This window comes from Eucalyptus grandis, chromosome 11 (genome assembly GCF_016545825.1).
Source record: "Eucalyptus grandis isolate ANBG69807.140 chromosome 11, ASM1654582v1, whole genome shotgun sequence".
Taxonomy (NCBI): Eukaryota; Viridiplantae; Streptophyta; class Magnoliopsida; order Myrtales; family Myrtaceae; genus Eucalyptus; species Eucalyptus grandis.
The window spans coordinates 6609859-6681947 of record NC_052622.1 but is presented as its reverse complement, the minus strand read 5'-3'; the positions used below and the strand labels follow the sequence as shown (position 1 = coordinate 6681947).

The window sequence follows — 72089 nt, the reverse complement described above, 5'->3', positions numbered from 1 at the left end:
CTCTAAATTAGCTCCTGGATGACATGTCTTTTTACACGAAGCTAGGTAAATTTGATGTAGGTCATTTCCATGTACTAGCTTGGCCAATATTGATTTGCCTAACCATCAAATTTGACTCTTGAATCCTGGTGCTTCCTGCCAATACGGGGAATATGTCAAAAGTGAATTCAAAGAGGGGGGAGTATTGGAAACGATACCAAATTACTCTTCTCCAAAGTCTGGATATTTGAATGTCGATGACAGCCTTTTCGTCTTGGCATAGTTTGACATTTCTTTCGATTGGCCTTCCTCACTTGTGACCATGTATGCGTGATTGCTGGTCGTTGATTCATCTTCAACGCCTTCCTTCTGTGGAATTTCTCTTTCTGTCTTTAACTATAGCATCATTGGGCAAAAGTCATGTACCTCTAGCTTCTATGGAATCTGAGATCAAGAGTCTCAAGCTTTTTGATGGCAATTACTCCTCGGAAGAATGCGCGTGAAGTTTCTAGATTCCAACATCATTGTCCAGGATGTGGGGCTATAGATCGCTTTGACTGTCTAGATTTTCTCCCTGTTGACAGTAATCACTTTAAAGGAAGAGAAGCAAATCCTTCTTTGTGCTTCTTGGCTCGTTGAAGATGGAAGTCCTGTCAATGAACTCGGGACATCCCGCCTTGAGCTATCATGCTATGCATGCTTCAAGTTTGATAATATGCTCGTGCCTATTACATCCCATCCTTCGTTTCTCGTAGATGGAAGAGAGAGGATGTCATTTTCGACATTATGTTCAGGGAATAAGACTTACCATTTTGAAACGTGATGATCCTTTCGTTTGCCTCGCTTTCTTGGGAGGGTGTCATTGAATTCGGTGAGTTCACATAATGTGCTTGCTTCAAATGCCCCGTCGCACTAAGTCAAAAGGGACGGGAATGATCTTCTGAGACATGAAGTGAGTGAGTCAGAAAGACAAACATGATTAAATTTATCATCTTGTTTTAACAAAAGCTTTTGGGTGATGAAATATTTTTTATTTTCAAAATACGTCTTTGGAGGAGAAAAAGCATGAGGAAGCCCGGCCCTCGTATTCTCCTTGGATGATATATTTTTTCATGGTTGGATAGCATCACCGAGCTGGTTTGGAGTACCGCCTCATGCTCTTAAAATAAAATATTATAACTGTACAATAGAGTACTTGGAATGGAAAATACAACCGTAGCACACTAGACAAGATGAGAAACATGAAATTATAAAAACAAGTAAAACTCATGAAAAACCCTGTGTAAAGGAGCGCTTTGATAGTGCTGGTCTTGAAGCTAAGCGTCTTTGAATTCCTCGCCTTCAATAGACTCGAAGCATTCACATGCGATGACTACCTCGTTGAAGTTACGGAAGTGTAACCCATGCAGCCAACATCGATGCTTGCAGGACAAAACTTCTATGAACTGCTTCATTAACTCCTCTTCAGCCAGTTGAGGGTGGGTTTGCATCATGAAAGCCCTCCACCTCCCTGCGTATGCTCGGAAATCTTCCATTGGTTTTCTTGTGAAGTGAGCCAAGCTCTCACAAGGCAGTTCAATTCCAATCTGGCTTTGGTACTGATGCAAGAATGTGGAAGTCAGCTCATTCCAATCCTTTAGAAGATAAATGTTTGCTGCGATAAACCATCGCAGTGCAGACCCCGTAAGACTCTCTTGGAAGGCCTGAGTTGTGAATGACATCGGGCCATAGTATTGACTCATTTCAGCATGGAAGTACTGCAAGTGGGCCACGGGGCAAGTCGTGCCATTATACTTGCAGAGATTAGGTATCCACATCTCTCCAGGGGTCATGATTCTATGAGCGCAAGACGGGCTTGATGTATCTTGGTTAGGCCACTGGTTTTCCCACTGCATATCCGTGGTGGTGGTGAATTTTTCTGTTTCAGGGAAGCTGGACTCTATCGAGATTACCCCATTGCTCTCTTCCGGGTCAAAGTTACCGAAGGAGGATGAGGCATTTAAGCTATCCTCATGGTCAGGTGACGAGCTTAGTACTTCGTTAGGATCGTAGCGGATAAAGACGTATGCTTCCTCTTCTGACGGGCCTTCATCCCTGGATGAGAGTAGGAAACAATTATACGATGAATCGTCAGTTTCATTGTCGAAATAACGCTGGAAGTCTTTAGGATTGTATTCTAGGGCCGGGAAGTCTTCAAAGCTGTATTTTTGGGAATGCTCGAAGCTTTGGTGCAGTGGCTCATCGGCATATGCTGAATTGATCTGCTTAGGTTTTCTTTTCTTGGGCCCTGGTCCAGATCTTTTGAGTAAGGCCTTTCGTTTTGCCAGCTCGATTCTGTCAAAGGAAGTGAGAGACATTGGAGTTTCACTATCTGATTCACTTCCCAAGTTGATAGGGGTTGGTATTCTTTGGACCCTAGCTCTTGCAGTAAGCTTGGGGAGTTGTCCAGTCGTGCCCCGCTCTTGAACAGGCTCTGATTCTATGATCTCGTACAAAGGCTCCTTGCCTTTCTTAGTGGGAAATTTTCCAGAATGTGGTGTTGTTCAGTTGCCCATTTATCATGCAAGGCTTTATTGACATGCTCTTCTCCTATCTCAGCGACTAACGGTTCCTCGTGCTCCGCGATCATCAGCTCTTCGTAGGGCAAGGCTATGTCGGGGCTAATGTCAATATCATATTCTTGGTGAAAAACATGAATTAGTTACCTCCAGGCTTTAAGGGCACTAATCTTCCTGATAATGTACCACCGCAAGGCAAGGCCAGTCAAGCTCAATTGGTACGATTGAATCATCCTTCGAACCAAGTAGGCTTGCAAGTAGGTCTCTGGGCGGGAGGTATCAGCATACCTTTCGCATTCAGGTGCTTTGAGTTTTTCAGGGATCTCAATGCTGGCGTAATTGGACAGGTCCATGGGATTCGCTCTGCGGCTGGCTTAACTTTTCATAATCCTTTCAAACTGTCTATGGTACTGGCTATTTTCTGGCAAATTTACAGGTGTCATGATGGTGTTTGAGGCAACTATAGAGTTGGGCTCAGCTTGAGTGGATTTCATTTGTCTTGAGAGTTGTTGAAGGACAATGGACATCTATCCTATGCCGTCTTCAATGTTAATAAGGCGATTTTGTGCATCATTCTGATCGGGCCTTAATGCATGAGGCCAGTCGCGAGCTATTGGTGGCCGGCGATTCATAATTACCTGTTCGTTGCGAAAACAATGAATGAGCACGAAAGTAAACAAAGATTGACCCATGGCAATGGTCTAACTGCTTTTTCATTTATCAAAAGAGGATTTATAGACTGTCAACTCCTAACATCTAGAACTTGAAATTGAAAAGACATGATGAAATACTAGATATTAAACAAGAGTCCCTAAACAATGGGACAGAACTTTCACACTATTTACACTAAGGGGCACATGATTGCCAATTTATATGCGACGAGGAGCCTTGTTCTTGCGAGAACGCCTGCTTCCTTGAACTGGCTCTGAGGTGTGCATCCAGTCCATTCCCAAATCCCTCTCCATGAGCTCTGCTTGCTCGTCTGGCTGCTCTCGGCGATTGAGTGAGGGACTGATGGCTTCCATTTTGTCGGGATGCGATGGTTGTGGATGTAGGACATGGAGGCGTGGTGGGCTTTTTCTTCTCCCTCAAGCCCTTCAGGTACCACGATCCTTTTACGATGGCACTTGTTCCATGCTTCTTCATAAATGTCAACCATGTATTCAAAATTTTGATGAGTGAAGAGAAGTGGAGGGGTCCTATTCTTGAAAGATGGCGGGATCTCCTGAAGGGCTCCATACTGTCGTGCCACCCGTTGTGGGAAATAGGAAAAAGCACCGGTGAGGCCGAGTAGCGGAATTGGATGGCGGCGCTTGAAAGCAAAGCGAGCTCTCTTTTCATAGAACCAACCAGCACACCATTGGAATGCCTCAGGAGCCGGGTCTCTTAGGAAATTTATCCAATTTAAACAGCTTTGATTGGGAATGTATGGTCCTAAAACCATAAATTTTTGTAATGGATTTTCGAAGTCATTCATTCAGATGATCGCATGAAGCCTTGGAATTCGCTTAGGTGAGAAAAGAACCAGACTTGTAAAATTTCAGGAGAGGCACGCATGATTTTCTCCGTGTTGTCTTTAAAACGATTAAAGGACAAGAATGTTTCAGTTAAAATCATATTGACATAATTTTGCCCCCTCAAGATTTGGTCAACTATCCATGCCATCTTAGGACTTATGACATTTCTTTGATGGGGGAAAATGATGAACCCAAAAAAGCCCAAGAGGAAAATCTCGCTTTTTTGGGTCCTAGGCTGATTTTGAAAACAGTCATTCATGAATTCTAGTGGGCAGGTATTATGGTTGCCTTCAAGAATTTGTCTCATGACATGGATTTCAGTTCCTAAAAGTCGCGCTAACCCTTGCCACGGGAGGAAGCCTGTCGATGGCCTAACAAGCTTTTTCTCGAGAGGCATTCCAGTTATGATGCTGTATTCTTCCAGAGTTGGGGTTAGCTCAAACCCACCAAACATAAAAGTAGTAGTTTTCAAGCACCAGAAATGTGCCATGGCCTGTATGACTTCGGGACGAACAGTGATTTGAATCAACGATAGGAGATGACTGATTTTGGCTTTCACGCGCTCTTGGGCAAGCTGATCCAATTGACTCCACCATCTGAAGAGTTCCGCCTTAGGAGCGGGAATGAACGGATATCGTCTTTCCCCATCGCATATAAAGCGAGACTTGAAAAGCTTATCCTAAATTGCCATGGGCCAAATAAAAAGACTGAGTAACAATAAAGAAATCACTTTGCTTTTAAAAAATGGCAAGCACAAAGACATACGCATGGGACGTGCGGCTCGATTTCTAACTGAGAAGGATTGGTGAGATTAAAAGGATATCCGCCCGTCGCAGTCTCGCGTTAGCAGCATACCCTCCTAACCTCGGCTAAGAAATTCGGGGAAAAGAAAGGCAACCTCTACATCGCAGTCTCGCGTTCGAGGTCGTATCTTTCTTAACACCATCCTAGAAATCCTATGGCGGCCCAGTGGGCGGCCGGGTTGTGTGTGCCATGTGTAGTGCTAAAACATTTAAGGATGCACAGCAGTTTATAATCACAAAACATTTTATTTTCACAGAATAAAAAAAACTTTAAGCTATTACCCTGCACAAAAGAAAAAAAATCCAAGTCAGCAAAGCATTTAAACAAAGATAAAAACGGCCTAAGTCTTCAAAGTCCCCAGCGGAGTCGCCAAGCTGTCGCGACCTCTTTTTTTTCGGCGCCCGCAATCGGGTACCGGCGCCTAATGAGGCTAATGGCTCGGCTGAATTTAATTAAGCCCGGACTCTCCCAAGTCCACCAATTCACGACTTTAATAGTTTGAGTTTTTAACCTATAAATCAATTTTTAAAATGGAGTCGCCACTAATCGATTTGGAGTGGGTCGATTAGAAACCCAAGCGAAGTATCGGGAGAAATACTCGCTCTGCGCAAACCAGAGAAATTAGGATCGGGGACTTGATTACACTAGTTAATCACTAATGCCCTTTCGATACCTAATCTTGTTTAAACCCTAAGGCTTTTTGGATGTTTGAGAGATTTTCCATGCATTTTTGGAGGAAAAACATTTTTGAGTCATTTTCTAATTTTTGGACACAAAAGGGATTTTTTGGGGTTTTTTGGTATTTTTGGAAAAATACAAGTCTTTTGGCTTTTTCTGAATTTTTGGCTTTTTTTTTGGAAAATATGAAATATTTTTTATTTTTTTTTTATTTTTCGAAAAATAAAATATTTTTTAATATTTCTTGATATTTTTGGAAAATAATTTTTTTTTGATTTTTCTCGAATAAAACATTTTTCAAAAATTTTTAATATTTTTCGATTTTCTGGAAATTAAAACATTTTTTAATATTTTTTGAAAATAAAATACTTTTTAATTTTTTTAAAATAAAATATTTATTATTTTATATTAAAATAATAAAATAAAACCGACCCGGGTCGGATCCGCGGGTTGGGTCCGACCCGGGTCGGCGACAAACGCGGTCGGGCCCGCATTGCGGGCCCGACTCGGATTTTTCAATTTATTATTATTATTATTATTATTTTATTTCGTTAAAACGATGCTGTGAACGGGCGTTTGGGGACGCTCGGCCCGGCCCGACGACCCGGGTCACGACCCGCTCCGCGACCCGGCTCCCGCGAACCCTACCCGACCCGGATTCGGGTCGCGACCCGGCCGCGCCGCCCGGAATCTCGCGAAACCCTACCCGGTTCCGCGACCCGGATCCGATTCGACGACCCGGAAATCGCAAACCCTAGGGTTTGCGAATCCGCGGCGCCGAAGAGGGGGAACCGAGGTGTTTGGCGGCGACGTCGAAGGTGACAACGGCGGCGGCAACCACGGCGGCCACGACGGCGGTGACAACGTCGACGGCGACGACGGCTAGGTCAACGGAAAACGGCTGCGATGAACAATAACGCCCCCCTTTTTACCTTCTCTCGGATGGGGACGGCGACGGCGGGAGAGCGGTTCGCGATGGTGGAGGCGACGACGGCAGCAACTCGCTTCCCGATCTGGCGCGGCTTCGGCGGATCAATCATGGTAATGGCTCCGCGAGGTGAGGCACGACAACAAGCCGTCGAAGCAACGGCGTCGGGACTGAGGCGAACGGTTGTGGCACGGCGTCCGGCGGCAACAACAGTAGCAAAAAAACCAGATCTACTGCGTAGATCTCGGCCGGACCCTCCTCGGCCTTGATTCCTCCTCACTTAGGCCAGATCCGAGCCTCCACCGGCCGGATCTGACATTCTCGAAGTCACTCGCCGCCTGCCTTCCCCGAAGTCTCTCGGTGGAAGGTGGGCTAAGCTCGCGACCCGAGCTCTCTCCTGCGCTCGCCCTTCAACCCTTCCCGATGTCTCTTAGTGAAGGATTTCCGAGCTCGCCACGCCCTCCGACGATGCTTGCGGCCACCTATTTATAGGCGAAGGAACTCCGATCGACGGAGGGGCTCGGTCGCCGGCCTTCGGCTTGCCCACCGGTTCCGCTCGGCTGAACCGGTGTCCCATCGAGCTTTCCAGCGAAGCTCGCTCAGCATTAATGGCGCCTGCGATCTTATCCCCTCCGGCCGACGTCGGCCTACACTCCTCGGCCGTAGGCCGTCCTTCGCGCGCGTCGCCCGCCACCGCGCGTGAGATGCAAGCTACTGAGGAAGAAGAAGACAGGAGGAAGAAGAAGAGAGAAAAGGGGCCGGGCCAAGGGTGAAGGAAAATGGGCCATATGGGCCACGCGGAGGGGGAAGAGAAAGGGAAAAGAAAAAGGGCTGGGCTTTTGCTTTTTTTTTTTTTGTTTATTAATTATCTTATTCATCCGAAATAAAATAAAAACTTAATAAAATAAAATTAACCTAATTAAAATTGAGGTGTCAACAGAGTTTTTATTTATAAACACTTTGGATTTTGGGTTAAATCTAGGTGTGGGAAACACTTGAGCGATTGAGCGATTGTAAACTCTGATTCTCCGATTTTAGTGGATTATTTGATGCTGGCTCTCCCCGTGGATGTAGGTACCGATACTCAGACCGAACCACGTAGATTTCTGGTGTCCTGATTTTCTCGTTTAATTTCTCTAGTGTTTTCGCGTTGACGTAAATTGCAAGATCCTGTCGTTTCCGCGTATTATATCCTAACAATTGGTATCAGAGCTTGGGGTTAGATTTCTTGATTGTGATTTGGGGCTTTTGCTTGTCTGATTATTATCTGGAAATTATGTTATTGCAATTATGTCTGAGAGGAAATCTGAGATTGAGAAGTTTGATGGGAGAAATAACTTTGTGTTATGGAGCATCAAGATGCGGGCTTTATTGACAACACAAGGTTTGGCCAAGGCACTGGATGGTGAAGATGAGTTGCCGATTATAATGAAAGCCTCAGAGAGGGTAGAGCTTATGCAAAAAGCAAAGAGCATAATCCTGTTAAATTTGTCGGATGAGGTTTTACTAGAGGTTATTGAGGAGAAGGATGCCGCAGCATTATGGGCAAAACTTCAAGCACTCTATGTGAAGAAAGGTTTGAACAATCGCTTGTATATGCTGAAGAAGATGTTTTAGTTTAGATATACTGAAGGTACGTCTATCAGAACCCATCTAGATGAATTTAATAAACTCATGTTGGATTTGAAGAACGTCAGTAAGATACTTGATGATGAAGAGCAGGGCATGATGTTGTTAGCCTCTTTACCAGAGTCATGAGAGCACTTTACTGATTCACTGTTGCAGGGGCATACTACTATTACCTCAGAAGAGGTAAAGTCCGCCTTATTCTCTAAGGAGTGACAGAGAAAGTTGCGAGATGATGGTCTGGCGAAAGGAGCAGCGCAAGCACTGACGATTCGGGGTAGAGAACAACATCGAGAGCCTAGTAGCAGCAGAGGTAAAAGCAGATCAAAATCACGCAATAGAAAGTCCAAAGGACGTGTGAAGTGCTTTGAGTGTCACGAGGAGAGGCACATTAGGAGAGATTGTCCAAAGCGGAGAAATAAAGTTGATAAGCAAAATGCTACAAGCAGTGTGGCAAACGTTGCTGAGGGGAGCAATAGGGATGCAGAAGTTGTCTTATGTGTGACTGCTACTTCATCAGGAGACGAATGGGTGCTAGATTCGGGGTGTTCTTATCATATGACGCCTCATAAGAACTGGTTTACTACTTACCAAGCTACAGATGGTGGTAGGGTTCTTTTGGGGAATAATGTAGTCTGTAAGGCTGTGGGGATAGGGACAATCAGGATCCGGATGCACGATGGGGTGGTTCGCACATTGACAGATGTGAGGCATGTACCGGAACTCAAGAAGAACCTTATTTCTCTGGGGACACTCGATGACATCGGGTGTAGGTACACCGCTGAAGGTGGAGTACTGAAGATCTCTCGAGGTGCTATGACAGTGATGAAAGGGAAGAAAGTGAATACTCTCTTCATCTACTGGGAGAGACCGTGATTGGAAGTGCTGCTATTTCATCAGGTGAGTCAGACTCTAACTTGACTCAGTTATGTCATATGCGTTTGGGGCACATGAGTGAGGCAGGTATGACGATTCTGAGTGAAAGGGGGTTGTCGAATGGTCAGAAAACAGGAAAGCTGGACTTATGTGAGCACTGCATCTATGGGAAGCAGCACCGAGTTAAGTTTACAACAGCTATTCATTCGACCAAACGACCTGTTGAATATATTCATTCAGACGTCTGGGGCCCGTCTTCGGTTCCTTCGAAAGGAGGTGCTCGATATATGCTGACTTTTATCGACGATTATTCGAGGAAGGTATGGGTATATTTTCTGAAGCACAAATAGAAGTATTTGATCGGTTCAAGAAATTTAAGGCATTGATTGAGAAGCAGTCAGATAAGCAAATCAAGTGCCTGAGAACCGATAATGGCATGGAGTTTTGTGGTAAAGATTTTACCGAGTTCTGCGAGAAAGAAGGTATTGTAAGACACCGCACAGTTTCTGGGACACCACAACAGAATGGCGTGGCAGAACGGAAGAATAGAATCTTGCTTGAGTGAGCTCGATGCATGCTTTCGCATGCAGGACTTGGCAAGGAATTTTGGGCTGAAGCAGTGAACATGTCATGTTACCTGGTAAATCGATCTCCATCATCTGTTATCGAGTGGAAGACTCCTGAGGAAGTATGGTCGGGGAAACCTGTTGATTATTCCGGATTACGAATATTCGGATGTCCTGCGTATGCTCATGCGAGTGATGGTAAGCTTGAGCCGAGGGTGAAGAAGTGCATATTTCTGGGTTATGCACAAGGGGTGAAAGGCTACCGGCTGTCATGCACCGATCCCAGATCACCCGGTTTTCTAATCAGCAGAGATGTGATCTTCGACGAGACTGCAATGCTTCAACAGAGGAGTTCTGAGACACAACCAACAGAGAAGACAGATCATGGTGTGATAAGTGAGGTGGAGCCTCAGGTGGAGACTCCGGAGACCTCAAAGGTAACAGAGGTTGAGACTGTAGATGAAGCCGCAATTCCTGAAGTCGGTAATAGTGAACAACCAGCAAAGCCGCAGCAGACTATAGCCGTCGAAGGAGAGAGAAGGCAAATTAAACCACCGGTACTTTATGGTTATACATATATTGCTTATGCATTGACTGTAGGTGATGAGGTGGAGACAGATGATCATTCGTCTTACTCTGAGGCGATGGCTAGTTCGGAGTCGTCGCAGTGGCTAGGGGTTATGAGTGAAGAGATGGAATCACTCCATCGAAATCAGACATGGGAGCTGGTCAAAGTACCAAATAGCCAAAAGATTGTTGGAAGTAAATGGGTCTTCAAACGGAAAGAGGGCATTCCCGATGTCGAGGCAGCGAGGTATAAGGCTAGACTTGTGGCAAAGGGGTATACACAACGTGAGGGCATTGATTACAATGAGGTATTCTCTCCTGTGGTAAGACATACTTCTATTCATGTTTTACTTGCCTTAGTTGCTTCGCAGGATCTCGAGTTAGAGCAATTAGATGTGAAAACTGCGTTTCTTCACAGTGAGTTGGAGGAGCAAATTTACATGAGGCAACCAGAGGGATTTGCTATTCCGGGTAAGGAAGATCATGTTTGCTTGTTAAAGAAATCTTTGTATGGGCTAAAACAGTCTCCTAGACAGTGATATAAACGTTTTGATGCTTTCATGGCTAGTCAAGACTATTCAAAAAGTCAGATGGACAGCTGCGTTTACTTTAGGAGATTGGAGAATGGTTCTTTGATTTATCTACTTTTATATGTTGATGATATGTTGATAGCAGCTAAGGATATGTCTGATATTGATGTGCTAAAGAAGCAGTTGAATGCTGAATTTGAGATGAAAGATTTAGGTGTTGCAAAGAAAATTTTGGGTATGGAGATTTTGCGTGACAGGACTGCAGGAGTTTTACGTCTGTCTCAAAAGAAATACATTGAGAAAATTGTGGCACGTTTTAACATGCAGTTGGCGAAATCTGTACGTACACCTTTAGGGAAGCACTTTAAACTTTCAAATAAACTATCACCACAGACTGAGGAGGAGGAGGAGCATATGTGCCGTGTTCCTTATTCTAGTGACGTGGGTAGTATTATGTATGCTATGGTGTGCACTAGGCCTGATATTTCACAAGCCGTGAGCGTGGTTAGTCACTATATGAAGCGTCCTGGTAAAGCTCATTGGGAAGCTGTGAAGTGGATCCTCAGATATTTGAATGGGACAATAGACATGGTTTTAGTATACCGAAGGGATAGCAATGGCAGTGAGATCACTGGTTTTGTGGATTCGAATCACGCCGGTGACTTGGATGATTGCAGATCTTTAGCAGGGTACGTGTTTACGCTAGCAGGTGGTGCAGTTAGTTGGAAAGCATCCTTACAGGATCACATTGCCTTGTCTTCGACTGAGGCAGAGTACATGGCACTAACCTTTGTAGCGAAGGAGGCGATATGGTTACAAAGTTTGCTCTTGGACTTTGGGTTAGAACAGAAAAGTGTTGATATACACTGTGATAACCAAGGTGCGATATATTTGGCGTATAATCCAATTTATCACGAGCGAATGAAGCATATCAACATCAGGTACCACTTCATCCGAGATGTCTTAGCTAAGGGTATTGTTACTGTTAAAAAAATTGCTACAGCAGATAACCCGGCAGATATGATGACTAAGTCTGTTCCTGTGACGAGGCTCAAGCTATGCTTGAGCTTTATTGGCGTCTGTGGAGAGTGAGCGCCCATTGGGGCGTTGGGAGAACAACATGGATGATAAGCACTATAACTTGGTTTCAAACATCGAGCCAAGGTGGAGAATTGTTAAATTAATGACTTGAGTTTGAATTCGGATAACATTTTGTTAAGCCGAATTTGTTAATAAAGTTTAGATTTCAACTCGGATAAAGATTAAAAAAAAAAAGTATTTCTTCTTTGGACGTCTACGCCGAAGTCTCTGAGAGAATCTGTTTTTAGGATGGCCGAATTCTTCTTATCCAAGTGGGGCCCAAAAGTCAACAAACTCGCGTCGGAAGAAAGAAGACTCTGCAGCACCATTCTGTAAAGCCAAAATAGGAAATTTAGTGGTGGGCCCAAGGTCAAAGTTTTGACCTTGGACACACACGTAAACATATATAAACAGAATTCTTTTGCGGGTGAAAGATAAGCCGCCGAAGGAGCTGCGAAAGAAACCCTACGTACGTGAGAAGTCGCGCACGTCCACGCCGCTTGAAGAAGATCCCAAGATCTTGAAGCCTCGCGAAGCCGTACATGGAGAGTTTTGTCGCGCGGTAATTTGTGCCGTGAGTTTATTCCCTTGAAGTTGTTTATTTATAAACACTTTGGGTTTGGGGTTAAATCTAGGTGTGGGAAACACTTAAGCGATTGAGCGATTGTAAATTCCGATTCTCCGATTTTAGTAGATTATTTGCTTCTGTCTCCCCGTGGACGTAGGTACCGATACTCGAACCGAACCACGTAAATTTCTGGTGTCCTGATTTACGTAAATTGCAAGATCCTGTCGTTTCCGCGTATTATATCCTAACATGAACTCTTGCACGTTTAAGGAAATTATCAATTATAAGATCGTCGATTTCACTAACAATTAAACAAAATCACGATATATGAGGATGATTATTTATTGACAGGGCCCCAAAATTTAAACATGAGACTAGGAGTAGAAGAAATCTAAGCTGCTTCCCATGCTTTTTACTCTCAATTTCTATTAAATTTTCCCTTCTTATTTTCCATGGCAATTTTTTCCACTAAAGTTTTTCCATTGGTCCAACAGGAAGAAATCAACCCTTTTCTTCATATCATGATCCCAACAACAACAACAACAACAATAATAGAAACTTCTCTCTAAAGTCCAAAAAGAAAAAATACAAAGTTCGAGATCGAAGATGCAAATTAGAATTCTTGCTACTTTAAAGGGAAAATTGTCCAAAAAATCTATTGCAGTTGTTGACACCTAAATTTTGATTAGGTTATTAATTAGGCCTTAATTTCTTTTATATTTCCTTTTTTGGATAATAAACAAAACAAATAACAAAAACAAAAACAAAAATAAGAAAAGAAAGCAGAAGCCCGCAATTGCTGGGGCTGGGCCTTCAAGCCCAGCCCCTCCCCCCTTTTTTTTCTCTCCCTCGCGCAGGCCCCCACGGCTCGGCTCACGCAACCTAACCCTTCCCCCTCCTTCTTCCTTCTCCTTCCTTCTTCTTCTCCGTGCCTTTGTGCATCACGCGTGGCGGCCGGCGACGCGCTCAAGAGCAGCCTATGGTAAAGAGGAATGTAGGTAGGCTGTCGAAGGAGAGGACGACGCACATGCGCCTTCAATGCATGCCTTTAATGCTGAGATGAGATGCCGGTTCAGCCGTAGGGGGGTCCGGTCGGCGTGCGAGGGCCGGCGGCCGAACCTCCATCGACCGGCCTCCTCCTCGCCTATAAATAGCGAAGCCCCTCCGTTGATGAGGATTACACGGAAGCGGCAAAGGATTGAGGGCTGCAGATCTTCGAAACCTCCCACTAAGAGACTTCAAAAAGGGGGGCCGAGGACGAGCAGGTCGAGATCTGAGAGCTCGCGGCCGGAGAGAGAGAGGGAGAAGGATCGAGGTTGCAAACTTCGGGCACCCCACTGAGAGACTTCAAGGGGATCCGAGGATTCGCGGCCGCAGATCCGAGCCTCGCCGGAGGAGGAAGTAGAGATCACAAAGAGAGAGGGAGGCCATCCGAAGCTCGAGGTCCCCTGAGAGACTTCGGGGAGCTCGAGTGCAGGGCCGACCGTGGTGTGGTGAGCTCGGAGGGGTCCCTGAGAGATTTCGGGGAGCTCGAAGGGCGAATCTGAGGGAGAGAGAGGGTGTTCCGGCCAAATTTGACCGAGCCCAAGTCCCGTCGTTGCCGTTGTTGTTCGCTGTGGTCTTCACCATTGTAGATCAAACCCTCCAGCTTCGTCGTTGCTTGCCGTGGCTGCCGCCGTTGTAAATCGACTCCTGCCGTCACCGTCATTGCCTCCGTTCAAGAAAAGGGAAAAAAGCCTGTCGCCGTTGTCCCTACCGTTCATCGCAACCCCATTCCGTCGCCGCCGCCGCCGTCGTAGTCGCCATCGTCGTTGCTGTCGCTGCCGTAGCCGTCATCGCCGCCGTAATGCCTCGGTTTCCGTCCCCGGCGCCGCGGATTCGCAAACCCCAGGGTTTGCAATTTTCCAGGTTATGAAGCGGATCCGGACTCGGAAAATCGGGTAGGGTTCGTGATATGGGGGCAGCTGGAGGACGAGTCGGGTGTCGGAGCCGGGTCGGGTAGGGTTTTGCCGGGGGGGAGCGGGTTGTCAGGTCGGGGTCGTCGGGCCGGGCCGAGTGTCCCTAAACGCCCGGCCACGGCGTCGTTCTGTTTAATAAAAAAATAAAAAAATTGTCCACGTCATGATTGGCCATGTCAAGTAAGATGATTAACGTTCATGTTAGTGATTTCCAATAAAAATTTACCGAATGAACTCAATTGGTAAAACATGAAAATATTTATGAATTGAAACAATTAAAAGAGTTAAAGACTAAATTGACAAAAGTATAATAGGTTTAAGACTTTTTAGATAGAAGGAAACCTTTTGCTTCACCCACTTCCATCACCAATCCGAGTTCGCGCAAAGAACCAAAAGTTTGAGGTTCAATCCCACCATAAAACCTTCATCATCCAAATCTTTGCTCATCTCATCTTCATCTCTACGCCACATGTCTTGCCACATGGCAATCACAAATGCAAAGTCATATGTCATATGCAAGCACATAAGCAAACGTTATCTCAATTTTAACTTTAACCATATATTTATTGGATGGCTTGCGCTTTGCACAGGTGTATACTCGTAAACATATCTTTACATATGTTTTCACACAAATCAAATTCTAGATCAAAAAATGTAGATGAATTGTATTCGTTTCAATAAATGTTGTACAATTCGAGGGCTTTGATAGCTTAATCCAAGTCGAATCTCATGATTTTTCAATCCTCCACGAATTCCCTCCGTCGATCAAAGGTGTCAAAACAAATGAAGGAGTCTCCCATTTACAAAGAGAAACGGGCCCTCGTACTTGAACCTAATTAGCTAGTTTATGATATTCCATCAATCTAGTTCAAACTAAGTGGATTTTGGACAAAATTATTTACATTTTCATTTTTCGCTAAATAAATTTGCCTTAAATGTATATGCTACATCTAAAATTAGCGAATTTTTAAAAGAAAAGGAAAATAATTAAAACTAAATGAAATGTGAAGATGCTTGTCTCAACTAAGTTGCAATATTTTTCATTTCAATGTAATGTTTAAATTTAGTCACTATTAAGTGATATTTATTCAAATAAAATAATAGTTGTCCTTCTAATTGCTTTGATTTATTTTTGAATTGAATCAATAAATAATGTATTGATTCCCGTAAATAACAAAAACTATTCTTCAAATTAGATTAATACTCATGTAATAAGATCATTTTTTTTTTTATTTCGAATTTAGGAGATATGCTATATATTTGAAGATACTCTATCTATATCTGTTCTATTTTCTTCAAATTTAAAATCAAGGAGATTGGTCGAAAAAGATAAATGTGGGAGAAGGATAATGGCAACCTGTTTGAAAATATTTTATCTTGTCTATTTCATTGGTGGAATAAGAAAATACTTTCTTTTAATTCATTTTTTAAATTTAAGTTTAATAAGTGATATAAGCTTGAAGTTGAAAATGCTAGACTAATGCTAATTGGTCGAATATGAGCCACGTGGAACAATTATGACGTATGTCTTGCCATGTGACAATCACAGAGGTAAAGTTAAGTTCCATATGTACAGCAGCGAGTATTTTATTAGCTCTGGCTTTAACTATAGAGATGGGGAGAGTAACTAATTAGCACGGAATTGTCTTCTTCATTCATGTTCCCTTAAATATACATTTAGTTCGTGGGGGAAAAAAATTAGTGGGCCACCATGCTCTTTTTTTTTTGTGCAATGGATTGGTTAGCTTTCTCTGAAAAGCCAGGAAGTATTCTAGAAAAATCACTCCTCCTTTGGATGTTCATGTAAAATTTTGTGAAGAAGTTAGGAAAAAAAGAAAAAACAGAAGAAACCGATCAACCGACAAGTTCTTACTTTAATCCTGAGTGCAAATTATACCCGAGACTCCAAGTTATTCATGTAACAATTGGAAAATCCTAGTACATCGACAATCTTTTAACCACCAGCAAGAGAGAGACTCATGCAGCACATGAGCTATATTGTTTTACTTGGGGGAAAATTCCACTTGTTTATTATCATTTGTTGTTTCTGGGAGAAACTCAAGGAGGGAAACGGTACCATCATGTTCGTCGCATACTTTAGCAGCATTTGAATCCGTTGCTTCTTTCTTTCTCTTTGACATTGTGTGATTCTTCTTGTTGCTACAGCACAGATGATGCTTGATGGCTCCGAAGGTCTTTGGTGGAGTGAGAGATATGGAAGAAAAAAGACTGCTTTTTTAGGGTTTCCCAAGATTCAGTCGCTTCATTCCGAGGAAATCATCAAGAAAGTTGACCGCTCAAAATCTCCCAAATTTGCCACCATTGGATCGTAATCCCGACTTTTTGAAAAGTTACGGATTCTTTCCTCGATTTTAGGCATGATTGCACAATCTTTCTTAAATTTTGAAACCGCCTGTGAACTCCAACTTTAATTGCATTCGCTGATTTTTTGTTTCATTTTATTTACATAATTATTAAAGATGCAAATGACAAAATTTATGTAATAGAAATTGATTTCTCGCAAGAAATTAAGAAGTTAAAAATTTTAACTTCTAATTTCTTCTTCAAATCTATTTCTGGAATAGAAATCTGTTCCAGAAATAAAAAAATCAAATTGTATTACTAAACGGATTTCTATTCCAAACCCATTCGGAGAACAGAGAAATAGAGAAATAGGGAAGTAAAAATGAATTGCCTCGTTTTTCTTAACAAAATAATTTTGTTGCATTGTTTTAGCTCCATTGACAGTGTGTCCCCCCCGCCCCCTTCTCTCTTAAAATTATATTAATCATGTTATAGAAGTGTTCTCACAAGTGCCATAACCCAAAATTGTCAAAATTAAGAGAGATAATATTTACTTTTTAACAGTCTATCGTGAAACATTGTTAAAGTTCAAACTTTACAAGGAATTTTGAGCGATTATCCCAAAAAAAAATTAAATTGGTACTTTTAGTTAAAGAGATGACATTTTAAAATGAAGCCTTTTCAAGTTTTGCAATTTTACTGATTCAAAATTGGGGATCGGACGTATTCATAATTTTTTCCTTAGCTGGGCCACATATGATGGATGATTACAAAGAAATCATGTAAATTTATTTTAGGAATAAAACGTCAAAAGTCCAATGAAAAGCAATATTCTGTTTATCTATGGCATGTATAATTTAGAATATTTTATTTCTTTTTTTGATAGGGCAGTTTGCCCATAATATGACTTATTTATAGTTTATTAAATATTTAACGAGGCAAAATCCAATTTGAAGGACAAATAGTATAGTGTCATTTTTAAGGAATTCAAATCACATATTTTAGCATAAGTCGAGTGCAGACAAGAGGCCCACGACCCAACATTTATTCTTCGAGTGAAGTCATTGGAAGTGTCTTATAAGTCTCCATTTATTTGATGATCGACCACACCACCTGTTGTAACCTTTGGCTCGATCATCAATTCAATCCGTTACCTTCTTCTTCTTCTTCTTTTTGGTTTTTTGAAATTCGTTGCAATGTTATCCTTCTATTAAATGTGGCACCACGTCTTTTGATTTTTATTGATATGGACCGCGATCCTTTTGGAACATCTTGGTCTTGTATGAAACAAATCTATAAGCAAACGCCAAAGATATCATTCCTATAGAAACTTAACAGATTTAAGAAATTTAAGTTATGATATCTAATCTCTAGCAAAAAATTTAAGTTATGATATCTAATCTCTAGCAAAAAAATATTTTAGACTAGCAGGATTGTTCTACCAAACTGGAGAAATTTGCTATCTTCCATTCATGTGTCCGTGAGAATGTACCCTTACTTAGTGTTAGACATTCACCTATGCCGAAGTTCATGATGACGAAAACCTCCACTCCAAAAATGCAAGTGTCGACGACAAGGTACCCGTTCAACTGATCCTTAAAAATTTTCTAGGGGCACAAATCTTGGAATACCCACTTGGACTCATCGTGCGAAACCTCCTAGTGCCCCCTTTTTTAGCATAAGTGTAATTTTTTTGAAAAGTTCCAACCAAAGTTGCATTGAGCATTTTCCTCGAAATTGATATCTGGAGATGGTTGCCTTGTTTTACCAAGTACATGTCGCAGATTCGATCAAACACAAAGAACCTAACAATTGCATTCACAGCCGGATACACAGACGCACAACCTTCTTCATGTTTGATCGTCTCCACTGAGATAGAGAATAAAAAAACGAGAGAAGTTCCTTTTTTTGGTCTCCAAAATGGAGCTACAATCCTCAAAATACCCATTCTTAGCTTGTCAATTGTCATCAAATGAACATCATAGAATCTGACAACTGTTAGTAATTTGAATAATCAAAATGTAACTCCAAAACCTAATATCAACAACAATGGATAGTCTCCTTCGGCCCTCCAAGAAAAGATATCTTAGAACTTAATATTTTCTCAGCCCAGCGAAATGATATATATCAGATAAAGGAATGACCCAAGCAGAACTGAAAGAAATAGTATGGCCGAGCCCAGCGTGATGCCACTGTACTCCCAGACTTCTTTTCTGCAGGCACAAGAAGAGGAGGGGCCTCTCTTTCGCCCGCATCCATGGCAAAATTGAGTTTTGCATCTGCATAAAAGCCGAAACGAGGGTCCTTTTTTATTCGTTTTGTAGTACTGGGATCTAAAATAAATCAGCTGAGTAGCCAGATTTTACGTGGCGCTTTACATATTCATGCATGCCGAATCCCGTGTGTATATATGTATATAGGGATGAATGAATGTGCGGTTGATCAAAATTCCACAGATTATTTAAATTATCCTAAACCTAAAAGAGCACGTTAGGACTCGAGGGAATAAGAAGCCTTGTTATTTATTCAAGTCGAAGCAAGAGATGCGACGGGGGGGGAGAAACATTGATAGAATTAACTATTTAAGGAATCATCAAACCTAAGTTAATCAGAGGAGTTTACCTGCACCCCATTTTCTTGCGACCTCCACTGCACTCCACGTGAACGTGGCATTGAGGACACCGCTTCCACCGCTGCCTCTCCGCAAGACGTTCCAGAAGATGAATATCCTCGTCGCGAAACCAACCACCCCCGTTGCAACTGGGACACTTGAACAAACACCCTCCAACCCCCCTAAAAAAAAAAAAAAAAAAAAAAAAAACCTATCTCCCCGTACTCGTTTATAACCATCTCTGCAACTCAAGTTCGGGCAGTAACACCTCGCGAACCCTAGAACGGCCGATTCTCACAGGACGTCGGACCGTCGGGCGAACCCAACGCTCGAGACAAGCTGTTTGCAGGTAATGGGATCTAGCATCGCCTTGCCACTTCCGTCCTTGATCTTTGCGACGATGTATGAGGACATGCAGTGACTGCAGAAGGAGTGATCGCACCGTTCCGTGGTCTTGAAGATTGAGATCGACGGAACATCTTCCATGCATATCCCACAATGTACGGTTGTTGTGACGGTTGTTGCGGGAGGTGGTGCTTCCAAAGTGAAACTCACCCTAAATTATTCATCGTGGTGATTCTTAATTGTCCCAGGTTTCCCTTCGATTTTCTTATATTGTGCTTCTACATATAAGTAAGGAGATAACACATCAAATAGAGCACCCGCAGGTCGATTATTTAGAAATTTTTTCTGATTTGTTTCTATTCAATTTCCTTATAGATAAAATTGGGGATAACGAAACACAGTTTTTGAACTCTGACCGTCCTTGAATTTTTAATTTATTTAATGTGGTCTTTAAATTTTAGTCCAATATGCAATACAGTCATTGAACTTTTAATTTTTTTTTAAAGTAGTCTCTAAACTTTTTATTATTTGGTTTTTTATGAACCCTACAACAACTTATAATTATTTTTTATTTCTCTTTTTTGTTGTTAAGAACATATTGTTATTCTCATAATAGATTAAAGATGGGAAAATTGTCCAAAAATTCCTAAACCTATTACATTTTTGCCAATTTAATCCTAAACATTTTTAGTTTTGCCAATTAAGTCTTAAACCTTTGCATTTTTTGCTAATTGAGTCAATCTTGTCAATTTTGATCAGAAATTGTTGACATAAATGACACATTTTTAATAAAATTTTGCTGATATTTTAATAATTTTTCAAATTTCTTATTTTTTTTTTAAGGGTTTTGAAGAGAGGACCGGCGAGGGTACCCGGCTGACCATCGTTGGCCCTGGGGTGAGAGCAACGAGGGCCGCGACGCCCTTGCCGACAAAAGTGAGGGCCTGCGAACCCTTGCCCAAAATCCAAGCAGAATCTAATCAAAGTTGCACCATTTTATTTGGGCGATTCACAGAGAGCCATCACTTTCATTATCTTCAACCCATCAACACATAGACAGCATGTGCACTCTACTTTCCATGGATTTTTTTTTTAGTGACCTGAGAACTCTAGTTCTCCAATTTTTCTCGCCGGAGAGCTCTCCGATCATCACAAATAAGCACGTAATATAGTACACAAAGAAACATGTATGTTGAGTGACCCTCTAGGTAACTACTCTTCTAAGTTTTTTATTTTATTTTTATTTTTTTTGAGATGCAAACAACATTCACAAATTAAAATATAGAAAAAAATACTCAAAAACTCATTCGGTTAGACAACATTACTCTATGACAGAGATTCAGGCTTTATACATCGATATATATACGGTGGAGAAGGCAACAAAGTCAGTCAGGATCGAAAACTAAGGGCCCGTTTGTTTTCGTTTCTTTTTTTTGTTTTTAAACAACTTTTCTGTTTTTTTGTTCCTGGGAACAAAAAAGGAACAGAAACGCGTTTGGGTGCGTTTTTGTTCCAAAATTGTTTTTTTGTTCCCAGAAACACATCTGGAACAGAAACAAGAAACAAAAAAAAGTTGTTTTCGTTTCGAAACAAATTTTAGAAACAAATTTCTTTTTTTTTTTTTTTCTTCTTTTCTTCTTCTTTTTCTTTGGCCGGTCGCCGGCCTCGGCGAGGCCGGCGACCGGCCGTCGGGGCCGGCGTACTCGCCGGAGTGTCGCCGGCCCTTGGCGAAGCTCGGGCTCGCCTTGGCTGGGCGAGCTCGAGCTCGCCCAGATCCGGCGAGCCCGACCTCGCCCAGCGGCCGGCGAGGCTCGGCGTCGCCGGGCCACCGCCAAGTCGGCTCGGGCGGTGGCCCGGTGAGGCCGAGCCTCGCCGGTCGCTAGGCGAGCCCGACCTCGCGCCGAGCCGGGCGAGCTCGATCTTGCCCAAATCCGGCGAGGCTCGGCGTCGCCGGGCCACCGCCAAGTCGGCTCCTGGCGGTGGCCCGGTGAGGCCGAGCCTCGCCGGCCGCTGGGCGAGGTCGGGCTGGGCGAGCTCGATCTCGCCCAGATCCGGCGAGGCCGAGCTTGCCGGCGGCCGGCGAGGCTCGGCCCTGCCGGCCACCGCTGCCGTCGGCGTCGCCGGGCCGTGGCCCGGCAACGCCGAGCCTCACGGGGGCCGGCGAGCCTCGCCGTGGCTGGGCGAGGCCGCCGGCCCTCGTCGGCGGTCGCCGGCCATGGCCGAGGCCGGCGACCAGCCAAAAAAAAAAAAAAAGGAAAAAGAAATAAGAAAATAAGAAAGAAAATATTAAAAATATTAAAAAATAAAAGAAATAAAAAAATTATACAAATTTACCAAACGTGTTTCTGTTTATTTTTTATTCCCGGAACAAGTTTACCAAACGCGTTTTTTTGTTCAAAAATTGTTCCTCGGAACAGAAACACTTTTTTCTATTTCTGTTCCCTGGAACAATTTTTAAACAGAAATGTTATCAAACGCGCCCTAAATGTACACGTAATATCAAATAAAAACAAGAGAGGCATAGCATTTGAAGGTTTCGACCATAGTCTAAACCACTGAGACCAGAGATAGAAATGGATGAAATCAACATTTACATCATGGATTAAGCAGGTTAGGTTCAGGAAGATGCTTTTTAGTTGTGTAATGCAATTTCGTTTAAGCATTTTCACGAACACTCGGTCATCGGTTTCTCTCACGGGCTTGGGCCCTGGACCAAATTGAGTTTCGGCTGAAGCTTAAATTGATTTTATAAATTCGATGGGCCTGGGCAGTGTTGGAACAAATCAAAACCGGGCTACGTGAATCGGGCCGCGCGATGGACACATCAATGAGTAGAAATTGATGGATTCGGTGGATTTGGGCCACAATTTGGGCTCAAGGCTCCTCTTGTGGGCTGCACAAATCGGATCAAGACCGAATTGAACCTTTGTTCTATTAACTCATTATTATTTTTTTCATTTCTAAATGTACACTCGATCTGTCTGTCCTCTAAAATGTAGGTATCAACAAATATATCCAATCCATATATTATTGTTGTGAGGAAAGAATTGCCGGTGATTGTCTACTTATGAATACATTCAGTACATATATTTGCCATCATGGCAATTTGCTAGCTGTGCCAACCACCGTGATTTCGACCTCAATGACACATGGATCATCCTTCACGCTTTCGCGAACCATTTTCAGTGGCATGAAAGACGGCTGTAGATCGGGATGGAGCGACTGAACCATGTAGTAAGAACTGCAAAGTTGCAAAGACAAAGCAAGAGGGCAGAAGATTACGGTTGGGAAATATAAGAGAATTCAGTGGTTTCTAATCGTATGTACTACATGGACAAATCGAATTTGATCCTTACTAACAGCCTAACATGTGCAATTTAATTAGCGATGTACTTTGGCATTACTCTGGACTTTTTTTTTTTTTGGTAGAAGGTAAGAAATATATTAAGAAGAGCCAAATGTACAAAAAGATCTCGACACCAGTAACTTGCACTCCAAATGTAGTAACAAAAGAAGTGGAAGGGTGACGAGATGCAAAAGCAGCAGAGGCGGCACAACAACTACAACAACAAGGCCAAACTAAGCACGGCTAGCTCGACCGGCTATCAAACGAGACAAAAGCAAAGAGGAGGCCAGCGTCGGATCAAGGACCTACTGGGTCCCCATTGAAAATAATCGGGTCTAGGCTCCAACTTCTCTGCAGCCTTCATTTCTGAAATTGTCTTCAACGTTCTGAAGGTGATAGCCTTGTCTCGGACCACTTTGAAGAGGTGGTTCTTGATGGCCGGAATTGAGAGAGGCTGGTCTCTAAAGATGATGTCATTCCTATTTTTCCAAATGATGTGACACAACGCGCCAAAGGAAAAACGGGCTATGCACTTATAGAAATCTTTCCCCATCAAATAGGTAGTTGCCCATCTGAAATTCTCCCCCCAACCTCTGTTGCGCCAAGGTAAATTGCATCTGGACGCCCAAAAGAAAGCAACGCTAGCCGTGACACAGCAGTCAAAAAACAAGTGGTCAAGAGAGTCAGGCACATTCTTGCAAAACGCACAGGCAGCATTCCCAATTATACCATAGGCCAGAAGGAGGTCCTGGGTTGGAAGCCTACGCTTGGCCATGAGCCAAAGATTGAGTTGATATCGAGGCACTATGGCGTTGTCCCATACGAAGGAGTACCAGTGGACCTGCGTCCTCTTCTTCCTGATGAAGTTCCACGCCGATGCCATAGTGAATTGGCCCGAAGAGCTTTCTCGCCAACAGCAACGATCCGGGTCATTACTCTGGACTTTGTGCATACGATGGCCTCGAAGTGGCTCATCCACTTATGAGGACAAACACTCACCTTCCGGCTGACGGAGTACGACATTGTTTTGGCTTTTTAACCGAATGACAAACCTCACGTTCACTTTCTCATTAGAAGCCAAGTCTTCCGTATTATATAACCAGAGAAACATTGAAAGGTTTTTGCCCCTGTTATTCGAATCACCACGTGGGCGCATATACACCTTCCTGTGAAAAAGATTGAAAACAATGATAAATAGATAGGACAAACGATAAATCAATAAAGACAGAAGTTTACATCGAAAGGAAAGTTCGTAAATAAGAGCTACCATTTATAGACTCCAACAGTGAACATATCAGAGTATCGAGATTCATCCTCCGAGCTTGAGAGCCTTGATATCTTCCATTCATAAGTATACGGTGTGCTCTCCTCCAGCATCCTCACACGTTCGCCGACTCCCGAGCTCTTGACGACGAAAACCTCCACACCGAAGACGCAGGTGTCGTCCACCAGGTACCCATTTGACGGGTCGGTGAAAAATTTTAATGGTATGTATCTCGGAACTCCCCATTGGGCTTTCAACACGTGAAGCCTCGTAACTCTCCCTTCAATTCACAAGCGAAGATTCGTCGATTCGACATTAATGTCTAGAAGGAGACGAATATCTTACTTTTGCTGTCATTACCGAGCTTTTTACCTTGTTCAGTTAAATATCTATCGCGGACTTGATCGTATAAAGAGAAGCTGACGGCCACGTGAATCGCCCCACCAGATTGGAAAGCACTGGTCCCAGAAACCGCCAGATATATGGAGATGTGATCTTCACCATTTCGGCTCTTGTCTCCATTGGGATACAGGATCAATTTCCTGCAAGATCAAGATGCTTTTGTGAATTCGAGCCTGGAACGTACACGAAAAGTTCTTGGTTATGAATTCGCAATAATTATTCTTAGAACTTGCGAAATGCTACAACTTCTGATTGCTGAATCAACATTTATTTTCACAACAATCTCTTCATCATAAAAAATAATACCTTACCCTGTATGAATTTACAAGATTATAAAGGGTTTGAACATCAGACTCTTGAGCAGTAACAGAAATTATCTGTCTGTAAAGTATTTAAACCATATTCTCGAAGAAAGGTTCAAATTTAGAGCATAGCCGTAGGATTCCGTATGAGAAACAATATCTTCAAAAATTGATTGACCGATGTCTTTTGCTAGCAATGTGGAACCACTGTATGTAGTTCTTTTGATGCCTCTGAATGTGAAAGTGTGAGGTGGAGACTAGAGAAAAGAGAAATGAACCATTTATAGCCTCCTGCTTCGAACTCATTCGATTCATACTTCAACTTGTTGTTCATCGCGAACAAAGAGAAAGACTCAATCTTGAGCACATAATGCGTTGGTGCAACATCTCTAATCTCCTTCGTCGTTACTGCATTGACCAAAACCAGAAAAAACCAATCAACTGACGAGCTCTTATAGTTACTTCAAGCCCGAGTGTAAAGTATATCCAAGACTCCAAAGTTATTCATGTAGCAATTGAAATATCTATGTACACAGACGTTCTTTTTACCACAAATGAAAGAGAAACTCTTGCAACATCAGAACTATATGGGGTTATATTTGAGGGGAGGTACCGGGGTCGGCTTCTCTGTATATCTCGAAAGAAGTCATTCTCAACGTTGGAGATTTGCACCAAAGTCTCGAGGGTTGATTGAATGATGGTTGTTAGAGGTAATCAATGAAGATTATTTATCATGGCAGCTTTTGTTTGTCGCTTCTTAGGTGCAGTTGCTTCATTCTCATGCTTTTTGCAGTTTGCTTTATTCTGAAATTGTACCATTTGAGAGTTCAGAAGGGCAAGGGGAAGAACGGTTTGAATTTATCCAAATTCTTTGCTTTTTCCATCTTTATCAATTCATCAGATTCTTGGATTATTGCCTGGCCAGAGAAACATAGAACGATGAAACTTAGGGTTTTAGCTTGTGACTTTCAATATATATCTGATAAAAAGGTAAGTATATACGAGTAAAGTTCGATGTACTTATTCAAGTCTATTGTCCAATAAAGAGAAGCACAGCAGCAGTCCCATTCAATCTTAACAGTTAGACTAATAGAGAATTAATTTTGACGAACGAGTGACTACTAGAAAAATGGGGAACTCATGCCTGTTTCACTATCAATTAAAAAAAAATCACGCTAGACGAGGATGATATTCATTGAAAAGGCCCCAAAATTCAATTGAGAGACTCGGAGAAAAAGAAATTTAAGACTATTAAAATTTCCCTTCTTATTTTCTAGGGCAATTTTTTTTCCATTAAAGTTTTTCGTTGGTCCAACCTAAAGAGCAATCAACCCTTTTATTCGTACCGTGATCTACAAGAGGGGATCCAAATTTAATAATAACAATAACACTATTTGTAATAATGATAATAAAATAAACTTCTCTCTAAGCCCAAAATAATAATAAAAAGAAAAAGAAAATATTAAATTTGAGATCGAAAATCCAAATCAAAGTTCTTGATACTTCAAAAACGAGGAAACCTTTCGCTTGGCCCACTTCCATCACCAATCCACAATCGTATAAAAACCAAAACTTTGAGGTTCAATCCAACCATAAAAGCTTCATCATCCAAATCTCTGCTCACCTCATCTTTCATCTGTGCGCCCCATGGCTTGCCACATGGCAATCACAAACGCAAAGTGAAATGTCATATGTGAGCACATAAGCGAACATTATCTCAATTCTAACTTTGTATATTTATTGGATGGCTCGCGTTTTGCACAGGCATATACTTGTAAACATATCTTTATATATGTGTTTACACAAATTAATTTCTAGATCAGAAAATGTAGATGAAATGTATTCGTTTCAATGAATGTTGTACAATTTCTGATTGCAATATCGAACCATGACAATTCTATGATTCTTTCTTCTCTGTAGCACAATTCGAGGGCATTGATGGCTTAATTCAAGTCCAACCTCAAGAATTTTCAATCCTCCCTTGACTTTCCATTTGTCTTCGTCGATCAAAGGTGTCAAAACAAATGGAGGAGTCTCCCATTTATAGAGAGGAAGAGATCCTCATACTTGAACCTAATTGGCTAGTTTTTCATTTTCCATCTATGATTTTGGATTAAACAAATGTGCAATAAGAGATCCTCATACTCGAACCTAATTGGCTACTTTTTCATTTTCCATCTATGGTCTTGGATTAAACAAATGTGCAATCTAGTTCGAACTAAGTGGATTTTGGACAAAATTAATGGCATTTTCGTTTTCTCCTAAACAAATTTGCTGCAAATGATATAGGCTACATTTAAAATAATGAAAATTTTTAAAGAAAAGGAAAATCATTAAAACTAAATGAAATGTGAAGATGCTTGTCTCAACTAAATTGCAATATTTTTTCTTTTTAATGTAATGTTTAAGTTTAGTTAATATTAAGTGACATATTGTTGGAACCAAAATTAGCTCATTGGGCTTCAGGAGTTGTAAAGGGAAAAGCCTGGCCCAATATGCGGAGATCAAAAGAAAGTGGGCCGGAACACTAACAGTCAGCGAGTAATGGTTTCGAATAACGCGAAAGGGCCTTATCAAAACCGAAGAGGTAAGAATGGGAGCGATTGTAGGAGTCGGTATCAGCAAGAATATTGGCAAAACAGGACAGTTATTGATCAGAAAGCGAGACTTCCAGAGTATTGTAGATATCGAAATGGTAACCGCTAAGAGGCAATTACCCATGGAAAACCACTATAAATATCCGAATAGGCATGGTTGTAAGGGACCCTTTTGCCAAATCGACAATCAATCAGTTTGCATTTCAATTATTATCTTTCATTCTACTGTACTTTACTTTTGCCATAGTTTAGATCCGTTGCTTCCTTTCCGGAGCAACATGGGATCCGTTACAAAAAATAAAACCGAAGGTCTACCATCTTCGGGGAAAGATTTTGTCGAGGAGATATTCCCCAGTGAACATCTTTTTGGCATGGCTGGTGAGACAATTGTGTTCCGCTCTTAAGAAGTGTTGATGGCAAAAACAAGGAACCAGAAGAGTCGCAGGAGAGAGAACCATCCATTCCGAGGTCTCTAGTCATAATCCAACCTCTGTTGAAGGTGTCGATACGAGTACTAATGCTGAAGACATTCCCTGGCGAACACATATATTCAAATAATAATAGAAGTTATCATTCTAATTGCTTTGATTTATTTCTGAATTGATCAATAAATAATGCATGGATTACTGTAAATAACGAAAAAACTATTCTTCAGATTAGATTATACTCATGTAATAAGAAATAATTTTATTTTTACTAAAATCTCAAATTCAAATGATAGGATATATATAAAGATACGTTACCTATACCTGTTTTTTTCCTTCAAATTTAAAATGAAGGAGATTAGTCGAAAAACATAAACGTTGGAGAAGGATAATAGAAATTTGTTTGAAAATATTTTATCTTGTCTATTTCAGTGGCAGAATATGAAAATACTTTCTTCTAATTCACTATTTAAATTTAACTTAATAAATGATAGAATTTTGAAGTTGAAAATGCTAGACTAATGCTAATTCGTCGAATATGAGCCGTGTAAGACAATCATGAAATATGTCTTGCCACATGACAATCTAGTATTTTATTAGCTCTGACTTTAACTAGAGATATGGAGAGAACTACTAATTAGCACGGAATTGTCTTCTTCTTTCATGTTTCCTTGAAAATACATTTAGATTGTGGGGGAAAAAACTAGGGGGGCCATCATGGATCTTTTTTTGTGCCATGGATTGGTTAGCTTTCTTAGAGAAGTTGGGGAGTATTCTAGATTAATCACTTCTATTTTGGAAGTTTATGTAATATTTTCTAAAGAAGTTACTGAGAAAATTATCAGAAAAAAGTCTTCAACTTATTTCATTTATGTTAATTCAACCCAAAATCTTTCAATTTGGCCACTCGAATCATAAACCTATTGAAAATTTGCCAATATAATTCAAGCGGTTAAAGTTATCTAGAAATCGCTACCATGAATGCCAACTATTCAACATGGCGCGATCGGCCCTCATATAAACAATTTTTGCAATTTTATCTTTTTTAACCTTGAGTCGACCACAAGGAGGGGCTCACTAACAGGAGGCGATGGTCACCCTTGGTTGCCACAAGCGAGCCTAGGCAAGGGCAGCCCTGAGACCAGCCAAAAAAAGCAAAGTAAGGAAACAAATTAAAAAGAAAGAAAATAAAATAAATAATACAGACGAGGAAAGTTATAAAAATAAAAATAAAAAGAACTTCAAAAATTGTAAGAAAATGTCTACATGAACGCTAGTTGGACCATATAAGATAATGGGTACGTATGTCAATTTATCGAAATGATTATATCGGTAAATTGCCAAAAATTTTAACACTTAATCAACCAAATTAAAAGGCTTATAAGTAAATTAACATAAATGTCATAAGTTTTAACCTTTTTAGTAATTATCGCAAAAGTTACCTTTAAACTTCTCCATGAATGTGTCCTAAGATAACTAGAGGATTATAACTCTAACATGGTCACTTATCATTTCGAATTGAAAATTTTTAATAAGGCTTAACAAGTGCCCTAATGTATTTTTCAACATTTTACATTTAAAAGTCGAGAATCATTTTGAAAATTTTGTAATTGTGACATTGCTTAAAGACTGTCAAAAACCGAATCGAAACCTGAACTGAAAATTACAAGTTTTTGGGTTTGGTTTTTGGTTTGGCTCGGGTAGCCAAAAAACAAACCTTTTTTTGGTCGGTTCAGTTTGATTTAATTCGGTTACCCAAACCGATCCAAAGTAAGTTCGGTTTATAATGAGAGAGATATAAAGACATTTATTATGTGAGGGAGATCTTGAGTGGTCCCCACGTGCAGCCCCAGGACCAACTTTTCTGTCCTCATTGCTTCATTTGACTTTCCTTTTTCTACTCCATCCCTTCTTCTGCCGTGTTACGACCGTGGAGTGGGTTCACGAGCCGTTCGCAATGGCCGTTCTCGCTGTCCTTTTCTCCTTCGTCGTCGCCAAGCATGTGCTAATGGCCATGGCTAGCGACGACGCTCGCGATATCGCAAGTGAGCCAGGTAAGGGCATTGATCACGTTTCCGTGGTGGAAGATGCAAAATTCGAAGCAAGGTTGAGTTCTCAATGCTTTGAGAGCGAGAAGAAAGACGCCGAGGAAGCTTGGAACTGCAGGTAAGGTCGATCGATTTGAACTAGAGATCGCTCCCACCGTATCTTCGAGTCTCCAGATCCAAAGGCGTCTCCACCAAATCGAAGGAGATGATTCCGACGACGACGACATGCCGAGGTCCTGTGCCGTGGGTGGCCAAGAGTGATGGTGCTGGTGGCCGGGAGAGAAGGGGCTCCGTTGTTAGCAGCGGTGGCAGGTGGCATTGAGGAGTTTTGTGATTCCCTATTTGGTTTTCCCATATCATGTGTGCCGCCGAGGATAAAGGTTAAAAAGAAAATACAAAAACCGAACTGAACTGGTTTGGGTTGCGATTCAGTTCGGCTCAGTTCGGTTTGGATTTTCAGAAAATCCGAAGCGAACTGATTGATTGACACCCTAGTTGGACATTGCTTACTTTTATACTACCGTTTCCCGTCACATTCAGCTAAAACATACACTGGTCATACTATGAAAAGAACATGGATCCGCACTGGTCACGCCATAAGGCCCCATTTGGTTAGTCAAAATGGGATAATTGGGCTAGATCACAACGGTGCATAAGTTATGTATTTCGATGCACCTATAGAAACTAAATAAAGCACGAGTAAATAAATTAGGCAAGAGACAAGAAAAGAAGGAAGTTCTCAATTTATTAAACATAAATTTTTTGATCCATCTCACAGATATTTAGACAAGAAAATAGAGCACTCGGATTTCGGAAATAACATCACCCGCATGACCTGATGGCTTAAAACATGTGATTGTACTCTTATCGTTGAGAAGTTGAACTTGTTCAAAATCTTTAGGACGAGAACTAGAATCTTGTTTGCAAACTTAGTAAATAATGCTTTTTCCTTGTCATCCATCTTACATCCCAATTTTCCGATCGAAAGTGATCCTGGCCTTTTTTTGAACAAAAACGGTTCTATGTCAACTTTTTCCCAAAAAGTCCTGGCTTGCAAAAAAATCTTTTGAGACTGAGCCGACGTTCCTAGAATTTATTGTGACATGACAGAACCTTCAATTTTTGAAATTGGATTCAAATTTGCAGTTAATTTCACTCCGACGCGTTTTAAGCGTGACCTAGGCTACCGGGTAGTTTTCAGAACTTTTTAGGGCAAATGACCCGTGGTCGATTTTCTTCGAGCCATAATGAACCTACTCAACACATTGGCGACTCTCGATTGTCGTGAAAATCTCGAGGGTTCAATTACGGACACAGGGTACCAGAACGACAGAAAATCAAACTAGTGCCGATCGACGAGAAGTTTCCAATTTAGTGGAGTCACCCACAATCGGCCACACATCTCAGTCGAATCGACCTACCTCTTATTTCAAATCGATTTATATCTATGCCGTAATGATCTCGGCAGATGAGCACAGTCGAGCAATCGATTCCTGATCGAATCCTCAAGTTTATTTGCCTTAAAATCTTTAATGGCTTCCCCAGATAATCTAGTTATCTCAAGAGTGATCAGCTTTGAAAACAGCCCTATAGGCGCGTCGATGAAATGCTCGATTTATTGAATTGAAAGCAAAGTCGAAAATCTAAGATGTCACATGGGTTGAGCTTGGATGCCTTGGTGAGCTAGCGCCACGATACTTTGGTTTAGCCGGGATGTCTTGGTTGAGCCAGGATCCCTAGTTTGAAGCTAGATGCGTTAGTTGAGCAGGGAGGACCTGGTTGAACCAGGACGATGATAAATGAATTTGCATAAGTGCCGGTTTATGCATAAGTATGATATGTTGATATGTTTATTGATAAGCAAAAGGTAAGCATGCATTGAAATATGCAGTAATGGACACCTACATGTAATCGAGGTGTAGCAATGAGTTTGCTAATGATCTACCATCGATATTGCATTGCAAGTTTGGTACCTACTAGATTCTGATTATGAGGTGTTTCTCTAGTAGAGAATTAAGGGTTTTACTTACTGAGTCCATGACTCACCCCGTTGTTTTTTCAAATTGTAGGTATGGAGGAGTTGCAATCTTGATAGAGAAGTTAAGATTTACCCCAACCTTTTTGAACATAGAGCATGTAATAATTGTATATAGAACGATTCATGACAAAAAAATGGTTTGTAAATATAACTGATATAATTGTATATATTTAAATGGTTACTTTCATGACCACTTGTTGTTTGGGTGTTGTATGTATGCTTCCGCATGTGCTTAATGAAAAGATTAAAAAAAAAAAATGGGAAGGCGACGCACTGGGGATGTCGCGAAAATAACCATTGCTGCTCATGACCCTAGGGATGGAATTAGGGTCATGACAGCCTCACCCCGCACCTACAACTTCTTCTTCTTCTTCTTCTTCTTCTTCTTCTTTTTAAAAATAATTTAGATTTGAATTTAGTTTAATTAATATTTATATTAAAATTCAAACCGAGACAAAACGACGTCATTTTTTTCTTATTTAGCCATGTCAGCATGCAAAATGATGTCATTCTAGGCTTCTTTAGCCACATCAACGTGCAAAACTACATCGTTTTGCATTTGTCTCGCCGTAAAATTGTAACGTTAGCATTTTAGCTAGATTTGTCATCCTTGAAATTTAATTGATCTATTTTATTTTGATTTTGGCACTTAAGTGTACATTTTCCAACTTTTAGCAATTAACTGTCCCCCTGTGCCAAGTATTGATATTCCAAGTTTCTAGGTTCGATGAAGACATGGTTTATTATTTAGGGAAAATGACACAAATAGTCTTTGAACTTTGGCCTAATATGCAACGCGGTCTATAAACTTTTAATTTGTTTAATATATTCCCTAAACTTTAGCCCAATGCGTAATGTAGCTTTTGAACTTTTAATTTGTCCAAGGTGCTCCTTTGACTTTTGGTATATCTTAATTTGTCCCTAGACTATATGATAGTGTTTAATGTCGTAATAAAACTTGAATTAATGGAAAGATAAAATTAAACATTTTCATATAGTTTAGGAACTATATTGAACATGTACTAAAAATCCAAAGACTCTATTAAAATAACTAAAAGTTCAGAGACCACACTACACATCGGACTAAAATTTAGAGATCACATTACATATTTGGCCAAAGTTCAGAAACTATTTATGTCATAGCCCTATTACTTAAATATTTTAACAGTGAGATTTGGAGGCTTTCATTTCAATTAACTTTGGGCAGAGTCAACTAGAAATGGATATCTGTAGAAAAATAAGGTTAATGGGACTCATCATACAATTTCTCATTCCATTAAATTTTAGATGCCGATGCTATAGTTTTTCCTAGTTTCTTATCTCATTACCCATGGTTTGGAATTTATCGTTGTGCGTGGAACTTTTGAAAACATTTCTTACGAAGGCGATGTTCAAAAGTTGTGGTTGGAATTATCTCACTTCTTTTCTTGAATGTTGAACCTTTTACTTCACCTAATTGAATTATGATGGTTTTAAGAGTGTGCCACCAGATCTCCTCTTTGGTCCTTATTGAGTCATTCTTAAACAGACAATGAAGACTGGTGGATCAGATCTAAATACATGGAAGAGGCAACTGGTTAAATTGGTTTACCGGTAGTTTTTTATACCGTCTCTTATGAAGAAGATATGAACCTTTGTTTGGACGAAAATATTTTATCGGAAAACAATTTTCCCAACCATATATTATCTCACATCTCTAATATTTCTTTTCTAGTTCTCAATTCTTTTTGTTCTCACAACTGTTGAAGAAGATCCGTTAGCAACATTTGTCATGGATAAACTCCAATCAACTTGGAGATCAATATCAACACTTTCATGCGGTTTCCTAATTTGGTCCAGGTTATTAATCTAGAATCTATTCACCCTGGAATCAATGTTAGTTAGGCCCTGTTTGTTTAATTGTGCTATTCCCGGAAACAAAAATTTATGTTCTTTTGTTCCGGGGAACAAAAAAAGAACAGAAACGTGTTTGTTTACACTTTTATTTCTGGGAACAAATTTTGAATAGAAACAAGAAACAAGAAAATGTTCCCGGGATCACTTCGGAGAAACACTTTCTTTCTTTTTTCTCATTTTTCTCTTTCTTTTCTTCTTCTTCTTCTTCTTTTTCTTATTCTTCCTTTTGCCGGTCACCGGCCTTGGCCATGGTCGGCGCTGGCGACCGGCCAGACGAGGGCTGGCAACCTCGCCGGCCCCCAGAGAGGCCGAGCCACGGCTAAGCTCGTCGGCTCGAGCCTCGCAGTGGTTCGCTATGGCCGCGCGAGGCTCGGTCTCGCTTGGGTTGGGTGAGGTCGACCCTCGCGCGGCCATGGCGAGGCTCGGCCTCCCTAGCCGACGCGAGGCCGGGCCTCACCGGTGGCCTGGCGAGGCTCACCTAGCCAGCGACGATCTTGCCAGGCCACTGGCAAGGCTCTTCTCGCCCGGATCTAGCGAGGCCAACCTTGTGTCGGCCGGCAAGGCTTGGCCTCACCTTGGCTGGGCGAGCTCGAGCTCATCCAGATTCGGTGAGGCCACCGGCCAAAAGGAAGAAAAATAAAAAAGAAAAAAAGGAAAAATAAAATTTAAAAATTTAAAAATTAAAAGAAACAAAAAAATTATACAAGTTTATCAAACATGTTTCTGTTTATTTTCTATTCCAGGAATAGAAATTTTGTGCAGTTACCAAAACTATTTCTGTTCTAGGAACAATTTTTTAACAGAAATGTTACCAAACGTGCTCTTAATTTCTCCTCAAAGAAATTGGGATACGGAGATGGGACTATTGTGCCTTTCTTTCTTTCTCATCCATCTCTATCTGCCTGTTGGGTCTTCCTTCATTATGAATTGCAAGAAACAACTCTACATCTCTTACATTTTTTCCTCTCCATTTACGTGGCATAAAGGACAATCACCAGCTGTATCCTTTATGTGTGTGCTGTGTGAGGTAGAGAGAGGCAGAAGTTTGAAAATGTCTTCATTCATCTTTAGTTGGACAAATTTACCATTTCTGATAAGAGTAAACATTTCTAGGACTGAGAGGGAAATGGCATGAGGGGGCAAACTTATAAACCTAACCTCGCAACTTACACAAGCCATGATTTTCCTTACTAAATCCACACCTGCAAGAAAAGGAAAGAGAGAGAGATAAAAGGGATAAGGTTTCAGGCTCTACTTTTTTCTTTTTCATCATGTGTTGAAAGAAAAAAAAAATCTTTTAGTTACTATTATAGCATGGGATAGAATTTTGGCCAATTGTATAATCTTGTCCCTAAATTTTTAATTTGTTGAATATAATATTGTCCAATATGCAATATTGTCTTTAAACTTTTAATTGTTACATATAATCCCTGAACCTTTTCAATCTGGTCCCTTAACTATATGAAAATGTCAATTCTATCATTCCATTAATTTAAGTTCATACACTAAATTGAACATGTATAAAAAAAATTCAATTTGAATAAATTAGAAGTTCAAGAACAATATTGCACATTAGGCTGAAATTCAAATTCCATATCGAACAAATTAAAAGTTTAGATACGAAGTTGCAGATTTGATCATCAGAAATCATTTGTGTCATTTTTCCGAACTTTATCCCGATTGCCAAACACAGCCTTAGTGTGATCCTCCAAGATTTTTGCCTTTCACGGGGTGCATGACAACCAGTAATTTCTATTCCATAAACAATTTTTCTATTCTAGACCTATTTCTGGAATAGAAATCCGTTTGATAAACTTATTTCGTTTTTCTATTCCTGGCAGAAGTAGAAATTTTCTACTTCTTTATTTCTGGAACAGAAATAAAAAATAAATTTTTTTCTCATCGTTCATCAACCGGTCCTTCACCCGTTGCCACCGACCACCGTCCATCGGTCGCCCTTTGCTACCCGCGCCGGTCACCGGCCGCCGCTGCCATCGCCGATCGTCGGCCGCCGCTGCCACCGGTTGCCACCGCCGTTGTCCGTCACCGCCATCCGCTGGTCATTTGTCGTCCAAAAGGAATAAATTTTGTGTCATTATCAAACGAATTTCTATTTTTAGAGTAGAAATTTTGTGTCATTATCAAACGGTTATTTTTGTTTAGAAACTCTTCTAGAAATAGAAATAGAAAAATCTATTTTTGTTCCGAAACTATTTCTGGAACAGAATAGTTGTCATGCGCGCCCCTACTTCTTCATTTACAAGCAAGCCCACGAGAGAAGGTTTCGGCATAAAAGTCTGATTAGAAAAATGAAAACAAATTTTCAAAAATATTTTATAAATATGTATATTTTTTTGTGAAATAGATTGAGCATAATTAATTAAAACTTGCCGTCTAATAAAAAAAAAGTTACTAAACGAATAAATGAATCCTTACGTTTTCAATTTGAAAAGTTGCTGATGTTGAATTAGTTATCTATTACAAAACAAGACATTGAAACTCCACTTTCAATGTAAAAAGATAATAATATGGAGAGTCATTAATATCAGTTGGATTGAATATTAAGTCCTATCATGGAGAGGGATGATCACAAAGGAAAAGTTACTAGTAACAACTCGGTATATACTCAGTTTTTCAGTGAGAAAAGTAATTTTTGTTTACTACCCCAATTTTTTTTTAACTACACATGACAATGATGAAAACTTGATACGAGTTATCATCTTTATCATAACATTTTAGCATTCTCCTTAGAGCCATCTGTCGGGAGATCCAACAGGAATAGATCTGGAAAGCTCTCTCGAGGGCAAGCTCAGAAAGCAATTGTAAATACTAAATCGAATCTCTATAATTGACGTACTGCTTTTTCACTGAAAAAAAAAATCATTTTTGTAAGTATGGTAAGAGTACGTTCTGCGAACATGTGATCACACCTTCAGGATCATATAATCACGGTCCAATGTTATTTTTGATTGGGGGCAAACCGGATAAAAAACAGAGGACAATAGCTTAGCTGTGCTTCCCTAGGAACTTTTTGAGAGCATAGTTGAAGGCAATCTTTGAAACTTACAAGCAAATTAGCGTAAAGATTTTGTTGAAGAGTGCTTCCATAGCACTTTTTTATCAACTAAATGAAAAATATTGCGTGACCTATAATGTGTTGATCATTCTCGTAATATGCACGATCAATATTTTGAAAATTGAACATTTATCGTGCATGTTTAATAAATACATTAAGAGCACTTGCTAACAAAACCCTTTACATGATTCCGAAAGTTAATTGGGCAACTTCTTCCACCAAACTTAACAGATACTTATTTTGAGTGCGAATGGTTGTATGTTTGGCACGTGGGGTAGTGGTCACGTGCTTGAAAAGCCTCAAGCACCCGATTACTGGGAAAAAAATAAAAATTAATATCCTCAAGTCTCTCGTTATATAAAAGATGCCTTACAAACTCATTCGTGAACACCCCTAAATGACCAACCTTTTTAGTACTCAACGGGGATCCAACTGGATCATTAGAAAATTTTAGTCTTATGATTTTTTCAGCAGATGGTGTCCTATGTATAGCTACCTGTAACTACCCACCTTTTATTATCTACCAAATTCCTAGAATCCACGGAGAGTCATGATACATGAAGTCACAAGGACGACCAGAAACAAGGGAACATTATTCATGGCACAACATGATTTTTCAATTACATTTTACAGCTTTAAAACTACATCTCTTTCACAATTAAGCCATCATGTCGGTTGTTTCCTTGCGTTGTCCATCACCTTTAATACAAAATAAGGAGCATTTCATGGTCCAACATCGACTCGGAGAGAATGAAAACGTGAGTGAGACATTTGATGGAGAGAGATCCCGAATGGTACGTTCCATCAATCAACATCTCCATCTATCATAGTGAATGCACCTAATGAAACCTCGAATGCTAAGATCTTCAAGTGATATTCGTCCACGACGACAATGCAACATTAGCTAAAGATCTTAGAAATTGTATCGTTCCTGTTGACCTATTTCCTCTTCTTTAGCCGACATGTATACACACATGACTGTACTAACACTCTCGTAATAATTTTCTAGTTCTCGGTGACTAAGTTTTTTTTAGGGTCGGTTTGTTTCAAGAAGAACTATCTTCAAAAAATTGTCTTTCGCCTTTCTGGTATTTAAATAATGGAAAACTAATCGACGTACGGAAAATGTTTTCCATAGACTAAAAATAACAAGTTTAAATTAAGGGAAACGACTTTCCTTTATGTTAAGAAGAAAATCATTTTTCTCAAACCACCAAGTAAATGAATATTAATCACTATCCTCATCTCACATAGATAGGACAAACCTTGTGAATCGACTTGGAAATGTTGATTCACCTGTAAATGGCCATCCTTCTGAGTACTTGCTTCGATCAACATGGAATGAATTGCATTTGTTTGAAAAACTCCGTCTTTCTGATTTTTTTCAGTACAAATGTTTCACATCCATATAAAATATGTTTCACATCCATATAAAATATGTTCAACATACAACTACTTATAACTACCAACTCTTTATTAGACCAACTAATTCCTATAATGTACGGGGAGTCATAGTACACAAAGTCACAACGATGGCCAGAAAACATAAAGAACCATCTATGGACATGTATCGGTCAATGATATCCAATTCTTTCATTAACTTCTTTATAGATCCTCAACCTGCTACTCTTAGATAGTAAATATTACAAGTCTTGTCCAATGGAGATGCAAAAAGAGTATGATGGCCTTGAGCCAGTGAGCCCTTTGGGTCTATACTTCAACAATAAATGTTGTGGGTTTCTTTTCTTGGCATTTTGGAATCCGAAATTCCTATTGATGACTCCCAAACTATGTCACTGATCAATACTCTAAAAATGGAATATCTCTTTTACATGTTTGATAAATTCCACAAGGCCACTCGCTAACAAAACATTTTCTATAATTCAAAAGGTCAGTCGGGCAATTACTCCCATTAATCTTAACACATATTTGTCTCGGGCGAACATGTGCACCCTGGTAAATCAGACAATTGAAGAGTCTCGAGCACTTGGAAAAAGTGTCACACCCCCTAGTCTCAACATCCGAGGAGATGTCACAGCAACTAATTCATAATTAATGATTCATTCCTAAATAGATCGTTAGTTTGGCCAACGTGGATCAAACTAGATCGTTAGAAAATCTCTATCTGATGACTTTTTCCAGTAGATGACGTCCCAAGTGGAGATACTTGCATGTTGCAACTGCCTACACTTTATTATCCCACCTAATCCCAATAATCCACCAACAACTCGGCACACGAAGTCACATGGATGGCCAGAAACATAAAAATCATCTACGGACACGCACGCGCACACGTGTATATATATATATGCCAGTGATATTAGGTTCTTCCATAGACTTCTCTATAGATTCTCAACCTGTTACGCTTTGGTTGGGATTATTGCAAGTCCTGTCCAATGGAGTTGATAAAAGAGGATGATGGCCTTGAGCCAGTGAGCCCTTCAGGACAGTACCTTAACAGCAAAGTGATGTCGGTTTCTATTCTTGGCATCTTGGAATTAGAAATTCCAATTGATGACTCCCAAGCTATGTCGTTGTTCAGAGATGACTTCCTCCCAATAAACCCTCGCTTCTCTTCTATCATGGTACGTATGTGTGTACCCTGTGCATAGATATTCACCATTGGTAGGATTGATATATAAGTAATTGGTATTTATCAGGTGAAAGTGTGCTTGGTCACGTATCTGAATGAATAAACCCTTATTCACTGCACATTCTTAGATAGTATTTTTGTTTTCGTTTTTCGCCTTGGGTAGGTGACGGGAGACAAGGGAGCAAGAAAATGGAAGAAGGTGGGAGTGAATATGGAAAACCATGTACACGTCCCGATTTTTCCTCTCCAAAGGGCTCGTCCTCTCCATCCGAGAATGACAGTTTCCTCAAAAGTTACATTTCACAAATAGCTATGCAACCATTTCCACAAGGCCAACCGCTGTGGGAAATACATATTATCAAGTGTCCAACCAGTGAAGCACAGGAAACCCTAATTTTCAAGCTTCACCATGCGCTTGGTGATGGCTATTCTCTTGTGGCTGCTCTCTTGTCTTGCCTTCAAAGAGCTGACGATCCTTCTCTTCCAGTAACTTTTCCCTCAGTCAAAAAGTTCAGCTCAGCCAATAAAGATGACAGAAACATCGGACTTCGGAAGGTGGTTAGCAGATGTTTTTCCCCGCTTGTCAACACCGTAAGAGATTTCGGTTGGAGCTTGTTGAAAAGCACTTGTGTCAAGGATGATTTGTCGCCAATTCGGTCCGGTTCGGAGAGCCTCCAGCCATTTTCAGTGTCGACGATCACGTTCTCGTTGGATCAGATTAAAGAGATCAAGTCTCGCCTTCGAGTGGTAACCAATATCATTTTGAAGACTATAATAACCCTAGCTTCTTGCATCACGCATGCATTACTCGATCTTTTAGCATTTTACTTTTTAGGTACACTTCATCTCTAATCTTTTGCATTATAATGGTTGCCTTCACATACTAGCTGAAAAGTATTTATTTTTTCTAACTTATTCGCGCAATATACGTAGTTTAGGTGATATTTATTTTAGACATATATTATACTCAATATGTAAACTAGTATACAACAAGTACTTTGGTTGTACAAGGTTTAACCGGGAAAAATAACATGGATTTACGCATCTATGCCCATAATTTACATTTTATTTTACGTGTGTGACGATTTTCCTAGTCACAAGAGCACAACATGACATCCTTGAAAAAAAAAAACACAAAAATTGAGCTAGAAACTGGTTTGTTTTCCAATATATAAAAGATAAGTTCTAGAAAGTTAGTTATTCTTTCCAAAGATAACTTTGGCATTTATTTACATGATTTTAAATATATATATGTCTAGATGCACCATTGATTTTTATTTTTTTTAAACAAATCTACAATCAAACATGTTTTGGGTTAATATCACAAAAAATCTTAAATCAGTATATCTATGACAAATTTATTATAAATTAATTTTTTTACCATAATAAACCTCAAACTAATACACTTGTGACAAATTTATCTCAAACTAATTTTTTTACCACAAAACCCCCCAAACTAGTATACTTATGATAATTTACCCTAAACTAATATTTTAACCGCAAAAAATCTCAAATCGGTACAAAGTGTGACAAACGGAGGGTAAAACGTAAAATTGGTATACCTGTCAACTACCACATATCATCCAACTAAACAATTTGATTGTAAAATTAAATACAAACTAGCATAAAGTGAATTTGTCACATATATACAAGTTTAAGACTTTTGTTGTCAAAACATTAATTTAGGATAAATTTAAATATATCAATTTAGGGTTTTTCGTGACTAGTTCACTTGCTTTTTTCAGCTTTAAATTATGTCTCTTAGCATATCAAGTCACCATATTGGGCGTTTCCTTGCATTTCCCATAACAATTAACACGATTAAGATATTTTTATTTAACAAGCATGATAAGAAATTTGCCGCAGAAATATATCGACATTACATGAGTAGACGGGAATAAACCTCAAATGATAAAATCTTTATTAGCATTCGACGATACAAACGCAACATTATTTCTTGAACTAGGGTCAAGTAGGAACTGTAGATATATTTACTCTTTTACCATATAGAAATCGATTAACAATTCTAAGGCTTCGAATCAATCACTTATGCAATGACTTTGAGTCCAAAATACTAACATATCATCAGTCATTTTTGCTTGAATTTTCTCTTTAATAAAACAGACCGTCAACGATGTGATTTTGGGAGTAATCTTCTTGGCAACTCGATTGTACATGCAAAGAGTGAGCACAAACTCGAACCTGAGCACCAACTCCACAGCACTGGTGTTGCTAAATACAAGGAATTTGCGAGATTACAAGCCAGTGAAAGATATGGTCCGACCTAATTCGGAGTCACCATGGGGAAATCATTTTGCATTCTTGCATGTGCCGATACCGAAAGTGAAACCAAGCGATTCTCAGTTCTCTGATCCTTTGAAGTTTGTCCACAAAACTCATGAGGTGATCAAGAGGAAACGAAGCTCCTTCGGTGTAATCCTCACAGGGAAGCTACTTGAGATCATGCAGAAATGCAGAAACGCAGAGGTTTGTGCACGTCGGGACGATAGATTAAGCAAAAATGCTAAATATGCTAAGTCTGATTTACAAAATTGATATGAATGTGCTCTTGTTTGCTAGTACTTGCAGGCTGTAGCAAAGCACATCAGCAGGACAGCGAGAAACTCGAGCATGTGCATCTCCAACCTTATAGGGCCAGTGGACAATTTGTCTCTGGCTAATCATCCTCTTAAAGGCATGTACTACACCATCGCCGGCACACCTGAGGTATTTATTTAATCATCGTTAATTTTGATTTTGGACCCAAGAGCATAAAATTAGGTAGAATTATCAAAGAAGTGCTAAACTTATTATGATTATACCAATTAAATCATAAACTTTTTGACTAATTCAATCCTAAACCATTTGCATTTATGCTATCGAATCCATCTAATCAATTTTGGCTGGCTGACGCTAACGTGGCACTATCGATGCTGACGTGACGTTTTTAAAATAATATTTTAATTTTTTATAATTTTTTCCTTATTTTATTTTTCCTTTGCTTTTTGTTAATATTTTCTCCCTTCCTCTTCCACTTCCCCTTCCCCTTCCCCTTCCCCTTCCCAGAGTTGGCAAGGATCACCGGCCATAGATCTAGCTAGGCAAGGGTTGTGTTGGCGAGGGCATCCCAACCTTGGCCAGCTCTAAGGGAAAGGGAAGGGGAGGGGAAGGGGAAGGGGAAAAAATTAAAGAATAAAAGAAAAATTATTAAAATACTATATTAAAAATGTTACGTCAATACTAGTAATACCACATCAGCGCCGATGGCCAATATTAGCTAAATGGACTAAATTAGCACAAATGCAAAATATTTAGGACTAAATTGGCCAAAAAAAAATGTTTATAACTAAATTGGCACAATTGCAATAAGTTTATGAATTTTTTTTATAATTCTCCCCATAAAATTACCAATGCTTGGCTGGTAGGTCTAAAGTTTTGGTACCAAGCCTCATTTTCCAAGTCACTACATGCATCTTCTTCTGAAATATCCATATAGATTGCGACATCTGGGACTTATATATAGGTTGTAAACACAAACTTTTCTAGTACATAACATGATATTGTAACAGAGTTTATGCAACAATTAGGCTCCTATGCCATCTGTAAGAGTAGACAGAACCGTCGAATTTAAATTTTGATTTGCCTTGTTTACCATAACACATAATGACTAGACTGAATTCTGAGTGGCCTTCTTCTTTGTAAACGATAATGTCATGAACGCATGAAATACCTTCTTGCGTTTAACTTTTGCAGAATCTCCTCATAACGATCTTCAGCTATGCGGGAAATCTGAGAGTGGCCGTTGGAGCTGAGCAAGGCTTCATAGACTCCGAGCTGTACAACCATTCGCTGCTTGATGCTTTCGACATGATCCTTCGCGACGCATGTCAGAAGCAGTAGAAGCCATTCCTATTTCTATTATTCTCATCGTTCAACGCCTTCTGATGAAATCCTAGTTTTCTTTTTCTCCCTTGTTTCTTGCAATGAAGATACTGTTAGCATGGAAGGATCCAAACATATGACGACAGGAAAATATTATTTGAATAAATCGATATATCAGGGGGCGTGTTTAGCTTTAAATTTAGAATATGGGATATTTCTACAAGGATCGAAAACACTGTGGACGACGGACAGAGTTGAAATTTTTCATTCATATTATCTGGCATGTAGGATTTGTTATTCAATGAGCCCATCAAATTATTCACGTTAGAGTTAATTGCAGGGGAATTATAAAAATAACTTATCTTTTACGTTGTTTATGTATGTAAGAAAATGAAATTTTCTCATCTTATTTGGGGAAAAAAAATCTCGAAATTGGCATTGAACTAGCAAGAGAATAATAATGTTTTGGCTGCTTTGAACATAAAAGAGATAATATCACCACCGCTAAAGATCAAATAGCTGGAGAGAAAATACTAAAACAGATAGTACATATCTTTCTAAAGAAAAGAAAAAACATGCTCAACCCACGGAAGAAACATTAGTTAGTGATTGATCATGAACTCGGCAGCAATTCATGGCAGTTTACTCGCTGTGCCAAGAACTTTCACGTCAGCCTTCATGACACACTCATCACCAAGTAATCTTGAACAGTTTTCAGCGGCAAGAAGAAGGGCCAACCGAACTTTTCACTTGGACGCTTGACCCTATTAAAACCTGCAAAAGAAGATTAGCTGTATTAATCTTAAACTCGAGAATAATGGTGGCAAACCAAATAAATCAGATTAAATACTTAGTATATAGTGTGCTTATGCCACGACGAGAAAGAGGGATAAGAATTATAACATGTTCATAATAATGACATTGCAGTTATCTTTCCATTCATTCAGATATAATCAAGCTTGGCTAAAGATTTTGTGCTCGCCATCCATTTTAGATCGGCAGTTACTTCCTGTCGACTGATGCGTCTTGCCAGCTTTGCCTTTTAGCTGAATGGTATAAGTGGCTTTGACTTTCTGATCACCTGAATCTACTAAACAAAGATACATCGACATATTTTTGTCCTTGTTATGCTCGTCACCCCTTGGACATAGATGCAACTTCCTGAACATAAGGAGAAACGCAACCAATCAATGATACAAAATCAAGAAAAAGGAATATGCAAAAGCTTAAAAAAAACAAAAACAAAACCAAACAAAAGCTACGGGGGTAATATAAGAGCTACCACTCGTGACTCCCCGCAGCGAATACTTCAGAGTAGCAATCATTCACCAAAGTAGAGAACTTTGATATCTTCCATTCGTGACTAACAGACTTTGGACTCGCTTTTAGTGTCAAGCATTCACCCAGACCTAAACTTTTTTCGACAAAGACCTCCACTCCAAACACACAATTGTCATCAACAAGGTAGCCATTTGGTGGATTGATGAAAGTTTTGAGTGGCATAAATCTTGGAATACCCCATTTGGACTTCATTGCGTGAAACCTCCAGTTTTTCCTGGCAATATATGAAGCAAGAGTTCTCCAAGCTACCAAAGGGTTGATCACTTTTTCTTTAACTAATTTAGGGAACAAACGTACCTTCTTTTGCCAAGTATTCATCACGAATTGGATCAAACACAAAGAACCTAACAGTTGCATTTATCTCCCAGCCAACTTTCAGAGGATTGGCCTCAGAAACAGCCAGATATAGGAACATGTGATCCTCTCCCTTCCTGCTCCTGTCTCCATTAGGATACAGAATCAATTGCCTACACAATGACAAAACATCAGACTCAAGAAACATATACCATGAAGAGTTTCTGTTGTTAGCTGAATAACGACCGATTTGCCCATGAAAGATCTTCAATTTTCAGACCTTTGAACAAATTTTCTATCCTCACCGAACACTACTGGAGCCTTTGTTTCTTTCAACGAAGGACCGCATCCCTATGCATAATTAGCTATTTACCAATAATCGCAAGAAGCAACCCACCCTAACCACATCTTAACTTGGATACCCACATTCACCAGATTCATCTGAGCCTCCTAAAATGTCGATTCGATCAGAATGAACATTGCAACCTAAAAGACATCCTCAAGCCTTCTTTATGACGATATATATACCGCCATCTTATCTGTCCATGTTAAGAAACAATAAAACCTAGAAGACAGCGAGGATGGAGTTGCCCGAATATTTGTGCTTGCAAAGAGAGATCATAGATATACCACTTCTGGTCACCGACTTCGAATTCGTTTGTCTCATACATGGTGATTTCGTTCGTTGACAATAGAGAGAAATACTCGAACTTGAACGCATAATGCACTGGCGGGATCTTTCTAGTCTCCGTAGTTCTCTCTGCTCAGTTAAAACCCCCCAAAATTACCAACAGGGAAACAACAACAAACCCAGAAAGGGAAAAAGAGATCAACTGAAGAAGCTCAATAGACACATCATCACGCCATTAAATTGCACAAGTTCATTTTCATTTCTTGTTTTCGGGAGAAACTCAAAGAGGAAAATGGTACCTTCACGCTCGTTGCCCACTTCAGCAGCATTTGAATCCTTTACTTCTCTCGCTCTCTTCGGCATTGTATGATTCTCCAAGTAGCTACAGTACAGATGATGCTTGATGACTGTGATGGTCTCTAGTGGTGTGAGAGAAATGGAAGAAAAAAGACTGCTTCCACCCCCCCCAAAAAAAAAAAAAAATTAATCGCTTCGTTCCGAGGAAAATCATCGTTGAGGGGGCAGAGAGGTACAGAACTGAAATCGTAGTTTGGATCGATTCACATTCAAAGTTCTTTTCTTTTCTTCATGCGGATTCTTGATTGTCTTTTAAGGCTGCGGATGGTAAAATTTCTGAAACAGAAATCAATTTCTCAATTTCTATTCCCCGGACAAGTTTCTGAGCAAAGAAACCTGTTTGATAACGACTCAAAATTTCTATTTCTGAAACAGAAATCCGTTTGATAACAAAAAAAAATTTATATTTCTATGAATCACTTTGTCCCCATCCTTTTACCTCACTCTTCTTGGTGCTTGTGATGGTAATTTAATTTGATAAAAGTTGGTAAATCACTTTAATTTATATTGGTAATTCGATAGAGTAGTTAGGAACTTCAAAACATTAGCAATTTATGTAAATAAAAGCTAGTAATTAGTATAAAAAATGCTAGTATGCAAACTATAAAAGATTTGGGAATAGGGAACTTACATTTGAGGGATAAAGGACACTTAGAATCAGATGTTTCAATAAAATTTGATTTAAATAAATCTCGTGGAAATGGTTTTTTAATCAGTGAGGTTAACTGAAGGCAACGAGTTTCCATATTAAGCTTTCTTTGGCTTACCTAACAGTCTTGTTCCCGTTTATCTACACTCATCATCCAACTTATAAACATTCAAGTGGAGCGAGGCATTTGACGCACATTACCGTGACATGGACTTCAATTCAATTCCGGCCTGAATGGATCAAATACTAGTCCTGATCAATATAAGAATTGGTATTTAATGCAGAAAAATTCACAATTATTTATTGGCTATACATTTTTCCGAGTTCAAGCACACGCATAATTTCTGCAATCCTTTCACTTTAACATTCAAAACAAAGTGAGCATAACAACTTCCAGTCAAATCGTTCTTATATTCCTACAGGTAAATCTCCAACACACATACATAATCAGTTATCAGACTACCAATTACTACTCCTCACAGTATAACTTCATAACCAACATGCCTTTTCTTGGAGGTGAAATCATGCCTCATATAAAACCAAATGCAGGATCAACACCAAAGTGATTCACTACTGGGAATGATCCCGACAAAATTTCGAGAGATGCTGCCTTCATAACTCAAAATTTTTGTAGAAAATCTCGGAATCAAGTAGGAAATAAACAAAAAACTTCGAGGACAAAAGGTTCTCAAAAAGTCATTTTCCCACTGCATTGCATATAAATTTTCTAGTATCTTAGCACAGGGTCAACCCACCTGAAATATCTAAAGCATCAGTGCAGATACATTCAGAGATTCAAACATTAGAACATCATCATGTTGCGTGAAGAAAACAATGAAACAACAAAAGAATAGATCGAAAATAGAACCAAATGCTCTGCTTGGTAGTTCAGAAAAATCAGTCATTTTTGCTTCTCTCAATCAAATAACATATGCAACCACATAAAATGATTTATGAGGATCTCATACATGAATTAAAATGTTGCCCCCAAAAAATTATATATATCCCTGACTGCTTGCTGTCAACTCAACTTGATCAAGATCTAACCAAGAGCTCCAGGGCAAAATGGGGCTCTCAAACCATATCATGAATTCAAAAAACCATCTAAACAATCTTGACACTTAGCCCCGCCTTCTCGAATCAAGTTGTGCAACTCAAATGAAATTGGCCCTCTTTAAGAATCTAATTGTTCTACGATAATATGGCCATATTGACTCAATAAAATCCAAATACCACTCCAGCAACCACTCTTGCAATTCTTTAAGTTTCCTTCTAGAAAGCTCCTTGTAGTCCAAGTTCTTTACATCCACCACAGGTTGCCAGACATGAGAACATACGTCTTCTTTTAGCTTCCCGTTTGCGACATACTGATAAGCAGTGAGGTAGTACACAAGCAAGTTCTTAACTACTTTAACTGTCTGCTTGAAAGTGAACAAATAAAGTGCCCACAATCCTCAAAACAGCTTGACATAGAGGGCAACGAGGAGTGGCCCCAGGATCCACAAAGGGGTCAGCTCCTTTGAAACTTCACTCCCATAGGTCACATTTGTGACATCCCGATTTTCCAAGTCTATTTTCAATAAATTGAGACGAGCATTTCGTTGGCACGCATATAGTTCTTTTCCTTGAGTCGGCCACTCATGTGAAAGCTAGTCTATTGGGTGAAGCTGTTAAGAGTTTATAATGCATCAGACTCGAGAATTTGACTAGGAAGCGATCTTTCGACCGAGCTAATCTGCAAGGGTCATTACGGCACAAATAAAAATCGATTAGAGACCGGAGATAGGTCGACTCGACAAAGGCATGTGATCGAGTGTGGGTGATTCCACCGGATCGCATAATCCTTGTCGATCGACACTGGACCGACTTTTCTATCGATTGGGTACCATGTGTTCGTATTTGAAACCTTGAGATTACCCCCGACGACCGAAAGTCGCCAATGTTTCAAAGATGTACATTGTGGCTTGAGATGATCAACCACAGGTCAAATGCATAAAAATCTCTAAAGGCTACCCGGTAGGTTAGGCCGCGCTAGTATCGTGCCAAAGTGAAATTAACCGTAGAATTGAGATCGAATTCAGAAATTGGAAGTCGGGGTGTGTCACAAATCATTTCAAGATCATTGAATCATCTTCGGGAAGATTTTTCATGCAAGCCGAGCTTTTAGCAAAATAATCAAGAAATAGCTAATTTGGCTCGAGAAATTAGTAGGCCGCTTTTGGTCGCGCTTTTGGGACTCAAGTTGATTTTATAGACAAGTGAAGATGTGAATTGAAGTGTGGTGGCATTGAATTTATTTTATGGACCTCAATTTGATTCAATTGGAAGAGAATTGATGAGAATTGAAGAAATGGGACGTACAAGAATTGGACCTCGGCGGAAAAATAAAATGGACCCATTGGAGTATGGTTGTGGGAGATAGTGGAGTGTGATGTCATGCATGAGGTCATGGTGGGGCCAAAGAGAGAGAGAGAGAGAAAGAGAAAGAGAAAGAGAAAGAGAGAGAAACCGGTTTTCTCCCTCTCTCCTCCGTCGAGACCTCCCCTCCATCTTCTTCTTGTTGCTCGAAGAAACGCAGCAAGCTGAAGAAGCTGAAGACCAGCGAACCAGAGCAGCTCCGCCCGTCGCCGATCACCGCCGCTGCACGCCGTCGTAGTCCCGCGCCTCACCGCGCGCAACCGGCTCCCTCTCCCTCTTTAGCCGTAGTCGAAGCCCTCTCTTCTCCATCTCCAGTTGCTGCTCGTGTCCCAGCAGATTTGGGAAGACGCCGGAGCAGCCAGCAGTCTAGTCGGACCGCTGTCGCGCCCTGCTTGCCGCCGTCCGCCTCTCGCGACACCCCGCCGTCCTCGCGCAGCAAGCCTGCTCGTCCCTGCTGTTCCGCGAGTCCAGCAGTCATTTCCAGATCTGGGGAAGCTCAGCCGGAGCCGCCCAGCTCACCTCCGGCCACCATGAAGCCCCGCCTAGGTCCGGTTCAGCTCCTCCGCCCATTCCCGACCCCAACCAGCCCCGGATCTGCTCATTTTCGGCCCCAACCAGCAGCGATCAGAGAGTTGGAAAATGGGTATGCAGCGGACGTTTGGCTCGTTTTGGCCGCCTTCCCGAGCCCGGATGCTAGGCCCGCTTTGAGGAAAGTTGTTCTCCTCGGCGTCCCCGTCGTTTTGGTCCGCTCGGCTCGCTAATCCGATGAGTTTAACTCACTAAACCTCGCTTAGAGGGTTAATGATGCTTTTGGTGTGTTTAGCCTATGTTAAGTGTTATTAGGTGGTTAGTTTAATTTATTTAAGTGTAGATTATATTAATGTGCTTGATTAACTTAAATTGTGTTTAATTTAAATTTAAGTGGGTGTTTATATTAATATAAACATTGATGTGACATAAATGAATTTACTTTTGATTTATTTAAATGTCTCGAAATTATTATATAATTTAATAATATATTTTATTCGAAATTAATAAAATATTATTATTTAATTATTTTCGGAATAAATTAAATTATTTGTTAAATTCCGAAAATTTTGTCGAGACCTTAAATTCTCAGAATTTCGTGCCGGTCGTTCTTTGTGTAGTCGGATTTTGAAATTGATGATTGGATATTATAAATTGAGTGTGGATTTCGAAAACTATGGATATTATTATTTAATTAATTTTCGGAATAAATTTAATTATCTATTAAATTTCTAAAATTTTCATTGGGACCTTATTTGCTCAGAATTTCGTGCCGATCGTTCTTTGTGCTAGTAGAATCTCAAATTGATGATTGGTTGTGATGAATTGAGTGTGATTGCGATTTATAGGGATTATTTATGAAATCCTAAGTGTAGAAATTGATGGGAGATTGGCTGTGATTGACCACCTATTAGAGGTCGTGCCCGATGAGGCCGTGAAAAACCACCTAGGAAAGGTCGTGCCCGATGAGGCCGTGAAAAACCACCTATGAGAGGTCGTGCCCGATGAGGCCGTGAAATACCACCTATTAGAGGTCGTGCCCAGTGAGGCCGTGAAAACCACCTATGAGAGGTCGTGCCGGTGAGGCCGTGATAAACCACCTATGAGAGGTCGTGCCCAGTGAGGCCGTGATAAACCACCTATTAGAGGTCGTGTCCGATGAGGCCGTGATATGCCACCTATTAGAGGTCGCGCCCAATGGGGCCGTGAATTGCCACCTGTTAAAGGTCGCGCTGAGTGGGGCCGTGATGCCACTGATTTAAATTTGCCGAGTAGGGCCGTAGTTGAGAGCAATGATTGATTTGCTAGAATGACATGTAATCGGCCGAGTCGATTGATCGCTGAGACGATCTAAGTGGTTGAATGGTTTGATAATGTGATTGTGCCATGGTTGTTTGGTTATCATAATTGCACGTGGTTGGTTCATATAAATTGTGCTAACCCGCGAGATAAAGGCCGAGGCGAGGTAAGTCCTCTGTGTGATGTGGCTAGGCCACCCGGGGCGTATTTTCTTTCTAATAAGGGTTTAGGGGGTTGAACTTGCTGAGACATCGTCTCATCCCGGTTGTGGGATTAAAATTTCAGGTCCATAGTGGACGGAGCGACCAGATAGCTTTGGTTGGCCTTGAGGAGTTGCAGAGGTGAAGTCATAAGGATTGGAGAGCGTGTCCGACTTGTAGGTCGTAGGACAATTCCTTTTTAAGGGCCGGTCTTTTGTAGACTGTTGGCCGTAGACCTCTGTTTGTAATTCTGTTGAATTATGGAAGTGTTATGTTGTGATTTGGTTTCCTGCCTTTCTATCCCGTATTTTATTGTAAGGGGTTTTATAATACGTTCCGCTTGCGCATTAATAAACCAATGGGGTCGGCGACACTACCTGGGAATGTCGCATTTGATCGACCGCAGTGGGATGTTGGCGCGCTCGAGGTTCGTGGCGTGACACCATTAATAGCCAGGTACAAAAGAGCACTGCCAATACAACATAATTAGAAAAATGAGGATAAATCTCTGTAATGGCTCATCAGACACTATCGAGCATGAGTCCACTTGCCATAAGCAATTTTAAGTCAAAGAATTAATATGGTTTACAGAATTTATATGATTTACAAAAAAATCAAGGGAAAGAACAGTTCTAGTTCTAACAATTCCAAAATCAAGCATGAGTCCCACCAGTTTCTTATTGTTATTATTTCTGTTTTTCTCGGGGGTTGTTTCAAAATTCATCTCAAATTATGATAAATCTTAGCTCTGTATAACATCTCTTTCTATTATATCTACAATATATATCAAATAATTTTAGTTGAAATATTATCCATCACCGATATGTTTCATGATTGTCCTATTAAGCAAAAACAGATTTCTGATATCAACAGTCCGTTGACCTTCAGCAGAAAGAAAAAAGGTGCCCATCGTTCCTTTCTCTTTTCCCGTTGTAAAAATTATCTCTATTCCCCACCCTCACTGAGAAACAGAGCAACCCGGATGAAATCTACCTAAGAACTCGCAGCACAAACACCAACCATTCGCAATCGCTCTCACATTCCCCACCCCACCGAGAAACATAGCAGCCCAGACTCGCAGCACAAACACCAACCGTTCGTTTGCAGAGCACAAGCATAGAACAAGCACAAAACAACCAAGAAAGAGGTGAAAAGGGAATGATCGATCGAACCTCGTGAGGAATCAAAGGCAGAAAGGGGCGACGGCGACTGGATCCGCAGAATTGAGAGCGGAAGGGGACGCGGACAAAGATGGGCGACAGAGATGGGCGACAGCGACGGCGACTGGAGTTGGGCGACTGGATCCGCGGAATCGAGAGTGGAAGGGGACGCGAACGAAGATGGGCGACGGCGACGGCGACTGGAGATGGGCGACGGAGACGGCTACTGGAGTTGGGCGACGACGACAGCTACTGGGCGATGGCGACTAGAGCGTGATTGGGGATGCGGATGGACGAGGCGGGTCCGACTGGATGACCGGAGCAAATTGGCCGGTCGAGATGAGCGGCGACGGTGAGGATGAACAGCTTCGGAGTCGCTAGGGTTTTTGGTTGAGGTGAGGAGAAGGAATGGGAAAGCAACGATAGTGAGGAGAGAAGGAGTCGAGTCGCTTAAGGAAGGAGGTGGATGGATAAGAAACAATTTCTATTTCTACTTGAAATAGAGAAGCTAAATTTTAGCTTCGATTTCTCCTCCAAATCAATTTCTGAAACAGAAATCTGTTTCAGAAATAGAGAAATCAATTTGCGTTACCAAACGGATTTCTGTTCCAAACCTGTTCCGGGGAATAGAGAAATTGAGAAATTGAGAAACAAAAATTTTACCATGCGCAGCCTAAGTCACACAATGTCTCTCAAGCGGGGGATATATATATATATATATATATATATATATATATATATATATATATATATATATAGCAAAATTGAATGCAAAACTACGTACCATCATCAGTTTGGTCGTCCATTTCCCTATTTTTAAAAAATAAAAAAATTATTATCACAAAAAACTTCAAATTCATATTTTTAACATAAAATTACTCAAAATTAATTCTTTATCGAGTAGAGCTTGTTGTTGTGAGAATTCTTAATTCATGAATTGTCAAGAGGGATTTAGGTCACTATAAACATAAATCTTAAATTGGTACACCAGTGACAAATTTATCTTTTCATTTGTTTTCGTTAAATTGTATCTTCAAGTTACTAAGTTGAATACATGTGTACCAATTTAAGGTTTTACCATTGGTTTGTCATAAGTGTATCAATTTGTGATTTTTCGTGGTATCAATCCAATTTAACGGTTGAAGGGATGATAAATTTATCACAAATATACTAGTTTGGGGTTTTTGGTGATCAAAAATTAATTTAGAGTAAATTTATTATACATGTATCAGTTTGTATTTTTTGGTGTGATTAATTTAATAAAAGATCCATTTTATTGTTTTAATATATTTCTTTTTTCTTCTATTTCTGGGATTTCAAATTTTGATAATTCCTGATGGTTTTTGGCTAGCAGCGTCACGTATTCGATGGAAGAAGAAATATCTAAAGAGGCTTCTTCTTCTTCTTTTTCCAAGAAGCGGTAGCTTCATTTTTTGGGAAAAGAAATGTAGTGATGAAATTAGAAAGAGAAGGGATGTGGCGATCCAAATTCCTTTTCCTTTCATGTGCTTACGCGACAATGCATTGATTGTAAGAGTTTTTCTAATTATATACTACATTAATTGATATTGTAATTTACCGTTTAACGTTTACCGTTTTACGAGGTTTGGTCTAAGGTGAGATAGAAGGTTTCTTAATTAGTCTAATATGAGCCAGGCTCAACTTGGCCCACACTAGCTAGCCCATATTAGACTAATTAAGAAACCTTCTATCTCACCTTAGACCAAACCCCGTAAAACGATAAACATTAAACGGTAAATTACAATATCAATTAATGTAGTCCACAATTAGAAAACTCTTACATTCTCCCACTTGGACTATATTAATTGAAATCGTACTGTATGTGCGCACATTGGTCCAGAGATAATTCTTAATAGTCAATCATCTCCCATAAAGTCTTAAACACCGAATCATTGCGGTAACTGCATGTATACACACAGAGCCTTCCATAGTCACGAATATTCTCAACTTTATTGATATGGATTCAATATGATAGTGTGGCAAATGGATAACATTTCTCATAGAGAGATCCCATTTGTTAGTCACAATTCTCTTAACTTTAGGCGTCACAAAAACTTATGCCACTAAATAATGTTTTATGGTTCCAATGAACCCACATATGTCTTGTCCTTATAGTTAACATTTCTTTATGTATCACCAGACATATGCACAAGGCTAATAACTGGATGCCCCTAGCCTTCACTCAAGGTTTATACAATCCCTTGAGACTTTATCAATATGTATTCAACATAATAACAATACATTCAAAAATATTTTATTGAATGCAAAAGTTGATACATATCAAACCGTTACAAAGTGTAACGAATACAGATGAAATCTTTATCAGAGTAAAGCCAAAATAGCTCACACTAAACAACAGTATTCAAAGATACTCCTAAGCTCATGCTAATGACATGTCACTAAAATACACATGAGCGTAGGTCTTTAGTTAATGGATCTGCAACCACATCATCTGTGAAAATATATTATATTATTATGTCAGCTTACTGTACCGTTTCCTTTTGGTCAAAAATTTTGACCACCATATATTTAGATCCCTTGAGATCTTTGTAGCAAATAAATAATACTACAAATTTGTTATCTCAATACAACCGTATGGGTCAATTCATAAAATTAAAAATGGTCAACTCCTTAATGAGGTTCTGAAGCCTAATAGCCCAAGTAACAACCTAAAAGAATGTTACTAGCATTGCTTACATAGTAGAAGATGTCAAAGAATTTTATTTACTGCATTTCCTACTAACATAAATATGTATTATGTTATTGATCACTTGTCATCCTAACAGACAACAAAATTTACATCTAAATACCCTACTAACTGCAAGAATTAAACATGTCTGTAAATTAGCATATAATTTCTTGTCCTTTTAAGTACCTGAAAACCTTCTTTGCAGCAACCCAGTGATCACGTTCTGAATTTGATTGATATCTGCCTAGAAGTTTCGTCACAAAGACAATATTTAGTCTAGTGCAAATTCGAGCATATATTATACTTTTAAGTGCACTAACACAAGGTACACCATTTAATTAGATTTTCTCAATATTTAAATAAGGACAATGTGATAGATTCAGTCCATCACCCTTAACAACATGAGCAATTCCTAGCTTGCAATAATGTATATTGAATATTTCCAATATACAATTAGCAAATGTCCTACGAGAAAATCTAATATAATATGGCAAAAACAATCTTTACAGATCTCAGTACAAAGGATATAAGATGTCTCAAGGTCACAACTTGTAAGCAAAAATATTATGTACATAGAGTATGGGAAAAAATAAATTTCCTCCCACTGACCTTGCAGTATATTGAATTACTTTGTTCCAAATTGAACAAAACAATAACACTATGAAACTTTAATAATATTATCTAAAAACTTGTTTAAAACTATGAATAAGACTTTTCAGTCTACACACAAGTTTACTTGAAACATCTGTTGCAAAATCCTCCAATTGCACAATATAGATTTTGTATCTATTTGGCGTAACTTCATATCAAAATAAATTATTATTGCCATATTCACTCTGAAAGAATCTTTAAAGAAATAATTATTTCTTCATTATAAACAATCCATCCCTCTTTCAGAGTGAAAATTTTAGTTACCAATTTGGCTTTAAATTCTACAATCTTTCTTTGAAATTCTTTTAGTTTTGTACGCCAATTTGCAACTAATGAACTTATGATCTTTATGCAAGTAAATTAGTTTCCAAACACTATGATGTTTCATAGATTGTATACCGTCTTTTATGGCATCTAATCACATACTTGATTAAGAATAAAAAAACGACATTTATAAATATGTCATTACATCAACCATATAGTGGATATTGTAATCATGCTCTCATAAATAGACTATATAGTCTGATGATATAACTGATCGTCTTTCCCTAACAAATCTCCTTAATAAAGCTGCAACCACTTCATTCTGCACTTGAGAGGTTTAAGAAATTTCATTATAAACCATATCAAGAATAGTACCTAGAACCTCAACAAGTTTAGTCTATGGTACAAGAGATTCCATAATTATATGTATAAGTAAAGACAAAAACACAGTAACATCCATAATACTATTATCTTTAATAGTCTGAGAGCAGCTATCCTCTACAATTACGTCAATCTTAGCATATGTGTCCTAATTTCAATATCAGACAAAACATAATTTCAAGCAACTAAGGCTTTCATCATCTTATAGTAGTGCAGTCCGCAGGTAAACCTCTTTTCAAGTGTTCTTGAATGGAACGCTTCATGAACAATAAGCAAATTCTATTACTCTTTTCCCAGCAGCAAATCATATGTTCACTACTTAAAACTTGAAGCAATAAAAACCTCAATAATAATGAAGTTATTAATTACAGAAAAGGTGACTGAAAACTAAGCAATGTATATAATTAGCATCATATGAGCACTGTGTAACTTGACATACAAGTTGTCATGCCCCGAACCCCTAGCGTGAGCACATCCCACTACGGTCGAACAAATGCGACATTCCCAGGTAGTGTCGCCAACCCCTTTCATATTTTTTTTATTGCGCAAGCGGAACGTATAATAAAACCCCTGACAATAAAATACGGGATAGAAAAGCAGGAAACAATTTCACAACCAATCACTTACATAAACCAACGGAGTTACAGACGAAGGCCTATAGCCAAAAGTCTACAAAAGACCGGCTCTTAAAAATGAATTGTCCTACGATCTACAAGTCGGACACTCTCTCCAATCCTTATGACTTCACCTCTGCAACTCCTCAAGGCCAACCAAAGCTATCGCCGCTCCGTCCACCAGGGACCTGAAATTTTAATCCCACAACCGGGATGAGACAATGTCTCAGCAAGTTCAACCCCCTAAACCCCTATTAGAAAGAAAATACGCCCCGGGTGGCCTAGACACATCACACAGAAGACTTACCTCGCCTTAGCCTTCATCTGCAGGTTAGCACAATTTATATAATTCAACCACGTACAATTATGATAACCAAACAACCATGGCACAATCACATTATCAAAACAATTTAACCACTTGGATTGTCTCAGCGATCAATCGACTCGGCCGATTACCTGTCATTCTAGCAAATCAATCATTGCTCTCAATCCCGACCCTATAGGAAAGTTTAACAAACAGTGGCAATCACGGCCCCACTCGGCACGACCTTTAATTAGGTGGTCCATCACGACCTCACTGGGCACGACCTCTAATAGGTGGTCAATCACGGCCTCACTGGGCACGACCTCTCCTAGGTGGTACATCACGGCCTCACTGGGCACGACCTCTCAGAGGTGGTTCATCACGGCCCTATTAGGCACGACCTCTCATAGGTGGTCCATCACGACCTCACTGGGCACGACCTCTAATAGGTGGTCAATCACAGCCTCACTGGTACATCACGGCCTCACTGGGCACGATCTCTAATAGGTGGTCAATCACGGCCAATCTCCCATCAATTTCTACACTTAGGATTTTATAAAGAATCCCTATTTATCACAATCACACTCCATTTGCCACAATCAATCATCAAATTCAAATTCTAAATACACAAAGAAAGCGATCAGCACGAAATTATGGGAGAATAAGGTTCCAAAATAATTTTCAGAATTTATCAAATAATTAAATTTATTCCGAAAATTAATTAAATAATAATATCCATGTCTTTCACGATCCACACTCAATTTATAATATCCAATCGTCAACTTCAAAATCTGCCTACACAGCAGCGAGCTGCACGAAATTATGAGAATTTAGGGTCCTGACAAAATTTTCGGAATTTAATAAATAATTAAATTTATTCCGATAATAATTAAATAATAATATTTTAATCATTTCGATTAATAAAATATTATTAAATTATTAAACAATTTCGAAATATTTATTTAATCCCAAAAGTAATTCATTTATGTCAAATCACCATTATACTAATATAAACATCAATTTAACCTTAACCAAACATACTTTAAGTTAATCCAACCTCTTAATCTAATTCACAATTAAATAAATTCAACTAACCACCTAAGCTTAATTAACTTAAGCTAAACACACCTAAAGCATAATTAACCCTCTAAGCGAGGTTTAGTGAGCTAAACTCATTGGATTAACGAGCCGAGCGGACCAAAACGACGAGGACGACGCGAGGATCGACTTTCCTCAAGGCGGGCTGAGCATCCGGGCTCGGAAAGCCGGCCAAAATGGGCCAAATATGGGCTGCCAAACCCATTTTCTGCAGCTTCTGATTTGGGGCCGAGAACGGCGGATCCGGCGCCGGAATGGGCAGAGGAGGGCAGCGGCAACTCATGCGGGCAAGGCGGCAGCTCCGGTGACCCTTCGGCGGCGGCGGCGACAGCTCGAGGCGGCCTGGTCGACGAGCTGGACGCGCGGGCTGAGTGCGAACCGACCGACGAGCTAGCGTGCGGCTTCGCGCGGACGCACGACGGCGAACGGCGGAGGGCAACAGCGACAACGAGCGGACGGGCGACCGGTCAGGCGAAGGCTGCTGCAACTGGATTTCTTCTACTGCATTTTCTGGTCTTCGCACAGTAGCCATGGAGGAGAGAACCGACGGAAGAGAAAGGAGAAAGACGGAGGGCGACAGCCAAGGTGGAGCGGCGACGGTGCGCGGCGGTGACGGCAACGAGCGGCGGCGTCGAGCGGGCGAAGGAGGCGACATCCGGCCAGCTGGCTGGTTCGAATGGCAGCTCCCCTCCTCTCTCCCTCTCTCCCTCTCTCTCTCTTCCCAAGCTTGAAGATGAAGTGAAAGCCCACCTTTTCAAGAGCCAATCTCCACCCTCCATTTGTCAATATCTCAACCCTTGGCCTCAACCACCATGACATCATCCTATGTCATCTTCCACTCACTCAAACCCCCCTCCCATAACTTCTCCAATGGTTGCACTTTCATTTTCCGCCGGGGTCCAAATCTTGTACATCCAATTTCTTCAATTCCCATCAATTCTCTTCCAATTGAATCAAATTGAAGTCCATAAAATAAATTCAATGTCGCCACACTTCAATTCATATCTTCACTTGTCCATAGAACCAACTTAAGTCCCAAAAGCACGACCAAAGACGAGCCTACTAATTTCTCGAGCCAAATCAGCCATTCTCTGATTATTTTGCTAAAAAACTCGGCTTGCATGGAAAATCTTCCGAAAATTAGTCAATGTTCCTAAAATGATTTGTGACACACCCAAACTTCCAATTTCTGAATTCGATCTCAATTCCACAGTTAATTTCACTTTGGCACGATACCAGCGTGGTCCAACCTACCGGGTAGCCTTTAGAAATTTTTATGCATTTGACCTGTGGTTGATCATCTCAAGCCACAACGTACATCTTTGAAACATTGGTGACTTTCGATTATCGGGGTAATCTCAAGGTTTCAAATACGAACACAGGGTACCCAATCGACAGAAAAGTCGGTCCAGTGCCGATCGACAAGAATTGTGCGATCGACAAGAATTGTGCGATCTGGTGGAATCACCCACACCTGATCACATGCCTCTGTCGAGTCGACCTATCTCCGATCTCTAGTCGATTTTTAATTGTGCCGTAATGACCCTTGCAGATTAGCTCGGTCGAAAGATCGCTTCCTGGTCAAATTCTCGAGTCTGATGCATTAGAAACTCTTAACGGCTTCACCCGATAGACTAGTTTTCACATGAGTGGCCAACTCAAGGAAAAGAACTATATGCGTGCCAACGAAATGTCCGTCTCAATTTATTGAAAATAGAATCGGAAAATCGGGATGTCACACAAGTACACATCCAGAGAGTTACACGCATAATCATATAATCATCTTTGGGCAGAATACATGACATGCAATTGTACACTCCTCATATGATAGCGGTTATGAGAATATATTACAATTCTTCGTGAATTTATCACCTTTGGGTATATGAGTCATTAGATCAGTCACTCCTCCACCACATCATCATGTATCCCTTCATGAACTAATACACAATCACCTCCTTTAGGAGTATGACTATGCATTAGACTAGGAGACATCACAATAATCATACGAGACCGAAATTTCTCAAACCCAATCAAGCGTGTCACTTTGGCAGTCACTACTCAATTGAATCATTGAAATTCTCTCATACCAGGGGTATAAACTTTACTTCTCACATACACCATATACATGTGATTTTAACTTTAGTGATAGAGGCAACATATCACAAAAATCACATATCATGCTAATTACATTGCTTTATTCATTAATAAAATCTTTATTTATACATATATATATATATATATATATATATATATAGCGAACCTGTTAGTCAGATTTCAATGAGATCACTGATCATAGCAACACAAGAAACTTCTCATAATATAGAAGAAAGCATCTTTTGTGCATCCCGATTACTGATAACCAAAACAACATAAAAAGAATGCCGATCCAAAGGATTCATCATAAGTTAACATCAATAGTAATATAAAGCATCCAGATTGACAAGCTTAATAGCTGATCAACTATTGATCATGAGTTTTATAAGGCAAAACATGACTCTAATGCCAATAGCTAATTAATTAGCCAATTTTTATCATTACATCAACTAGTGGCCTATATTTTGAGTCAAAACACATAACAAAATATCTAAAATTTAACAGTGGATACTATTACTCTGCGTAAATATTGTCATACTCCTTAACCATAAAAATATTCAACTTGATAGACATTAACAAGTGACCAGATGAGTTCATGTACAATATGCAGTAACTTAATTGACATGCATTACCCACATACAGTAGAAAAGTTAATCAGTACAATCAGTTTGGTTACGAGTTCTTAAGACGTCTATCATTTAAAGATTACCAGCATGTCAAGAAGTATGCTTGAGCAACAAAAGTTTCATAACATTTACTATTTCTCATCAGCTCAATACATAGCTCAATTACTATTTCATAATGGTTGTATCTCATTAAGCCAGCTTCAGTTCACAATAAAGTTTAATTTTTATTAATGAATCACACCATTATAATGTTTATGTGATAATATACTTGTAACCCAACACTTATATTTCCAAAATCACATAAAATATAAGAAAAATACGCAAAAATACACTAAAAATACACGTATTTAGGGTTCCGTATGTATTTTCACATCCATAAAATATCAAACATGTAAAATAAATTCACCACAAGATAGAGGACAGCCATACGGATCCAACGCTGCCGGCCACGCGTTGATCTGGCCCGTAATAAGAGGGACTGGTTGGAAACTCTATAAATAGTGCTCAAGTCTTTCCTCTAATCTTAATTCTCACATGTATCCTCACCTAAGGGGCGTTTACCTAACGTTACACGTGAGGGGGCCGCCTCATTGAGCTAGTGATACAGAGGGCAATAGAGGAGAAGGACTTGCGTGTGAAACATTGTGTTTATGTTTCTACTTTAAGAACAGTGGATCCCCTTGATGAGTGGGTAATCCATTTTCTGCTTCCGCTTTATGTTTGATGGATTCCAAAACAGGTGCGTTAATCTTTCTACTCAATTATGCATGTTCTTGTTTTAGTTATGGAGATCTTGGGGTTGCGCAATTTGCGTCCAACATTGATACCACTTCTTGACCGGAAAAATATAATGAAAATTATTGTGCCAATGTAAACTTTGTGTTGCGTTTTGGCTTATGTTTTTTGGCACCATGATCTTGAGATGTCGCAATAGTTTATAAATTTACTATTCATAATGAGATATTATTGCCCCATGGACACTTGTTAAACATCCAAAATATAGAAAAAAATTCATTGCCAAAGTACGATCTTTCTCACGTCATGCACAATCACTGCATAAAAAAATGAAAATATCTCATTACTAGTTATGATTATATACCCTCAAGACACTTGTTAACAAGATCATTTTTATAACTTGTCATATGCAATCTAATCAATTTTACTTTTTATTTAAAATCATAAGAAATTCAAGTCTCTCAACTTCACGCATTTGCCAATTTTGATTGGCTCTTCATTAAGTTTTAGAGTTGGAATACATGCAAGGATTTGGAATTATGCCCTTACAATTCTGAAGGATGCGTGTGAAAATTTTTGCCTTGTTGGGTTCAAAAAAATTCCTTGCACAGCAATCTGTCATCTGCAATTTTTTTCAAAAGTAACTCGTTTTATCTCTTGGATTCTTGTTGTTTCACTGAATAACGAGTCCCTTTGACTCGTCTTAGACGGCTTGTTTTGGTCGGGCTTGATTCTACTTGGTATACAAAGAACATTTACCCCCATCAATCCTTGTATTCTTTGATAAGCTGATGACATCTCACGATTTAAATGGATCGAGTTGTTAACACCTTGTACTTTCAGCTCTACAAAATTCTGACCAGAAGCAGAGATGCCTGTAGAGAACTTATTGCATGATCACATCCAATCCATGTATTATTGTTTATAAACACATCTAGTTACATATATTGCTGTCATGGCAATTTGCTAGTTGTGCCAAGCACCGTGACTTCAGCCTCGATGAGCCATGAATCATTTGTTTGGCATTCGCAGACTGTTTTCAATGGCATGAAAGACCGCCAACCCCATTCGAATGCGGAGCTACTGAACCAACTGGTAGCATCTGCAAAGCAGCAAAGACAGGAGAGAAGAAAATTGAAGGCGGGAAAAATGAGGGATTTTAGCAGTTTCTAACTATACGGACTACATGAAGAAATCGAATCTGGTCCTTACTAACAGGTGCAAATTTAAATCGTCATGTACAGTGATGAGAAAGTAGGTCATCGTGTAATCAACTTTGGAATTACTCTGGACTTTCAGTTCGTGCTACTAATTACACTGGCCTTGAAGTGTGGCGCTCATCCACTTAAGAGGACAACCAGTTACCTTTTGACTGCACCTGTTTGCATTGGCGTTTTAAACGAATGGTGTATTTCGCGTTCACTTTCTGACCAGAAGCCAATTTGTCCGAATCAACTAAAGAGAGAAACGCCGAAAGGTTTTTACCCCTGCAAGCCGGATCACCCCTTGGGTATAGCAACACCTTCCTGCGAAGAGATTGAAAAATAGATATAATAGATAGGACAAATAGTAAATCAACAAAAACAAGTGTTATCACTGAAAGGAAGTTTGTAAATAGGAGCAACCATTTATAGTCTCCAACAGTGAATGCATCAGAGTATAAACATGTATCCTCCAAGCTCGACAACCTACATATGTTCCATTCATGAGTATACCATGTGCTCTTTTTTAGCGTCAAACATTCGCCAACTGCCGAACCCTTGATAACGAAAACCTCCGCACCAAAGACACAAGTGTCGTCTACAAGGAACCCTTTAGACCGGTCGCGAAAAGTTTGCAACGGCATGTATCTCGGAACTCCCCATTCGGCTTTGAACGCATGGAACCTCGTGACTCTTTCTTCAAATTCACAAGCAAAGATTTGTCGATTCAATAGAAGCATTTAGAAAGGTGATAAATATCATGTTCTTTGCTGTCGTTACTAAGCTTTTACCTTGTTCAGTAAAAAATTTATCGCGGATTTGATCATACAAAGAGAACCTGACGGCCACGTGAATCGGGTCACCAAGTTGGAGGGGACTCGACCCTGAAAATGCCAGATATATGGAGATGTGATCTCCAACGTCTTGGCTTTTGTCTCCATTGGGATAGAGGATCAATTTCCTGCATAATCAAGATGCTTCCGTGAATTCGAGCACCGAACGTACATGTAAAGTTCCCAGCTATGAATTGACGCTAATTATTCTTAGAATTTGTGAAGTGTTATAGCTTCTGATTGCTGAATCAACACTAATTTTCAAAACAATCTCTTCATCCTAAAAAAGATTACTTTATTCTGTATGAATTTTCAAAACCACAAAGGGTTCAAACTTCAAACGTCGGATTCTTAAGCAATAACAGAATTTGTATGCCTGTAAAGTACATAAACCATCTTCTGGAAGAAAGGCCTAAATTTGGAGCATAGCCTGTCTAAGGAACAGTCTCTTCAAAGATTAATTGACTGGTTGGCCAGCTATGTCGAATCTGAATGTGAGTGTGAGGACAAGACTAGAGAGAAGAGAAATGAACCATTTATAGCCTCCCGCTTCGAACTCGCCTGATTCATGCTTCTCTATTTTGTTCTCTGCGAACAAAGAGAAAGACTTAACTTGAGCACAAAATGTGCCGGTTCAACATCTCTAGTCTCCTTCGTCACTACTGCATTGACCAAAACCAGAAAAAGAACCAATCAACCCACGAGTTCTAATAGTTACTTCAAGCCCGAGTGCAAATTATATCCAAGACTTTAAGTTATTCATGTAGCAATTGAAAATTTATATGTACACGAACGTTCTTTTTACCAAAGATAAGAGAAAAACTCATGCAACACATGAACTATATGGGGTTAGATTTGAGGGGACGTACCAGGGTTGGCTTCATTGCATGTCTCGAAAGAAGTCATTCTTAACATTGGATGTTCGCAACCTTGACCCATGGCCTTGAGGGTTGATTGAATGATGGTTGTAGAGTCAATCAATGAAGATTATTTATAATGACAGCTTTTGTTCTTGGTTTCTAAGGTGCAGTTGCTTCATTCTCTTGCTTTTTGCAAGTTGCTTTATTCTGAAATTGTACCATTTGGAAGCTCAGTAGGGCAAGGGGAAGAACGGTTCGATTCTATCCAAATTCTTTGCTTTTCCATCTTTCTCAATTCTTCTCTGGATTCTCATATTCTTTCCTGGCCAGACAAACATAGAAGGATTTCCAATTAAGAGAGAATTTGATAGTATAAGATATGAAATCTAGGATATTTTTTTATACCATATCTATTGTTTTATGATTGAAATAATAAAGTCAGATATATTCATATCATATTATATGTATTGTTTGGTATAAATGTCTATATGAATCATAAATTTTTTAAACGGAGATGATAAAATTCTCCCGCGACCCTCTTGTGTACTTTTTTTCCTCTTATTTATTTATTTATTCCCCTTCCATTATTCTCTAATAAAATTTTATTAATTAGAAAATTATACTAATATACCTAAAATACTAGAACACCTCAAATATGTAATAAATATATATTTACATATTGAATTTAAATTATAAGATAGAATTGAATTCGAATATATAAATAAAAATAAGATTAAATTAGAAACTAATTTTTTATTTCTTTGTTATTTTGAATTTCTTATATTAGAATTCGAATATTATTTATATTGAAATATGATTTTAATTTGTTAATTTAATAAATTTGTTATCTAAGAAAAACTCTACTATTATGGATATTATAAATCATATTCGCCTTTATCCCACTTTCCTCATGGGATAATTTTATTCGGTCTATATTTCATTTATATCTTACTTTATCCTATATTAAGTAAACGCCAACCGCAGGATAAGATAAATTTTATCATATTCTGAATTTTATCCTGACCATCAAATGCAAGGTTTTAACTTTTGTCTTTCAATATATTTTGATTGAATGGCAAATATATACGAGTAAAGTTTGATGTATGCATTCAGGGAAATTCTATGGTCCACTATAGACACGCAAGGCAGTGGTCCCATTCAATCTTAGCAGATAAATTAAGAGAGAATTAATTTCCACAGACTAGTGATTTTTAGGAAAAAAAAAATGGGAACTCATTCACATTAAAGGAAAATTATCAATTATAAGATCGTTGATTTCACTATCGATTAAAGAAAATTATGATATATGAGGATGATTATTCATTGACAGTACCCCAAAATTTAATCGCGAGACTAGGGGAAAAAATTTTAAGTTGCTTGCTATGCTTTTTACCATCAAATTCTATGATCATACTCCTGTAATTTCCCTTCTTATTTTCTATGGCAATTTTTTCCACTAAAGTTTTTCGTAAGTCCAACCTAATGGGCAATCAACCCTTTTCTACGTACCGTGATCAACAAGAGCGAACTCAAATTCAATAACAATAATAATATTTTTCATATTTCGTACCTATATTAGAGACGGAGATAAATGAACTAACCCCTAGAAATAAACCTAATATAAATGCCATATATATATATATATATATATATATATATATATATATATATTATCTTTCTTACTTTTATCATTTTTTAATACTTTTATCAAAGTTTATTTATCCTACCATCTATTTCAGCAAGAGAAACACTATCTAAAATCCAAATTGCCTTAATAATCATGAAATGCAATTTCCTAAACCATATGAACACCAACACAATGAAACTCAACTAAATCTAATCCTAAGAACTGACTAGGCTCGCATTTTTCCTATCTTTCAATAATATTTCTCTGTTATTACTTTTTCCCGTAGTTGAATATTATTTTTAATTTTATTTTCATATTTACTTTATTTATCTATTTTTCTTCTTTCTTCGTCGGTCTCCTTTCCCAGAATCCACAAGCCTTCTCAACTTTCAAACTTCTGTTATGCTTTGCCTTCACTGAATGCCTCCATGAAGGCGTTGAACAACATCCAAGCACAATCTAGTCAAAACTGCACCATTTTAATTGGACAATTCACAGGCCAGCCTTCCCTTTCATTGTCTTCAACCCATCGACATGCAGACAGCACGTGCACTCTGCTTTCCATGGATTTTTCCAGCGAACGGAGAACTACAGTTCTCCAATTTTTCTTGCCGGAGACCATCCCCGATCACCTCACAAGAAACCTGTATGTTGAGTGACCCTCTTGGTAACTACTCTTCTCGGTTTTTATTTATTATTTTTTTTTTAGGTGCAAACAACAATCACAAATTTTAATCTAGCAAAAATACCCAAAAACTCATTTGGTTACACGAAATTACTCTATGACATAGATTCCTGCTTTATACATCGATCTATACGCGGCAAAGAAGGCAACAAAGTGAATCAGGATTAAAGACTACATATTCGCATGAGATCATATGAAAATGTGGCTGTCATAGCATTTGGAGGCTCCAGCCATAGTCTAAACCGCAGAGACTGGAGATAGAAATGGATGAAATCAACATGTACATCATGATTTAAGTAGGTTCGGGCTCAGGAAGGTGCTTCTTAGTTGTGTATGCATTTTCATTCGCGTATTTTCAAGAACACTTGAAAGAAAGGTAGGCTCGATTTGTCAGACTAAAATTCAAGTGTTAATAAACGCATCCAATCCATGTATTATTGTTATGAGGAAAGAACTGCCAGTTTATGAATACATCCGGTGCATAAATTTGCCATCATGGCAATTTGCTAATCGACTTCAGCCTCAATGAAACATGGATCATCCGTCAGGCATTCCTGAACCGTTTTCAGCGGCATGAAAGACGGCCAACCCCACCACACAGTGGAGCTACTGAACGATGTAGTCTGAGCTGCAAAGTATCAATGACAAAGCAAGAGAGCAGAAAATTACAGTTGCGAAAAATGAGGGATTCCGACAGTTTCTAACCATACGGACTACATGAACAAATCATACAATGGCCTTGAAGTGGGGCATTCATCAACTTGTGAGGACAACCAAACACTTACCTTCCGGCTGATGTACAAAGTTGTTTGGGCCTTTTAACCGAATGACATATCTCGCGTTCACTTTCTGACCAGAAGCCAATTTGTCCGCCTCCACTAAACCGAGAGAAATGGAAAGGCTTTGGCCCCTGTTAGAGTAGTCACCCCTCGGGCATAGCCACACCTTCCTGCGAGAACATTTGAAAATAGCGATAAATAGATTGGACAAATAATAGATCAACAAAAACAACAGTTTATCACTGAAAAGGAAGCCTGTAAATAGGGGCTACCATTTATGATCTCCAACAGTGAATACATCAGAGTATAGATAATCCTCCCCCAAGCTTGGGAGCCTCGATATCTTCCATTGGTGAGTATACGATGCACTCGCCTTCAGCGTCAAACATTCGCCGACTCCCGAACTCTTGATGACGAAAACCTCCACACCGAAGATGCAGGTGTCGTCCACAAGGTACCCACTCGACAAGTCGGCGAAAGTTTTCAACGGCATGTATCTCGGAACTCCCCATTCGGCTTTCAATGCGTGAAACCTCGTGACACTTCCTTCAAATTCACAAGACAAGGTCCGATATTAGTGTTCAGAAAGGCGGGAAATATCTTGCTTTTTGCTATCGTTACCGAGCTTTTACCTTGTTCAGTCAAATATCTATCGCAAATTTGATCGTACAAAGAGAACCTGACGGCCACGTGAATCGGCCCACCAAGTTGGAGAGGATTCGTCCCTGAAATCGCCAGATATATGGAGATGTGACCTTCTCCGTTTCGGCTCTTGTCTCCATTGGGATAGAGGATCAGTTTCCTGCATAATCAAGATGCTTCTGTGAATTCGAGCACGGATGTACATGTAAAGTTCCCTGTTATGAATTGACGCTAATTCTTCTTAGAATTTGTGAAGTGCTACAGCTTCTGATTGCTGAATCAACTTTTATATTCAAAACAATCTCTTCATCCTAAAAAGGATTACTTTATTCTGTATGAATTTTCATAAACTGCAGAGGGTTCAAATGTCAGATTCTTAACCAGTAACAGAAATTATATGCCTCTCAAGTATTTAAACCATCTTCTGGAAGAAGGGCCTAAATTTGGAGCATAGCCCGAATACGGAACAGTCTCTTCAAAGATTAATTGACTGGGGTTTTTGGCCAGCCATGTCGAATCTGAATGTGAGAGTGTGAGGAGGAGACTAGAGAGAAGAGAAGTGAACCATTTATAGCCTCCTGCTTCGAACTCGCCCGATTCATACTTCCCCATGTTGTTCTTCGCAAACAAAGAGAAGGACTTAATCTTGAGCACATAATGCGCTGGTACAACATCCCTAATCTCCTTCGACATTACTGCATCGACCAAAACCAGAAGAAACCAATCAACCAACGAGTTCTAATAATTACCTCAAGCCCAATTGCAAATTATAATTATAGCCGAGAAGTTATTCATGTAGCATTTGAAAATTTCTATGCACACAGACGTTCTTCTTACCACAAATTAAGAGAGAAACTCCCGCAACACATGAACTATAGGGGGTTATATTTGAGGGGACATACCGGGATCGGCTTCTCTGTACATCTCGAACGAAGCCATTCTCAACGTTGAAGATTTAACTTGATCTGAAGTCTCAAGGGTTTGATTAAATGATGGTTGTTGAGGTAATCAATGACGGTTATTTATCATGGCAGCTTTTGTTCTTCGTTTCCAAGGTGCAGTTGCTTCATTCTCTTGCTTTTCGCAGGTTGCTTTATCCTGAAATTGTACCATTTGAGAAGGGCGAGGGGAAGAATGGTTTGACTCTATCCAAATTCTTTGCTTTTCCATCTCTGTCAATTCTTCACTAGATTCTCGAGTTCTTGCCTGGCCAGACAAACATAGGAAGACGAAACTTCGGGCTTTAGCTTGTGACTTTCAATATACATTTGATAATATGGCAAGTATACGAGTAAAGTTCGATATACGCATTCAAGGAATTTCTATGGTCCAATATAGAAAAGCATGGCAGCAGTCCCGTTCAATCTGTTAAATTAAGAGAGAATTAATTTCGATGGACAAATGATTGTTAGAGAAGATGGGAACTCATTCACGTTAAAGGAAAATTAACAATTATAAGATCATCGATTTCGCTATCGATTAAAGAAAATCACAATATATGAGGATGATTATTCGTTGACAAGGCCCCAAAATTCAATCGCGAAACTAGGGAAAAAAAAATTAAGCTGCTTGCCATGCTTTTTCTTATTAATTTCTTGACCATACTGCTATAATTTCCCTTTTTATTTTCCATGGCAATTTTTCCACTAAAGTTTTTCGTCAATCCAACCTAAAGAACAATATACACTTTTCTTCGTACCGAGATATGCAAGAGTGCACTCAAATTTAATAACAATAATGATATTTTTCATCTTTCGTACCTATATTAGAGACGGAGATAAACGAATTAACCTGTAGAAATAAACCTGATATAAACTCCACTAAGATATTTTTAATCTTTCTTACTTTTATCATTTTTTTAATACTTTTATCGAATTTCCTTTATCTTGCTACCTATTTCATCAAGAGAAAAACTATCTAAAATCCAAATTGCCTTAATAATCATGAAATGCAATTTCCTGAACTATATGAACACCAATTGAATGAAACTTAACTAAATCTAATCCGCAGACCTAACTAGGCTTGCATTTTTCTATCTTCATTTTTATTTTTCTGTTATCACTTCTTTCCGTCGTTAAATATTATTTTTTATCTTTTATTTTCTTTTTTTTATTTGCCTATTTTTCTTCTTTCTCCTTCGGTCCTTCTTTCCCAGAATCCACAAGCCCTCACGACTCTCTTACCTCTCTTATGCTTTTCCTTCGCTGAATACCTCTCTGAAAGCATCGAACGACATACGGGCAAAAAACACAAGAAACATGTATGTTTATTGACCCTCTCGGTAACTACTCAGTTTTTTTATTTATTTTTTGGCGATGCAAACAACAATCACAAATTTTGTTTCGGAAACAAGAAACAACTTTTTTTTGTTTCTTGTTTCCGTTCCAGATGTGTTTCTGAAAAAAAAAAATAATTTTGGAACAAAAACGCAAACAAATGAGTTTCTGTTCATTTTTTGTTCCTAGGAACAAAAAAACAAAAATTTGTGTTCTTGGGAACATAAACACATTTTAACAAACAAGCCCTTACACTTTTGTTCCCGAGAACAAAATATCTATTTTTTTGTTCCCAGTAACAAATTTTGAATAGAAACAAGAACAAGAAAACTTGTTCCCGGGAACACTTCTGAGAAATACTTTTTTTTTTCTTCTCATTTTTCTCTTTCTTTTCTTCTTCTTATTCTTCTTCCTTTCGCCGGTCATCGGCCTTGGCCATGGCCGACGGCGACCAACCAGATGAGGGCTGGCAACCTCACCGACCCCCAGAGAGAACGAGCCACGATGAGACTCGTCGGCCCAAGCCTCGCCGTGGCCGCGCGAGGCTCAGTCTCGCCTAGGTTGGGCGAGGTCGACCCTTGTGCGGCCATGGCTAGGCTCGGCCTCCCCAGCCGAGGTGAGGCTTGGCCTCCCTAGCTAACGCGAGGCCAGGCCCCACTAGGCCAAGGTGAGGCTCGCCTCGCCCAGATCTAGCGAGGCCAACCTTTTGCCGGCTGGCAAGGCTTGGCCTCACCTTGGCTAGGCGAGCTCGAGCTCATCCAGATTCGGCGAGGCCGCTGGCCCTTCTCGGCCAGTCATTGGCCATGGCCAAGGTCGGCAACTGGCCAAAAGGAAGAAAAAAAATTAAAAAAGAAAAAAATTAAAAAATTAAAAGAAACAAAAAAAGTATACAAGTTTACCAAACATGTTTCTATTCATTTTCTATTCCAGGAAAAGAAATTTTGTGCAGTTACCAAAACTATTTATATTCTGAAGAACAATTTTTGGACAGAAATGTTATCAAACACGCCCTTAGTTTCTCCTCAAAGGAATTGGGATACGGAGATGGGACCGTTGTGCCTTTCTTTCTTTCTCATCCATCTCTATCTGCCTATTGGGTCTTCCTTCATTATGAATTGCAAGAAACAACTCTACATCTCTTACACTTTTTCCTCTCCATTTATGTCGCATAAAGGACAATCACCAGCCGTATCCTTTATGTGTGTGCTGTGTGAGGTAGAGAGAGATAGAAGTTTTAAAATGTCTTCATTCATCTTGAGTTGGACAAATTTACCATTTCTGATAGAGTAAACATTTCTAGGACTGAGAGGGAAATGGCATGAGGGGGCAAACTTATAAACCTAACCTTGCAACTTACACAAGCCATGATTTTCCTTACTGAATCCATACCTGCAAGAAAAGGAAAGAGAGAGATAAAAAGGATAAGGTTTCAAGCTCTACTTTTTTTTTGGTAACCCAAGGAACTCC

General features: G+C 39.6%; 3 protein-coding genes across 5 annotated transcripts in view; 1 reads left to right on the top strand and 2 right to left on the bottom strand.

Moving 5' to 3' along the window:
• Nucleotides 1–22495: 22495 nt before the first annotated feature.
• Nucleotides 22496–24520, bottom strand: LOC104427097 (ubiquitin carboxyl-terminal hydrolase 12-like). Its single transcript, XM_010040237.2, has 4 exons — nucleotides 24478–24520; nucleotides 24109–24385; nucleotides 23841–24007; nucleotides 22496–22736 (listed from the first exon to the last, which is right to left on the bottom strand). Exons 2-4 carry the CDS (start codon nucleotides 24216–24218, stop codon nucleotides 22678–22680), a joined length of 336 nt encoding a protein of 111 aa, XP_010038539.2. The 5' UTR covers nucleotides 24219–24385; nucleotides 24478–24520; the 3' UTR covers nucleotides 22496–22677.
• A 14718-nt stretch (nucleotides 24521–39238) lies between these two features.
• Nucleotides 39239–43661, top strand: LOC104427095 (O-acyltransferase WSD1). Of its 3 annotated transcripts, XM_010040236.3 has the most exons (5): nucleotides 39239–39474; nucleotides 39646–40229; nucleotides 41607–41969; nucleotides 42063–42209; nucleotides 43236–43661. In XM_010040236.3, the coding sequence occupies exons 2-5, from the start codon at nucleotides 39672–39674 to the stop codon at nucleotides 43380–43382; spliced, it is 1215 nt and encodes a 404-aa protein (XP_010038538.2). In that variant the 5' UTR covers nucleotides 39239–39474; nucleotides 39646–39671; the 3' UTR covers nucleotides 43383–43661. The 3 variants fall into 3 exon arrangements, with proteins under 3 accessions (XP_010038538.2, XP_039161624.1, XP_039161623.1); XM_039305690.1 differs by having other exon boundaries at nucleotides 39239–40229; nucleotides 42072–42209; XM_039305689.1 differs by having other exon boundaries at nucleotides 39239–40229.
• Nucleotides 43662–62607: 18946 nt separating this feature from the next.
• LOC104424639 overlaps nucleotides 62608–72089 on the bottom strand; it is a 9500-nt gene continuing 18 nt past the window's right edge. The window contains exons 1-13 of the mRNA XM_010037109.3: nucleotides 71968–72089; nucleotides 69249–69552; nucleotides 68912–69041; nucleotides 68337–68506; nucleotides 67977–68250; nucleotides 67711–67874; nucleotides 67486–67553; nucleotides 64623–64695; nucleotides 64287–64341; nucleotides 63712–63881; nucleotides 63344–63617; nucleotides 63084–63244; nucleotides 62608–62820 (exon numbers count right to left, since the gene is read on the bottom strand). The exon at nucleotides 71968–72089 is cut by the window's right edge and continues 18 nt beyond it. Of these exons, the coding sequence (XP_010035411.2) occupies nucleotides 62672–62820; nucleotides 63084–63244; nucleotides 63344–63617; nucleotides 63712–63881; nucleotides 64287–64341; nucleotides 64623–64695; nucleotides 67486–67553; nucleotides 67711–67874; nucleotides 67977–68250; nucleotides 68337–68506; nucleotides 68912–69041; nucleotides 69249–69285 (1725 nt within the window). The 5' untranslated portion in view covers nucleotides 69286–69552; nucleotides 71968–72089 and the 3' untranslated portion in view covers nucleotides 62608–62671. The remainder of the gene's footprint in view (nucleotides 62821–63083; nucleotides 63245–63343; nucleotides 63618–63711; nucleotides 63882–64286; nucleotides 64342–64622; nucleotides 64696–67485; nucleotides 67554–67710; nucleotides 67875–67976; nucleotides 68251–68336; nucleotides 68507–68911; nucleotides 69042–69248; nucleotides 69553–71967) is intronic.

What these genes read in the sequence shown, in the direction of transcription:
- LOC104427097 (XM_010040237.2), bottom strand. Translation starts at nt 24,218, where the DNA reads ATGCTGGAGGAGAGCACACCGTATACTTATGAATGGAAGATATCAAGG. An exon ending in ACTGTTGGAGTCTATAAATG is followed by an intron (nt 24,008 to 24,108) that starts GTAGCTCTTATT and finishes TCTTTTTCACAG; the next exon opens with GAAGGTGTATATGCGCCCAC. An exon ending in CGTACTCCGTCAGCCGGAAG is followed by an intron (nt 22,737 to 23,840) that starts GTGAGTGTTTGT and finishes GCAACTTTGCAG; the next exon opens with TTCTTACTACATGGTTCAGT.
- LOC104427095 (XM_010040236.3), top strand. Translation starts at nt 39,672, where the DNA reads ATGGAAGAAGGTGGGAGTGAATATGGAAAACCATGTACACGTCCCGAT. An exon ending in TCAAGTCTCGCCTTCGAGTG is followed by an intron (nt 40,230 to 41,606) that starts GTAACCAATATC and finishes TTAATAAAACAG; the next exon opens with ACCGTCAACGATGTGATTTT. An exon ending in CCATCGCCGGCACACCTGAG is followed by an intron (nt 42,210 to 43,235) that starts GTATTTATTTAA and finishes TAACTTTTGCAG; the next exon opens with AATCTCCTCATAACGATCTT.